General features: G+C 38.4%; 3 protein-coding genes and 1 long non-coding RNA gene across 4 annotated transcripts; 2 read left to right on the forward strand and 2 right to left on the reverse strand.

The window, feature by feature from the left end:
* Positions 1 to 5,120: 5,120 nt before the first annotated feature.
* LOC104215027 (protein AUXIN RESPONSE 4) lies at positions 5,121 to 9,549 on the reverse strand. Its single transcript, XM_009764765.2, has 2 exons — positions 8,175 to 9,549; positions 5,121 to 5,701 (listed from the first exon to the last, which is right to left on the reverse strand). The coding sequence occupies exons 1-2, from the start codon at positions 9,393 to 9,395 to the stop codon at positions 5,447 to 5,449; spliced, it is 1,476 nt and encodes a 491-aa protein (XP_009763067.1). The 5' UTR covers positions 9,396 to 9,549; the 3' UTR covers positions 5,121 to 5,446.
* A 1,871-nt stretch (positions 9,550 to 11,420) lies between these two features.
* LOC104215026 (aminopeptidase P2) lies at positions 11,421 to 32,553 on the forward strand. The gene is made up of 13 exons (XM_070168452.1): positions 11,421 to 12,587; positions 13,242 to 13,367; positions 13,506 to 13,625; positions 14,053 to 14,328; positions 18,482 to 18,654; positions 19,010 to 19,264; positions 19,890 to 20,041; positions 28,550 to 28,740; positions 29,845 to 29,953; positions 30,042 to 30,196; positions 30,872 to 30,964; positions 31,537 to 31,617; positions 32,078 to 32,553. Exons 1-13 carry the CDS (start codon positions 12,231 to 12,233, stop codon positions 32,147 to 32,149), a joined length of 2,160 nt encoding a protein of 719 aa, XP_070024553.1. The 5' UTR covers positions 11,421 to 12,230; the 3' UTR covers positions 32,150 to 32,553.
* Positions 32,554 to 33,179: 626 nt separating this feature from the next.
* Positions 33,180 to 33,900, forward strand: LOC138880395 (uncharacterized). Its single transcript, XR_011403034.1, has 3 exons — positions 33,180 to 33,295; positions 33,369 to 33,597; positions 33,692 to 33,900. It is a non-coding gene; the product is annotated as an uncharacterized lncRNA (long non-coding RNA).
* Positions 33,901 to 40,891: 6,991 nt separating this feature from the next.
* Positions 40,892 to 53,491, reverse strand: LOC104218975 (long chain acyl-CoA synthetase 6, peroxisomal). Its single transcript, XM_009769604.2, has 23 exons — positions 53,243 to 53,491; positions 48,719 to 48,779; positions 48,430 to 48,507; positions 48,044 to 48,115; positions 47,866 to 47,947; positions 47,470 to 47,575; positions 47,318 to 47,394; positions 46,456 to 46,500; positions 46,266 to 46,352; positions 45,604 to 45,693; positions 45,398 to 45,477; positions 45,219 to 45,312; positions 44,829 to 44,917; positions 44,661 to 44,749; positions 44,348 to 44,477; positions 44,108 to 44,226; positions 43,752 to 43,875; positions 43,573 to 43,659; positions 43,207 to 43,310; positions 43,046 to 43,131; positions 41,545 to 41,631; positions 41,344 to 41,430; positions 40,892 to 41,198 (listed from the first exon to the last, which is right to left on the reverse strand). Exons 1-23 carry the CDS (start codon positions 53,358 to 53,360, stop codon positions 41,100 to 41,102), a joined length of 2,091 nt encoding a protein of 696 aa, XP_009767906.1. The 5' UTR covers positions 53,361 to 53,491; the 3' UTR covers positions 40,892 to 41,099.
* Between the last annotated feature and the right edge of the window lie 18,598 nt (positions 53,492 to 72,089).

Here is a 72,089-nt window from a genome sequence, read left to right on the forward strand (position 1 = left end):
GAGGCGGTGATAGTCATTGGCGCCCGACTTGATTGGCCCCTACTCGGATCATCCTTATCTTTATGATATGGCTTAAGCATGCTGGCATGGAAGACAGGGTATATCTTAATATACGATGGCATGTAAAGCTTGTATGAGATCTTGCCTACCTTGGCAACGATCTTAAATGTCTCATACTTGCGAATCAGATTCGGATGCATGCCCCGTAGTGCCTTGAACTGTCTTGGGTTAAACTTTACCATGACCATGTCCCCAACTCTATAGTATGTGGGACGCACTTACGGTCCGCAAACTTCTTCATCTTCTTAGCTGCCTTATCCAAGTAGGACTTAGCAGTGTCGAGCTGCTCCTCCCATCTTTTGGCCATATGATAAGCCCCCAAACTTTTTCCCTCGAACGCGGCTGGTAAGGAATGTGGAGTTTGTGGTTGTTGGCCTGTGGCTAGCTCAAATGGTGTCCGTCCCGTGGACTCACTCCGCTGAAAGTTATAAGAGAATTGGGCGATGCCTATGAGCCTTGCCCAAACTTTCTGATATACGCTTACATAATGCCTCAAGTAGCATTCTAGTAAGGCATTGACTCGTTCTGTATGTCCATCCGTTTGTGGGTAGAAACTAGTAGAAAAGTGCAGCTCCGTACCAAGTATGTCAAACAATTCTCTCCAAAAGTTTCCAGTAAATCGGGGGTCTCGATCACTGATTATATGCTTTGGTAAGCCCCAATACTTCACCACGTTCTTAAAGAATAGCTTAGCGGCTTCCTTGGCTGTGCAACCTGGTGAGGCGGGCATGAAGGTGGCATATTTGGAAAATCTATTCACTACCACCATAATAGTACCATAACCGTCGAACCTTGGTAGGCAAGTGATAAAGTCCATAGTCACGCTCTCCCATGGATGCTCTGCAACTGGTAGTGGCTCCAAAAGTCCTCCGGGTTGTTGTTGCTAAACCTTGTCCTGATGACATATAAGACAAGTCTGCACATAACATTCTATATCATCTCGCATGCGTGGCCAATAGTAGACTAACTCAACCAAGGCCCTGGTGCGATGTTGGCCTGGATGACTAGCCCACATTGTATCATGACTCTCCCTTATAATCCGTCGTCTAATATCTCCAAACTTAGGCACATAGACCCGCTGACCCGTAGTAAGCAATATGCTGTCTTCTACCCAAAAACGTCTCGTCTTGCCCTGGTTGGCTAACTCGATAAGTTGTTTGGTTGCTTGATCATATTGCATGCCTTCTTTTATAGCCTCCTGAATATCCCACATCGCTGAAGTGATTGCAGCAAGCTCGGCTTTCCGGCTCAAGGCATCGGCTACAACGTTACCTTTGCCCGGCTTATACTCCAGCGCATAATCAAACTCGACCAAGAAATCCTGCCACCTAGCCTGCTTTGGTGTGAGCTTCTTCTGTGTCTGAAAGTAGCTAGTAGCCACATTATCAGTCTTGGCCACGAACCTCGACCCGAGCAGATAATGACTCCATGTACGAAGGCAATGCACAATGGCAGTCATTTCCTTCTCTTGTACTGTGTAACGCATCTCCGTTCCATTTAACTTGCGGCTCTCAAATGCTATGAGATGTTTATCCTGCATCAGGACACCCCCAATGGCAAATTTTGAGGCATCTGTGTTCACCTCAAAAGTCTTGGCAAAGTCAGGTAATGCCAAGATTGGCTCCTCTATTACAGCTGCCTTAAGGCCTTCAAACGCCTTTTGACAATGCTCCGTCCAAACACATGGCTTGTTCTTCTTTAGTTACTTAGTAAATGGTGCGGCCTTTGCTGAGTATCCACTGATGAACCGACGATAGTAGTTAACAAGGCCAAGGAGGGATCTCAACTCAGTTACCTTTATGGGTGCCTCCCACTCCTGGATAGCATGTACCTTAGCATCGTCCATGCGTAGCTCGCTATTGCTAATGACATGGCCCAAGAAGTTCACCTTTGATTGTGCAAACTCGCACTTCTCTCTCTTGATGTATAACTCGTTCTCCCGCAAGACTTGGAAAACCTTCCTTAAGTGCTCCATGTGTTCCTCCAAGGTATTGTTGTAGATGACTATGTCATCCAGGTAGACTACCATGAACTGATCATGATAGGGATGAAAAATCTTGTTCATAAGGGTGCAAAATGTGGCCGGTGCATTGGTTAAGCCGAAGGGCATCACCAACCACTCAAAGGCTCCATATCTCATCACATATGTTGTCTTTGGCCCATCCCCTTCCGCAATGCGAACCTGGTAGTAGCCCTTTCGAAGATCCACCTTGGTAAAGTACTTGGCTTGCCCAAGTCTATCGAACAAGTCAGCAATTAGCGGGATCGGGTACTTATTCTTCACGGTGACCTTATTAAGTGCTCGGTAGTCTATGCACAAAAGCAACGATCCATCCTTCTTCTTCTGGAATAATACTGGTGCACCAAAAGGTGCCTTTGATGGGCGAATGTGACCAGCATCTAGCAGCTCCTTCAACTGTTTCCTGAGCTCCTCTAGCTCGGGAGGTGCCATACGATATGGGGCAAATGCGGGTGGCTTAGCCCCTGGATCCAACTCAATCTTGTAATCCACCTCTCGCCCGGGCGGAAAGTGCTTAGGCAACTCCTCGGGCATGACATCTTTGTTTTCCTTAAGCAACTTCTCTATGCAAGGCGGCAATGTCTCTTGAAATTTTTTGTCTTCCTCTAGACTTGCAATGGTTGCCACGAACGTCGGCTCCCCCTTCTTGATCCCCTTGACAACCCGCATACTGAGAGTTGTGCTTGGATTTGTCTGTGTGGCATAGTCACTGTAGGTACCATGCAAGCTCCTTCTCGCTCCATAACCAAGAGACGTTGGTGGTAGGGGTCGATTAAAGTATGACAATGTCTAAAGAACTCTTGCCCCAGTATGATGTCAAAGATATCCATAGCGGTTACGGTAAAGTTTGTCACACCTTTCCAAGTTCCCAATTTGACACCAACTCCACTAGCTACCACACGAGCATTCTGTATCTCGGCATTCACGGTCTTGACGCGAGAGTTAGTTGGAGCAAGCTTCAATTCTAGTCTCTTTGCGGTAGCCTCAATCACGAAATTATGAAGTTGCTCCAGTATCCACCATTGCACGAGCGGGCTTGTTGTTGATGGTGAGATCCACGTACTGATTGCCATTCTCGGTAGGTTGGATAGCTTGTTTCGTGACAGCACCACATACTCCGATCATACCCAACTGTGCGGTTCCCGGACTCTCTCCTTGTGACTGATCCTTCCGCTCACGTACCATGGCACTGAGGCTCTTGAGGTCAGGACAATTCCTGAAGCCATGTGGCCCTCCGCATATATAGTATCCCTTCTTCTCGACCTGCGCCTTCTTCTCGGCGTAGCCCTGACGACCACTCGACCTTTTGAAATCTTGAGTCTTGGAGTATTGTTGTTGTATCTCCTTGACTTTGCCACGGTCTCCCCCACCTTTGGCATTGTTAACCTTTGACTCCTTGACATTACCTTTGTTGTGCTTGTTATGCCTGAAATCCATCAATGATTCGGCCTCCACTATAGCTTGGTCTATATCAGTGACTTGTCGGCGTTGCAACTCCTGCTTAGCCCAATTTTGTAACTCGTCCATGAAGTGGAACAACAAGTCATCATTGGTCAGGTCGGGGATTTGAAGCATAAGGGTAGTGAACTCCTTGACATAGTTACGTATGCTCCCTGTTTGCTTCAATTCCCTAAGCTTGCGCCTTGCCTCGTACAAGACATTGTTTGGAAAGAACTGTCGCTTGAACTCCGCTTTGAACTGATCCCATGTGCTAATAGTACATAGACCTTTATCCACGTCGGCCATCTTCCTTCTCCACCATAGCATGGCAGTCTCTGAGAGGTACAATACCGCAGTGTTGATCTTGGCCTCGTCGTCCCTCACTTTGTTGTGCCTGAAGTAGTTCTCCAAGTGCCAAAGGAAGTTTTCCACTTCTTGTGCATCACGAACACCTTTGAACACCGGGGGTTTGGGAGCCTCGATCTTGGCCTCCCTCGTCACCACAACATTGTTGGCTACCTCGGTCACGCCAGCATTGACATGCTCCTCGAATGACTCTTCTTTGCCTTTATAGCATCGATAGTACTCAAAGCCTCCATGAGTCTACACTCTAAGGCCTTGATGGTTTGCCTTAGTTCCATCTCAGTCTGTGTACGTCCCTCCAAGTCATTTCGGATACTCTCAATCTCTTCAATAGTGTGCCCCTCAAGAACGTTAAGGGTGCCTTCCACCTTCCCCAAGCGTTGGCCTAAGATCTCCACGGCGTCCATCCCCGTGTTTATCTTCATCACCCACTCTTTACCGAGCGAAACGTCCTCTAGAAGGACCTCCACTTCATCCTCGCTCGCCTCAGTGGCAGATGGTTCTTGGGATGTAAGCCCTTCGTTTGACACAACCTCAGGTGGCACCTCCTGACTCCCGTTGGTGGTATTCCTCTTTTTGCTACGACCGCTCTTGCCAGCAGCATCCTGGATGACGTTGGCTTGGGTGTTGGCAGCGTTAATTTCTCTGTCGTTCGCCATTCCCTTAGTTGAAACCTTCGCTCTGATACCACATTGTCGCGTCCTTAGTTGTTAACTAAGTACACATGCGGCACTTGACAACTCGCTCACGATCTTGCACAACTTGCTCACATTCTTGCTATGTCAAGTCAGTCTTACTACACTCAAGATCGCTAAGAGAATGGAAGAAAGAACACAAGAGAATTGTTAAAGGAAGCTTTGTATTAGAGAAAACTTGAATTGTTTGCTTGATGAATTACAAATGAATGACCCCCTTTATATACTAGTCTCGTAGGGGCTAGTGAGTAAATATTAATTATTACACAAGTCCTTGATATTTACAACATAAGGGCTTTTTCTAGAATTCTCTACAAGCCTACCAAAGACTTTCTTAGCAAATGCATAAGGATCTAGGTTCTTCCTAAGGAAAATGTCCATACCTCTAGAATCTTTTCACAAATGCTAGCCTTCTTCTTATGTAAGCTTCCACATGATATTAATATATGTCAAATTGTGCCTATGTGGCACGATGACATGGCGGGTCATCACAATTAGCCATAAAGTTTGAGTTCCGCTTTGATGCTTTGGATGGACCGTCGAAAGCAGAAACTGGACACAGTGGTTAAGCACACAAGTATGCATATTACAAAGAGATTAAATGTATTTGAAGGATTTAGGGTGTAACAGCCAATCATCAGTGTGCCTACACCTCGGACTACATTACAGACTCTCAACTTGATCGGATGCATAGTACAACACTTATACAATAACAAAAATTAGATAGCAGAAAAACTCTGAGCAGGTACCACTATGAAACTGCAGCTAGAGTGGGAAAAAAAGAAAAGAGGAAGAATTTAATGGTATGAATCTATTCTAGTCTTAAAACTTAGAAAAAGCCAACACTGATGATTTTATGGAAAGCAAGTCACATGGCCCACCCCTGACCAAGCCCATATGCATCCATATATCCGGCATGAGCATGTCCATGGCTATGACCATGCTCGTGGCCATGGCCATGGCCATCATGACCATGATGGTGGTGTTGATCACCACTCTGTGCTTCATCAAACATCTTCTGGATATGTTCAGGTACAGGTTCTTCCTCAGTTTGTTTCACAGACTTAGGCAAGGAGGAGACAAATTGATAGATGCTTTCAGCTATCTCCTCAGAATTATGCTCCTAAAAATCAGCAACAAGGTGTTTTAGATCATCTTTCAGCAACATATATAATTAAGCTATTAGTAGTTCTGTTGTCAAAAAGAAATTAGCCCTATAGCATCTGTATAGTTCAAAGTTCAAACTTTAGAGGGAAAAATGGTAAAACTTTGGTATCAACAGGAATGCATATGAATCAAGTAAAGACAAGTTTCTGAAAATTATGCGAGTTCCTTTGTATGAACAAACATGAAGAGCATCTCATTCACAGGCTCACAGCACAGCACACAGCTGATGCCATATCCATGCTCCTTTACACATCAGTGTAGCGGTATAGGTAAACTACTATACCAACAGACAAGGCTATACTTTTATATCCAGATCACGTAGAAACAAGAAAAGTGCATCATGATCATTGCACAAAAGAGACCCCACCTTTGAGACGGGCGTACAACATAGACGGTCACTGACAATGTGTATTTAAATTGCACGCATCTAAAAATGGCTATCCAAAGACTTGGACTAGAGAGGAGAGAGTTGAACTCTTCAAACATTTTTGGTCCAAGACCAAGAAGCAGTTAGTTGAAAAGTTTAAAGCTCAGCCTTCACAACTTATCAGACAGACACTACGTGTGAAGAGGCTTTGCTAAAGTCATAAAGAAAATCTGGCTGCCTTTCATGTACAGTTCCGAGTACTCGTGATTTGATCTGCAAATGAGACTAATCTGCTAAAGGACGGAATTGCATATTTTCTCTTTTCTTTTTTGTCAATAAGCTATGTCCACTGTAGATTACAACTGGAAAGCACTAAACAAGTGTGACTGGAATTTATCCGCGAGAAAGCAGCCAATCAGGCCAAATTATGAAATGGAGCTCATAAAGTGACAAAAAGCTTCATGAGGCTCTAGTTAAGGGCATGATTTGAGGATTATTAAGAAGAAGTTGCCTTAAGATGAATTCCAGATAGAAAATGAATAAGTAAGCAGAAAGATGTACCAAATTGTGATGATTACGGTCCTGTATGGATATTATTGATGATACCATGCGTAATTAAACAAAATAAACACATACGTAATAACCTTATCACCAAACATAAGGTTATGCAAAAAACACATTTAAGGTGGCAATGACGTAGGTGGTTGTGGTAATGAGGTGGATGGGGGAGAAAGAGGGATAAGGGAGAGAGTGTAACATCACAGCCAATTCCCACCCCCCATATCAGCGGGACTGGATGATGTAGTCTCCACATCGGCAGCCATTAATTAAAAAAAAAATAGAAATGTCACTTTAAATATCAATAGTGCAGTCACTAAGAGAAGCTTAACGGACTAAGGAACTCATTTTTAAAGCTATCAGGTGCAAGATGTGGTAATAGCCCCTCTCGGCTTGAGTAATAATAATTTCACTTATTTCATTTATTTATTTATTAAGTATACTAATTTCACTTACTACATATTAAGCAAATGAGTGAATGAAGAAAAGATTTGATCATTACAGCACGAGTAACATCGCCATACACGATGATATGGTCAAACAATAACTTCACTTATTCCATTCATTTATTTATGTTTTTATAAGTACTTACTCATTTATAACTTGTATGTGGGGTTCCCATCAAATCAATAAATTGTTATCTTCGAAAAGTAAAAAGACTAACTTCGCTAGTGATGAACAATTCTGCAAATAAATGGATGAAGAACAGATTTGGTAATTAGCACATGAATAGAATCATGATATTAACTAAGGATGCTATTGCCAAACACTTCTCCAGAATTAAGGAGCATTCAGCTAGAAGTCATAAGCCCCTGTGTTTAACTTATTATGCTATTCGACGAGGGGAAATGCAGCACAGGACCATCCAGCTAGCAATTTGGGTATTCTTTTTTCTTTCTCATAATTTAATAATTTCATAAACAAGCATCAAGTAGGTGTAAAAAAAGTATCCATGGTTGCATGTATGACTCAATCCGAGTCATCCACAATCGTCTATCAAGTTTGTCCCGCTTCTTTCATCACAACATGGTATTTTAATCCTTACTCTAAAGATAAAAGTGAAACAAAAGATACTTTTTAGTGCTTTCTATATCTGCTTGAGCTATTTGGCCTCAAGACACATATTTCAAGTGAAAATATTAGGAGAATCTTCTTCTAGATTTTGTGTCAAGAAAAATTAAAGTAACTGATCTTCAACCAGCCTTAAATTGTTTGGCATTGTTATTTGACTGCTATATGCTTTCTCAGCAGAATTTTCAAGAGAAAGACTAATCATGTTAGCATATAAATAAGAATAAACTATCACACATGCCTACACTTCCACATCTGAGGGAGCCTCATTCGGGCATCTTCACCAAAAACTATGACCTTTACAATTCCACTCTATACGTCAAGCAGATCGAAACACACATCTCTTTGATACTCGCCCTAAACTCATTTAAATTTATAGGAATTAACATTTTCAGACAAAACAAAAATGAATACTCATGTTCTTTATCCTCACCTGGGGCCACCTCCCACCAGAATGAGTGACAAATTTCGCCTGTGGGATTGCATCAGCAACTTGACGTCCCTCCTCGGTCCACTCTTTGGACAGGGCATCAGACCAAATTACTTGCATTGGTAGACCTTTCACACCATCTAAAGCAGCCCATTCATTCAAAGCAAAGCTACAGTTTAGGCTCTTCCCCATCCCAACAACAGCTCTTCTTCCATCCCTTCCCTTCAAAAGAATCCTATGACCCTCAGCCTCCATGTCACCAACCGACTTCGAACAGCACGTTCCAAGTAATCTCCTAAAAGCAAATCCAAATCCCAAAACAACATCCCTCACAACTGGCATTTCCAACACCCACAATGGCAATGCTGTTCCACTCGTCGCACTATCTAGAACAACCACACTTCTAAGCAATCCCCGGTTCTCCGAAACCCAATTAGCACTCAAACCCAATGCAGAATCATGCAAAATCAAATCCACAGGTGACAATCCCATTGAATCAATCACTTGACCTAACACTTTTCCCATCTCTTCAGGTCCCAAATCAATGGCCTTAACGACATTTCTTTTCGAAACCCTGATCTTATTATTTTCCTCATAGTTCACATATCCCTGCTCAACGAGCTGATCAAACCCCCAAAAGATACCCTTTTCTTGAATTTCACTATACATATCCCTAAACCTCTCTAAAACCCCACCATCACCCACACTCTCTTCCTCCACAACTATCGTCTTATCCGAAAACCCAGAACCAGGGAGATCAATAGCAACAGCATGAACACCTCTAACCCCCAAAAAGTTAACAACTTTTTGAAACCCAAAAGAACTACACCCTAGACCATGTACAATAAGTACATGATCAAAAGACTTTGAGGGTCCTTCTTGGATAGTAAAGACTTCAACTTGTGGCTGGTTAGGGGTGATTTGAACTTTGATATTTTGCCCTTTAGAGTAGTGTTGGCGTAGGTTAGGAGGCAAGCTAAGGAACCATGTTTTAAGGTCTTGTGGGTAAAGAGAAGTGAGGGTCATGAATATGAGGGTTATAAGAGAGACTGAAATGGTGAAATAGAACCAGAAATGAAGTGGGTTTGTTGTTGCATTTGTTGTTTTTGTGGGTTTGGTGGGATTTGGGGAGGTGGATTGTGGAGGTTTTGAATGGGGTTTTTTAAGGGGTTTTTGGTTCTTCTGTGGAGTAGGTGAGTCTGGTTCTTCGGTTATGATCGCCATTGTTGATGAGTAGAGCTGAGAGGTAGTAGCATGAAGGAGTGGAATCCGAGATTTGCAATGGAGAAGAAACAACAGGTTTGACAAAAAGTAAAAGGGGGGTGATCTGTGTAAAGTAGCTTTTGTGTTTTTCAAAGGTGCAAATCAGGTGAAGAATAATGGATGTACAAGCTTTAAAAGAGAAATTGGGTATCATCATTGCAGTTTGGCTTGTAATTTCAGAAGAAAAAAAAAAGGATAATAAATACTTTCACTTACTTAGTAAAACACCTCCGCCCACAATCGTTGGGTTATGAGTTCGAATCCTAAAGAATAAGTATAAAAACACTATACATCCTCCTAAATTAGAAGAAATATTAAAATATATATATATTTGATACTTTTCACTTCCAATTGACAATTTGAGGTGTTTGACGAGAAAAATAGGAGTATGTGTTTTTGAATAATAATGAAGCAGTTTTTCTATTTTGATAATTATAAATTTCTACTTCTTTTAATAAGTGAATACAAAAAATTATTTTTTTCAAGATAAAATATCATTATAGAAAATTATATTTTTAGTAAACTATGCCTCATTAATTTAACCATATGGCCTCACATCCAATCTAATGCAAGAAATATGTATCATATGCATGCATCTGTTACTTAATTATAGTAAAATGATATATATTCTCAGTTTAAGTTTTAACAGCTAAGATAATATTACTTAATTTAATATAAATATGGGGTACAATTTTATTTTATTTTTTACTAAATGCAGCTCTCTTCTTCTATTACTTTTTCGTTTCTACCATCTCTCCTCAAGCTCTTGGAGTGAATTTTTAATATTATATTATATTTTAATATTATAATGTATACCTAAATCATCGTCTAAAAAAATAAATATACCAGATATCTAACAATATTGCTTTGATTTAATATTTACATATTAATTAAGATTTTTAATATATATTTTATCTTTTATATTTTAATTAAATAAAGAAATAGTAATTTTCATTAAAAAAATTAAAATCAAATCTTTATTTAAATAGTATAATCCTATTAATCCAATCTTGATTTGGTTAGAGTCTGTTTGGTCAAGCTTCTAAAGGCCAAAAGTACTTTTTTGACCAAAAAAGTACTTTTAGAAAAATTTAAGGTGTTTGGCCAAAATGAAAAAAATATTTCTTAGCAGCAGCAGAAGCAGTTTTTCTGCTTATGGAGAGAAGCTACAAATTCTAGCTCCTTCCAAAAAGCAGAGTTAATTTATTCAAGACAAAAATAACCTTAAAATAAATGTATATATTTCAAATTATCCCTTATTAATTTAATTTTTCTTTTTCATTTCCTTTTGCTGTACATTTATTCTCTTTTTTATTTTATTTAAATTTTTATTCTCTTTCTCCTATTCTTAAGAGTAGATTTTAAATTTATATTGAATGATGTATTTTGACATATTTAAATTATCATGTAAATAATAAGTAATGCCAAACACTCAATATTATTGCTTTGGAATAACTATATTTTTATATTAATAAGAATTTTAAATTTATATTTTACTTTACGTTTTTTATTTTAATTGAATTCTTTTCTAATAAATGTTTAAATTTATTTTTCTTTTCTAAATAATACTAATCGCAAATTGAACATTTATTGTCCTTTTTTGTAATTTTATACTTAAAAGTGCTTTTTTAAAAGATTAGTCAAACACGATGAGCTTGCAAAAAACACTACTCAAATAAATCGGCCAAACACAAATTACTTATTTTGCAAAAGTAAGCATTTTTCAAAAGAAATAATTGTTGGGCCGAAGTACTTGTCAGACAAAATATTTCGACCAAATAAAATTTTCCGTCATGAAGCCATTTTTGACAATTAAAGGCCCTTTCAAGTTGTACTCAACAACCATTCTGAGCCTATTTTGAATTAGACGCTTTATTTATTCACAACAAAAAATCAATTAAACACCCCACCATGTCAGCCTCATCGGTGAAATCCACCTGAGCTGCCAACCTAAAATTAGTTTTTTTTTTACTAAAATAATGTGGACCCACCTAATTTTCACACCCCATCTCCTCCAATTCTCTCCGCAACCCTAAATTTCTCCATTACAACCAATCTGAAATGCGGAACATAAACTTCCAAACAAATAAAATTTTACACTATCCCTCTGAATACTAAAATGACAATGTTGTTTATTGTACAAGTATAATGTTCGATTCTTGTTGTGTCTTTTTCCCCCTTATCTAGTTATCCATACCCTAAACCTCTTCAACCACAAAAATAAAAAACGACAAAAAGAAAAGAGAGAGGTTAGATGAGATAATTGAAGAATAAAGAAGTAGGTGAACAAAAAACAATTCGACGGAAAAAATATCCATTCAATTATCAGACACAACAATCAATTTCGACGGAAAAAATGAAGGCTGCCGGAAATTTTTAACCCATCTGATTCTTCTTACTCTCTCGTCAAAAAAATGGAGTTTCTTCTTCTGCTCTTCTTTATCTTCATATTCGGACACCAATGACCTGCCATTTTCCGAAAAGAATTTGTAGCTTCAAAGGCGGCGATTGGTGGCGATGCGTCAGAAATGGAGGAGCCGGCGGCTGCTATGTAAAATGAGAGAGGAGATGATAAAGAAGTTATATTTTTTGTTAATTATATGTGTCAAATTTTTATGGCAAAATTACACGTGTTATTTTTTGATTGGTCCATGTGATATGTCACTGAGTTGTTCAGCTGGTTGTTAAAGTGCCGTTTATGTATTTAGCCTTATTATTACCCTCCTTTAAATTTTCCTTCAAGTTAAGTCGACACCAAAACTCCAATCTTATCTCTCTCTCTCTCTCTCTAAATCAATGGAGTCATTGGCAGCTTCATTTTCAGCTTCCACCACCACCATCCTCAATTCCTCTTCCAAACTCCACCACCACCCACCTCGACGTTTCCGCGTCCTCTCCCTCTCCCTCCCCATCTTCCACAAATTCAAAACTTGCCCCAAATTTTCCTCAAAATCTCCAAATCATCTCAATCTTCTAATTGTCCGAAGCTCCAGTTCCAGTTCCATCACCGCTAAGCCGTCCTCGGAATTTCAGAAAAAAGGTGGTAGAGACCGTAAAGAGGAGGATAACAAGCTTCGTGCTCTTCGTGAGCTCTTTACTAAGCCTGGTGTTAACGTTGACGCTTATATTATTCCTTCTCAAGATGCCCATCAGGTTGTATTTTATTGCTTTTCTTGAATTCACAGTCCCTCGATTTTTATTTTTTTAGTAACCGTGGTTTGCGATAAAGTTATGCTTGTTTCAATCGTTGTGTTAATTGTAGGCTCTTGGCTTTAGCTTTTGTGTTGCGTAGTTTTGAAAAACCTAATGACTTTTAGAAGTATTAATGTTATTCCTATGAGTGAGTTTTGGTAATTCAGTTTAAAATAATGTTGCTATATTGGTTCTAGAGCCTGCTGATTTGCTATATACCTGATTAAAAAAAAAAGCCTATTGATTTGCAATATCTGTTCATTTTGGTAGCTGTTACTCAAAGATTTGTGTTTCTAAAGAATTTCCGCTTTCTGTTTAGATCAAGATTTGCTATTTAATTAGGCAACACCTTCTTGACATTTTTAAGTGGTCATCTGATGCATATGAGTTTCGTGAGTTAAACAAACTTTTAGTGATGTCTTTTTATTGCATTGACTTGATTCATGACAACATGTAGATAATGAATCTCCTGGTTTGTTAATCCTATTTTTTGGGGAAGGTAGTAAGTAATTTCTGGGACTATCTAGTGGCTGGGAAGACAAGCAACAAATTAAATGAACTATGTATTACCTTATTTTATGAGTTTTACTAAATTTGAATTGCTCTTATTTGTAGAGTGAGTTCATTGCTGAATGTTATATGCGAAGAGCCTATATATCAAGATTTACTGGAAGTGCAGGCACTGCGGTTGTAACCAAGGATAAAGCAGCCTTGTGGACAGATGGACGATACTTCTTACAGGTTTGTATTATGTGCATGGCAGCTCTAGTTTTAGTGATCAGTTTTCAAGGAAGTAAACTGAACAGTTTGGTTGGTACCCTTTGTCGGTACCTACTGTCTTCTAATTGATTTCTTTTTCTCTTTGGTGTTTGTAAACAGGCTGAGAAGCAGTTGAACTCGAGTTGGGTTCTCATGAGAGCTGGTAACTTGGGGGTGCCTACTCCTAGTGAGTGGCTTAATACTGTCCTAGCACCTGGTTGCAGGATTGGAATAGATCCCGTAAGTAATGCTCAAATATGCTTTCTGATTTGTGCATTGTTTTAACTTTTAAGTTCCAGTAAAATCTAGTATTGGAATGAAAACATGTATACTTATAGGGAGAAGTCAGACGTATTCCTCAATTTGTCAACGAGTTCACATATTTTCATATTTCTGCTCATGCCTGGAGAAGGGGCATGACTCCCCCCTCTCCCCCTTCTACCATTCATCGGACTGCCCGTTCTATGTTCCGGTGTTGGGTTAGTCCAAAACATGACTTATTTATTTTTGACTTGGTGCCTTCTAATACTAGTTCATCTCTTCTAGTTCAAAACTTCAAATTTGTCAATCTTGCAAGCGTTTTTCTATTTGAGTTGACTGCATCATAAGTAACCTTGCATTTTCTCTCCTCTTATATCAGTTCTCTTTGTTTTGGTGAAGGGAGCAGTTTCTTTTTTCATCTGATGCTGCAAAAGAATTCAAAGAGGACATTTCTAAAGGAAACCATGAGTTGGTCTTGCTGTATGATTTCAACCTTGTAGATGAAATATGGAAGGAGTCGAGGCCAACACCTCCAAAGGAACCAATTAGGTTGCATGGCCCGAAATATGCTGGTGTAGATGTGTCGTCTAAGCTTTTGTCATTGAGATCTGAGTTAAGACATGCTGGTGCATCGGCAATTGTTATCTCCATGCTTGACGAAATTGCATGGCTATTGAACTTGGTAATCCTCTTTACTTGTTCTTTAAAATCTTTTTTACTTGGTCAAATGTGCACAAATAGATCATTTTTAAATTAGATTCCTGCTTATGTGAGATTTTTTTGTCACGACCCAAAACTTAACCTATCGTGATTGCGCCTAACATGGTACTAGGCAAGACGACTACTCAGACATTTCCAACACTTTCACTTTGAGATATACTAAAATAGTTAAAATAACTAAAAATCTCATAAAACGGAATAGAATATCATAACTCAATACATAAGTTTTTCCAAAACCGGGGTGTCACTGAGTATATGAGCATCTACATAAAGACATAGCAGTACACTGTCTAGAAAGTAGAACTGAATAAATAAATTGAAAGATAGGGGAGGAAAGTCAAGGTTTGCGGACGCCAAAGCAGCTACTTCGATGATCTCCGAATGTCTGAACTCTGTGAATCAGCAACTGCCGTGATTGGAAACACCTGGATCTGCACACGAGGTGCAGGGTGTAGCGTGAGTACAACCAACTCAGCGAGTAACAAGTCTAACTATTGGACTGAAAGTAGCGACGAGCTTTGCAGATACAGTTCAATTACGGAATTACAATACAGAAATGTAGGCATGCTTTCAAGTTTAACGGTTAAAGCCCAAACAGGTAAATCACGTTAAATTCAATTGAAACAAGATATGGTACATCTCAGTATCTACGTGACAGTTATATAAGCCAACTGAAGTACAAAACAGTAATGAAATCATATGCATACTCTCAGAGTATCAGTCACTCAGTCCTTCCATTCACTCCATCCTCACAGTCACTCCATCCTCACAATCACTCCATCCTCGCAATCGCTCGGCACTCGCACTCACACTCAGTAGGTACTTGCGCTTACTGTGGATGTGCAAACTCCTGAGAGGCAATTCCAGCCCAAGCGCTATAATAAGCCAATCATGGCATGGATCACATAAACATGTTGCGACATGCAGCCCGATCCCATAAATATCCTCACAATCGGGCTTTCGGCCTCACTCAGTCATCAATCTCTCCAGTCTCTTGGGCTCACAAGAATCATGATAATCAGCCCAAACAATGATGATATAATGTATCAACAAAGGATAACAGAGACTGAGATATAATATGCAAATAATAGCTGTGACTGAGTAAAAACTTTTCAACTTAAGCAATTAATTCAACATGTAACATGACCTCTGTGGGTCCTAACAGTACCAACATGTAGCCTAGGTAGGATTTCTAACATGATCGGCAACTCAATTTCTCTAACACGTGGTGAAAACACAATTAACAACAAGATTGATCAACTATAAAGTTCCATGGAATCAACCAAGTCACAGTTCTTATGGTGCACGCCCACACGCCCGTCACCTAGCATGTGCGTCACCTCAACACCAATCACATAACACGAAATTCGGGGTCTCATACCCTCAGAACCAAGTTTAGAAGTGTTACTTACCTCAAGTTGTGCAAAACTCTAAACCAACAAGCCCTTGCCTCGCGAAACGGCCTCTGACTGCCTCGAATCTAGCCACAAACAATTCGATATAATCAACTCAAGCTATAGGAATCAATTCCATATGAAAATGCTAAGTTCTTAATTAAAAGTCAAAAAGTCTAACTCAAAAGTCAACTCTCGGGCCCACGTCTCGGAATTCGATAAAAGTCACAAAATCCGAACATCCATTCAACCACGAGTCCACCCATACCAAAATTACTCAAATTCGATACCAAAATCTCTATCAAATCCCTAAAATTCGGCCTAAGGACTTTCCTCCATTTTTTTCCAATTTTTCAACCCAAATCACTAATTAAATAATAAAACCAAAGATATAAACATGGAATTTAACCAAAACTAATTAAGAATCACTTACCCCAATCACTCCCTTGAAAATCTCTCCAAGAATCGCCTCCAACCGAGTTCCCAAAATCAAATTTGTGAAATAGACACAAACCCTCGTTTTGAAATATTTAAGTTCTGCCCAGATGCCTTCATCGCGATCACGGAAAATGCTTCGCGATCGCGAAACACAACTATGCTGCCTAGAAATTTAACCCTACGCGAATGCGTCAAACACCATGCGAAAGCGAAAAACTAATTCCTCAACCTACGCGATCACGGCCTTTTTCACGCGATCGCTGAGAACAAACGCGTGACCCCAGCTGCTGCCTCCTATACTCTACGAGAACGCGACCTTAGCCACGCGTTCGCGATTCATTGCATCCCACAACTACGCGATTGCAATCCTCATCTCGCGAACGTGTAGAACAAGGACCTCCACTGCCCAATTAAGTCTACGCGATCGCGTATAAGGAAACCAGATCAGTGACACCAGAAAACTTCAACCAATCTCCAAGTCCAAAATTTGACCAATTAGCCATCTGAAATCCACCCGAGTCTTCCGGGTCCTCAACCAAACATACCAACAAGTGCTAAAACACGATACGAACTTAGTCGAGCCTTCAAATCACACCAAACAATGTTAAAATCACGAATCGCGCATCGATTTAAGCCTAATAAACTTTTGAACTTCTAACTTCAACATTCGATGCCGAAGCTTATCAAATCACGTCCGATTGACCTCAAATTTTGCACAAAAGTGAAAAATGACACAACGGACCTACTCCAACTCCCGGAACCCCAATTCTGAGCCTGGTAACCACAAAGTCAACTCTCGATCAAACTTCTAAATTTTCAACTTTCGCCATTTCAAGCCTAATTCATCTACGGGCCGCCAAATCACTATCCAGATACACTCCTAAGTCCAAAATCATCCAACGGAGCTAACAAGATCATCAAAACTCCATTCCAGAGTCGTTTACACATAAGTCAACATACGGTCAACCTTTTCAACCTAAGCTTCTAACCTTGAGACTAAGTGTCTCAACTCATTCTGAAACCTCCCCGTAACCGAACCAACTACCCCGGCAAGTCCCATAACAACAATTAAGCGTAAAATGAACAGTAAATGGGGAGAATGGGGCTACAACTCTCAAAACCACCGACCGAGTCGTTACATTTTTGGTCTGAGGTATAGGAAGAAACTATCCTTCTATTGTTGTAAATTCGGTTAACTGTGGACAAAAAGTAAGCCTATCAATAGTTCTTACATCTGATAATCTTAATCAGTTGAAAATGGAGCTCGGATGAGTTCCATTTCAGCATAATTATCCTTTTAGTTGTGTCTCTTATGTTCCTCTTCAAATGAACCGGAGCGGGATCGCTCCTGCCGAGACGGCCGTTGCTCACCGGATTTCCTGCAAATAAGCAATACAAGCATATATGGTGCGTAATTTAAACATGATGCAAATTCCCGTCGGACCATGAAGGTTGTCTTTGGGCGGTTAGGATGACGTCCTTAGACCATGATGTCCTGGGCCATGAAGCGTATAATAAAGGATTCGTAGGCCATGAAATGATGCTCTCGGGCTATGAACAATATCTTGAATATTTTACACTTGCTCTAATATAGAGTTTTCCTTTTTTATTCTTGATAAGTTTATAAGACTAGTAATCAATATTCTATGATTAACAATTGGGTTATCAGTTAAATTTCAGGGAACCAGCTTCATTCTGATTACCAAATTTAGTATTTCTAAAACTTGACGTTAAAAGCTTTTTCCAAGATTATCTCTGGCAGTATTCACCGGATGAGAAAAATTCTGGTGATTATGTATTATATATGCTAGCACGTAAAAATATTTTAAGTGACGACATAGATGTAGTTTGATTGTTTCATCAAAAGAAAAAAAAGATAATTTGATTGGTGCACCCAACTTCGACATTCAAGATCTTTTGATTTTTGCCTGCACACTGATTAATTCTTTGAAAAGATGAGATTAGCATAGAAATATGAATTTTAGTGGAAGATTTAATTTTGATGGCCCTATAAATAGTTAGTTAGTGGATTCGTTGTAATTTTAATGGCTAATAATTTTCTGTCTTCAAAGAATATTAATTGTTCAACTTCCAATAGTGGTTCAATTTCTAGTCCTCAAGGATATTTATAACATTGGAAGGCATATGACAAGATTTCAACGATGCACAGCAAGTGTCTTAGCATGCTTTGGCTTAAAGTTGAATGATGACTTAAATTTCTTTCAGTTGTGTGTTTTCTTATTTAAGCTGCTTATTCGTTTAGTTATTTACTTGTGTCTCCAGAGAGGTAATGATGTCCCACATTCACCAGTCATGTATGCATACTTAGTTGTGGAGATAGATGGAGCAAAATTGTTCGTTGATGATACTAAAGTAACACCTGAGGTTATGGAGCATTTGACAAATGCTGGCATAGAATTGAGAGCATATGAATCCATTCTCTCTGAAATTGAAAGGTGATTTTGAAGCATTAGGATTTTCTTTTTTTCTTTTTTCTTTTTTAGAATTGCAAAATTTGTCTTCTCGTCAACAGTTCTATGTCTTGTTTGGTATCACTCTGGCAAGAACAACTGCAGGGAGAACTGCAGCCCCAGAGAAGCTTGCATTTATATTAAGCTCAGCATTTGAGTTTCAACTCTACAAGCAGCATCCTAAACTTAAATGCTAATGGAGATATTTTGCATGCTGCAATTATGTTGGTCCCTGTTTCTAATAGAAGAAACTCTTCAACAACCAAAGCATTAGTAAGATCTGTGCTTTTGGAGAGAGTTTCTCCATGATAAAATTTGACTCCAGAATTTCCCTTTTCAGTTTGGCAGCAAAAGGCGCAAACCTTTGGTTGGACACTTCATCAGTCAATGCTGCTATTGTAAATGCATATGAATCAGCTTGTTACAAATATCCTTGGAATTCTGCAACTAAAAGCAGGAGGAAGAAGACTGCCAACCTCGATTCCAATGGTCAATCTGGAGGACCATGTGCAGTGTATAGGAGTTCTCCTGTATCTCTGCGTAAAGCTGTAAAAAATGATGCTGAGTTAGAAGGGATGCGTAACTGCCATCTAAGGTAATTGAAAATCCAATCCACCCCTTTAAGCATATGTCAATTGTCAATAACTACTGCCTATTATCTCACGATCTATATTTTCAAAAGCATACTATTTCACCACTTCCCACTCTATAAGTGATGTTGCTGCCATATAAGTCCGCCAACACTTTCATTATGCCTTCCACAAACCTCCCCCATGAGGTAGTCTAATATATTTTGTTCTCCATCCTCCCTCTTGCGTTCCGTTTTTGTTCTCCAGAGAGATAGCTCCTCCATGTCAAACCTGCATATCCTTAATTGTAATCTACGTGTCGGAAAAAAAAATTAATAAATAAACAACAATAGTAATAATAATTAGGGTATAAGAATAATAGTATTAATGTCTGGATAACTTTGAATCATTTTCTTTTACTCTATGGAAAACCATACTGTGAATTTTTTTGTTGTACGAGAGATGGTTGCATAGCTTTATAGCGTGCCGTTCATTCTTTTTTGTCTTTTTATGGTGAAGCATTATATACTTACTTTGAGGGATTGCTACGTCTTATTCAAGTATGCATGGCTTAGTAATACTTTAATGGATAATCAATTTTTTTTTTTTTTTTACCAAGAATGGATAATCAATCTGTATCTTCCGATGTAGGGACGCGGCTGCCTTAGCTCAATTTTGGGCTTGGTTGGAGGATGAAATCCAAAGGGATGTCATTTTGACAGAGGTAGAAGTTGCAGACAAACTTCTTGAGTTTCGATCCCACCAAGATGGCTTTCTTGATACAAGCTTCGACACCATAAGTGGTATATTGGTTTCTACTATCATGATTGAGCTGAATTACGAAACTTAAATAGTAGTGAAAAGCTAGTGTTTGTCTTTGTGGACTTTATAGTGGATAATAATAGCAGCTTCTTCTCGAGTGAAGAAATATCAGAATATATATATATATATATATATATATATATATCAAGATTATATCCCATGCTTATCTATATTCTTTCCAATTCAGTTTTCGACTAGCTTTATGAACTTTAGAATGCTTTAGATCTGGTGGAGATAGAATTTTGTTACTTCGACTTTTGTTTTCCGTATTTTCTGTTGATGCTTTCAGTAGGAGAATAATTCTACTCTCTACATATATAGATCTTCCTTACTTTCTTTTCAAAAAAAATATATTTTGGTCTTCCCTCTTGTGCTTAAGCTTCTTATAGCTGAAGAGCTTTCACGACTTTGGGTAATCTGAATGTATTTTTGAATAGTCAAAGACAGTAGGAAACATTTGTACTCCCTCCCCTCCCAAACATTTCGAAAATCTAAAACATTAGTATTGGCCGGGAAAAGATGTAGGCCCTTATATTGACCTTTTGTGCTCTAAGGAATAGAATATAGGACAACCTTGTATTGGAAAGAAAAAAAAGTGTTTCCAATAAAAGTTTTGGCTATATACTGTAATGGTATTTTGCTTTTGAGGAGAATGATATTGTTTTCATGTTGGCTAAAAAGAAATTTTGGACTGTTCTGTAAGTTGAACAAAGGAAGTAGTTGATGACTTTGGGATGAAACGGCAGGTATTTGCAAGGTCACTTTGCATTGTCCTTTTTATAAAGTTCGGGATTTATTTACAATGGAAGATTCCATATTTTTTAACAATACTCATCTTGGATCTGATTTCACCAACACAATTCATCTGGTAGTTTTTCTCTCTCTTTTTGCTGGATTCTGCTTGTTCAAATGCCCTACTTGTGTCTTGTTGTCTATATACATTCAAGAAATCTTCATCCCATCCTACTAATGGAAAATCTTTATGGCTCCCATTATGTTCATAGCCATGTCTGCATATTCAGTGCCCTATGGCCATCAGTTAAATATCACCATAGATGCTACTTGATAGTTTGTAAAGTGTTAGAGATAGCTATGTAATTGTCCCACATTGGAATAGGAGTAGTATCCCCTTTGTATAGAGTAGCTATAAATAGCACCTCTTGTATTGCATCACATACAACATATCAATATATATCATATTTTCTCCCGTGCCTTCTCACATGGTATCAGAGCTATCGTGAGAGATTTATCGCTGTGCATAAATTCCAGCGATTCCGGGAAGTAAAATCAGTCACCGGAACCCTTTTTCCGGCGACTTTCAAAGTTGTTTTGCGTCTGCTTTGTCTCGGTCAGTGTTGTGCACAAAATCCAACACTACCACAAGAGTAGTCACTGTCCGGCGACCAAATCCCAGTGAAAATCTCCGGCGGTACTGTAGCTGTCCAAAGAAAATTTTCCGGCGAAGTTCCAACGTTGCGTGGGCCACCTTCTGGCCATTTTTTGGCGACGACTCTTCAGGACAGATTGTTTCCCTTGCAATTCCGAGCCTACCCATCCAGGTTACACCAAATTCCGACCACTTTTTTATTTTTCCGGCATGAATAGTGATTTCAAAAAAAAAAGTGGACTTCCGGCCATTTTTTGAAAAAGTTCCTTCAGAACAGTTGGGTCTTCTGGTAATTCCGATCCTACCCCTACTGTTTTTATTTCATTCCGACCACTTTGAATATTTTCCGGCTGCAACAGTAACTTTCCAACTGCTACAGTAGTTTACTATTCTGGTTCAGTGTTCCTTACTCTATTTTCAGTGGATTACAGTTGATTATTTCTCTTATTTGGTAATAATTTACAAGATGTCTTTGGGAATTGATGTTTTTGGGTCTAAAAGCATGAGTTCTGGAAACTCTAATGTTATGATTACCTCGGAACCTTTAATGGGAGGTTCAAACTACTTAGCTTGGGCTTCATCTGTCGAGTTGTGGTGTAAAGGTCAAGGTGTGCAAGATCATCTGATTAAACAGTCTAGCGAAGGAGATGAAAAGGCGATAGCGCTTTGGGCAAAAATTGATGCTCAATTATGTAGCATCTTGTGGCGTTCTATTGATTCTAAGTTGATGCCTTTGTTTCGGCCATTCCAGACATGTTATTTGGTTTGGGCAAAGGCTCGTACGTTATACACTAATGATATATCTCGCTTCTATGATGTGATATCACGGATGACAAACTTAAAGAAGCAAGAATTAGATATGTCTACTTACTTGGGTCAGGTACAGGCAGTCATGGAGGAATTTGAGACATTGATGCCAGTTTCTGCTAGTGTGTCAAAACAACAAGAGCAGCGACAGAAAATGTTTCTAGTTCTTACACTCGCTGGACTTCCTCATGATCTTGATTCAGTACGAGACCAGATTTTGGCGAGTCCGACTGTCCCTACAGTTGATGAATTATTCTCTCGATTACTTCGCCTTGCTGCAGCACCAAGTCACCCAGTGATTTCATCACATATACTTGATTCCTCTGTTTTTGCATCCCAGACAGTGGATGTTCGGGCATCTCAAGCTATGGAGAATAGATGAGGAGGCGGTCGTTTTGGGAGATCTAGACCCAAGTGTTCTTATTGTCACAAACTTGGACACACTCGCGAAATGTGTTATTCCTTAAATGGCCGTCCACCCAAAAATGCCTACGTTGCTCAGAGCGAGACTACAGGTAACCAGGGCTTTTCTGTATCTAAAGAAGAATATAATGAGCTCCTTCAGTATCGAGCAAGTAAGCAAACATCTCCACAAGTAGCCTCAGTTGCCCAGACTGACACTCCTATTGCTGGTAATTCTTTTGCTTGTGTTTCCCAGTCTAGTACTCTTGGACCATGGGTCATGGACTCAGGCGCTTCTGATCATATCTCTGGTAATAAATCACTTTTGTCGAATATTGTATATTCACAGTCTCTTCCTACTGTTACTTTAGCCAATGGATGTCAAACTAAGGCACAAGGAGTTGGACAAGCCAACCCATTGTCTTCTATCACCCTAGATTCCGTTCTTTATGTTCCTGGTTGTCCTTTTAGTCTTGCATCTGTTAGTCGTTTGACTCGTGCCCTCAATTGTGGTATATATTTTATTGATGATTCTTTTATTATGCAGGACCGCAGTACGGGACGGACAATTGGTACAGGTCGTGAATCAGAAGGTCTTTACTACCTTAACTCGCTCAGTCCTTCCACAACATGTCTAGTTACAGATCCTCCAGATCTAATCCACAGACGTTTAGGACATCCGAGTTTATCCAAACTTCAAAAGATGGTGCCTAGTTTATCCAGTTTGTCTAGATTAGATTGTGAGTCGTGTCAGCTTGGGAAACATACCCGAGCTTCCTTTACGCGTAGTGTTGAGAGTCATGCAGAGTCTGTTTTCTCCTTGGTTCATTCTGATATATGGGGTCCTAGTAGAGTCAGTTCAACCTTGGGATTTCGTTATTTTGTTAGCTTTATTGATGATTACTCAAGATGTACTTGGCTTTTCTTAATGAAAGATCGTTCTGAGTTATTCTCTATATTCCAGAGTTTTTGTGCTGAAATCAAAAACCAATTTGGTGTCTCTATCCGCATTTTTCGCAGTGATAATGCCTTAGAATATGTATCTTCTCAGTTTCAGCAGTTTATGTCTTCTCATGGAATTATTCATCAGACATCTTGTCCTTATACCCCTCAGCAAAATGGGGTTGCAGAAAGAAAGAATAGGCACCTTATTGAGACTGCTCGCACACTTCTAATTGAGTCTCGTGTTCCGCTGCGTTTTTGGGGCGATGCAGTTCTCACAGCTTGTTATTTGATTAATAGGATGCCTTCATCTCCCATCAAGGGTCAGATTCCACATTCAATATTGTTTCCCCAGTCAGCCTTATACCCTCTTCCACCTCGGGTTTTTGGGAGCACATGTTTTGTTCATAACTTAGCCCCGGGGAAAGATAAGTTAGCTCCTCGTGCTCTCAAGTGTGTCTTCCTTGGTTATTCTCGTGTTCAGAAGGGATATCGTTGTTATTCACCTGATCTTCATAGGTACCTTATGTCAGCTGACGTCACATTTTTCGAGTCTAAACCTTTCTTCACAACTGATGTCACTTCTGCTGACCACCATGACATATCTGAGGTCTTACCTATACCGACTTTTGAGGAGTTTAGTAATCCTCCTCCACCTTCAACCACAGAGGTTTCACCCATACCAACTTTTGAGGAGTCCAGTGTTATCCCTCCTAGTTCCCCAGCCACAGGAACACCACTCTTGACTTATCATCGTCGTTCGCGCCCTACATCAGGCCCATCTGGTTCTCGTCCTGCACCTGACACGGCTCCTACTGCGGATCCTGCTCCTAGTACACCGATTGCACTTCGAAAAGGTATACGGACCACACTAAACCCTAATCCTCATTATGTTGGTTTGAGTTATCATCGTCTGTCATCTCCCCATTATGCTTTTATATCTTCATTGTCCTCGGTTTCCATCCCTAAGTCTACAGGTGAAGCATTGTCTCATCCAGGATGGCGACAGGCTATGAGTGACGAGATGTCTGCTTTACATACAAGTGGTACATGGGAGCTTGTTCCTCTTCCTTCAGGTAAATCTACCGTTGGTTGTCGTTGGGTTTATGCAGTCAAAGTTGGTCCCGATGGCCAGATTGATCGACTTAAGGCACGTCTTGTTGCCAAAGGATACACTCAAATATTTGGGCTAGATTACAGTGATACCTTCTCTCCAGTGGCTAAAGTGGCATCAGTTCGCCTTTTTCTATCCATGGCTGCAGTTCGTCATTGGCCCCTCTATCAGTTGGACATTAAGAATGCCTTTCTTCATGGTGATCTTGAGGATGAGGTTTATATGGAGCAACCACCTGGTTTTATTGCTCAGGGGGAGTCTCGTGGCCTTGTATGTCGCTTGCGTCGGTCACTTTATGGTCTAAAGCAGTCTCCTCGAGCCTGGTTTGGTAAGTTCAGCACGGTTATCCAGGAGTTTGGCATGACTCGTAGTGAAGCTGATCACTCTGTGTTTTATTGCCACTCTGCTTCAAGTCTATGTATTTATCTGGTAGTCTATGTTGATGATATTGTTATTACGGGCAATGATCAGGATGGTATTACTAATCTGAAGCAGCATCTCTTCCAGCACTTTCAAACTAAGGATCTAGGCAGATTGAAGTACTTTCTAGGTATTGAGGTTGCTCAATCTAGCTCAGGTATTGTTATTTCTCAAAGGAAATATGTGTTAGACATTCTTGAGGAAACAGGGATGATAGGTTGCAGACCTGTTGACACGCCGATGGATCCGAATTCTAAACTTCTGTCTGGACAGGGGGAGCTGCTTAGTGATCCTGCAAGCTATAGGCGGCTGGTTGGTAAATTAAATTATCTCACAGTGACTAGGCCCGACATTTCTTATCCTGTGAGTGTTGTAAGTCAGTTTATGAATTCTCCCTGTGATAGTCATTGGGATGCAGTTGTCCGCATTATCCGGTATATAAAATCGGCTCCAGGTAAAGGATTACTGTTTGAGGATCGAGGTCATGAGCAGATCGTTGGGTACTCGGATGCTGATTGGGCAGGATCACCTTCTGATAGACGTTCTACGTCTGGATATTGTGTTTTAGTAGGAGGAAATTTGGTGTCCTGGAAAAGTAAGAAACAGAATGTAGTTGCTCGGTCTAGTGCAGAAGCAGAATACCGAGCAATGGCTATGGCAACATGTGAACTAGTCTGGACCAAACAATTGCTCAAGGAGTTGAAATTTGGTGAAATCAGTCGGATGGAACTTGTGTGCGATAATCAAGCTGCACTTCATATTGCATCAAATCCGGTGTTTCATGAGAGAACTAAACACATTGAGATTGATTGTCACTTCGTCAGAGAAAAGATACTCTCAGGAGATATTACTACGAAGTTTGTGAGATCGAATGATCAACTTGCAGATATTTTCACCAAGTCCCTCACTAGTTCTCGCATTGATTATATATGTAACAAGCTCTGTACATATGATTTATATGCTCCGGCTTGAGGGGGAGTGTTAGAGATAGCTATGTAATTGTTCCACATTGGAATAGGAGTAGTATCCCCTTTGTATAGAGTAGCTATAAATAGCACCTCTTGTATTGCATCACATACAACATATCAATATATATCATATTTTCTCTCGTGCCTTCTCACATAAAGAATGTATAATTCTTCCTATTTAACTTTTTTCAGATGTATGGAAGTTTTATGTGATGGAGTGATATTCAATTTTCCTTAACGTGTCACGACCCATTTTCTGAACAAGCCGGGACCGGCACTCGATCACTAAACATGACCAAGCGAACCATCTTTGCTTATCAAATCTATTATAACTCCAAACTTTATATGCAACACGGCAATACTCTAACCAAATGCTTTTGATTAATTTAAATATTTAAATAAATCAACTCCAAAACTTTATTCGTAGTAACTACTGAATTACTGCTAAGTTATTATCAAAAATATCTAAATCTTAACCCAATGACTATGTCTATGAAGCCTCTACTGATAAACTGACGCACTGCTCGGGACATGAGATTTCCTGGCCAGTTTTCTAAGTAAACAAAGAAATAACCAAATAAAGATGACTCAAAGGAATACTCTACGAACAAAAGCGGAACTCACCAATAACACTGGAAGAGAAGGAAGTCCTAACCCGTAGCCTGGTCGCCTGCAAAACCAGTTCCTATGTTGTACCGCAGACCAACGTAAGTTCCCAAAAGAGAACGTCAGTACCATCCATTGTACTCAGTGAGTCTCAATAACAGGGGCCGAAACTTTAATAACATATACATTACGAGCAAAGGTTCTAAATGCATGTAAAACATTAAGCTTATAAGAATAATTCTAAAATAATTGCATAATAGCAGTTTATGAATATTCTAAAAGAAATTCTTTTCTTTTTCTTTCTTATAAAAAAATACTTCTCTTTATACTTTGGGAGTTCCAACTATCCTAACTTAATTCTGTTTCAGTCACCGTGTGATCGGCACGGGTTCGATCCCAACCTGATCGAATAGGCCCAATCCACGAGGTGCCACTCGCTTCATGGTTCTCAGCGCATGTATCATGCCTTAGCATGGCTAAGTAAATTCTCAGCAACGAGACCCTCGGCTCGTGTGCTCCCTACTTTGGCGCAAGTAGTTTCAGGAAGTCAACGCCTTGGTCAGGACCCTCGGCCTGGTCGATGACCCCTTCTCAGAATAAAGGATACTCCCAAAAATCTTTTCTTTCTAAAACTTCTTCGTCTAGATCTTTTCTTCATAGAACATCATGTACATGCTCATGCTGGTATCCTTAAATGTAAAGCATGGCATAAGAATGAAATAAACATGTAAAAGTATTTCTAAAGATTCTTGGTTCTTCATAAATTTTCAACATGAAAATAGCATATAAGAATAACACAAAAATCTGAAAATTTATGCACGTATATCATAATAAGTCGTCTAAACTTTTGTGAGAACAAGTCTAAGTTAATAGGTACTCACTCGCTCTAATTAAGTAAATATAAACTCTTTTAAGCAATTCATCAAACACCTTGTATGCGTGCTTTTGTGAGTTAAACCACTTTAGTAAAGGGTTGTATCAACTCACCTCAAAACTTCTCGAGTCAATACGTAGACCCAGTCCAATTGCACCAGTCAAACAATCGATTCTACAACAACCAATACATTTTAATCAATTTTAAAGTTTCTCACCTCAACATGAAATTTACTATTGATACCGAGAAAGAAGGGAACTAACTATTCAATTCTTACCTATTACTACCGTAGGATAATTAACAATAGGAAATTTTATATACCTGAGTTCAAGAATTAGTGGTTTGTAAAGAACCCTACGATTTTCTTTTTGTTGCTTGTGTTTGCTGCGTTTGCTGCGTAAGAGAACAGCGTTCTGTTCCTTGTGCGAATTTTTACTCCTACTGCTTTCTTTCTTTGGATCTCCTTTACGTCCAAGGTTAGGCTTTTAACGCCTTAAGCCTTTCTTTTTCCAACAGCCCTTTATGGGCTTAGGAATGTCCCTCCAATTTTCTTTTGTTATTTTTTTTTACTTAACTAATTATTAATGATACTCACTTTTAATAATTAGAAATATTATATTATTAATATTCCATAATTATATATCCAACTATTTATAAATAGGGAAGTAACTCAAAAATCAATCACAAGGGTTTAAATCCATAAAGAAGAAAAAAAAAATTGTGCACTCAAGGCAAGATTAAAAAAAAAAAAAAATTCTATATTTAGCGAGTCTTGAAATTTATATAAATTTGAGGAGTGTTACATAACGGGAGTATGTGCAGTAAAATTTTAGATTACTTATTTTGAGATATCGATGAAAAAAATGTCTGAATCAGCATAAAATGAACAATGACCGGCTAGTTAGGTGTAGAATTTTCACACGATGGTATTCTTTCCGGTCATTTTCATAACTACAAATTTATATGTAGGTGTGGGTGCCAATGGCGCTATAATTCATTACAAGCCAGAGCCAGATAGTTGTAGCATTGTGGATGGGAAGGAACTCTTCCTCTTAGACAGTGGAGGCCAATATATTGATGGAACGACTGACATTACTAGGACAGTGCATTTCGGTGAACCATCTGCGAGAGAAAGAGAATGTTTCACCCGAGTGCTACAGGTAAGCTATACCTTTCTGCCAGCAATGGTACATATGTTATATGGTAGAGTTTTCTGAAATTGGATTATACTTCAATGTAAATCCTTACTAATAGGAAACCTTAGCTGATCGGAAGACTTACATTTCAAGCATCTAATTATAAAACATTAAGAAAATAAAGGGAAAGGAGAACCTAAATTGGAGCCGCCTAGTGCCTCTCTCTCTCTCTCTCTCTCTCTTTAATTGGTAAGTAGTATTGATGTCAAAAGCAGCACTAAGAAAGTGCTGCAGTTACATCCAAAAAGTTGCAAGATGGGAGCAAGAAAAAAGAACCTAACAGCTTAATGCTTTCTCTCTGGGGGTGCAGCGTCTCCCTCTTATGCCCTAACTTTGTTCTATTTATAGATATTGTGAAATGACTTTTTTGTAAACCAGAAACTTTTCAGCTGCGCATAGGTGCCATAGCTGTAAATTTTTGCTGAAAATCTCCTTTGATGGACGCCAACACGGACTTCCTTCAGCTTTGCGCATGTTTGAGTATTTTGACCATGTCTTCCGGAAGGAGTGTCCAAATGATGAACCGTGTAATTTGATGGAAACTAGACTTCATGAGCTATGATATAACCAATTTTCAAGCTCAACTCTTTATGGATAATTTCCAGCATATTCTTGAAAATAGAGTTAAAATCCATCTTGTTTATAGCATATTTCAGAGAAGCTCCTTTTTTCCCCCTCATTGGCAGATTTGACAAAATAAAGGTTTCATAAGAAAACATTATTGTGGAATCAAATTGGGTGCCATTTCAAAAAAAAAGATACAATAGTTTCGGACTCCCCCGAGCTTAAGGTTCAATTATGAGTAACGGATCAACTAATGTAGTAAAACAGTGAAAGGAACCTATAAAGTACCTCAAAAACTTAGGTAGCTTAGGTAATTGATTTTGTCCATGTAAAATCAACTCATCAATGACATTCCTTTTAAGTCTCCATTTCAAATGTTACCCTTTGAAGCACATGTCTTGAGGTTGTATTCTTGGTATTCTGTGGTACCCCGTTTTGTTGCATTGCTAGATAAGTGCTTCTATAATTGTTTAGATACGTTGTAGTTGATTAAAACATTTTCAGGGTCACATAGCACTTGACCAAGCAGTTTTCCCTGAGAATACCCCTGGTTTCGTGTTGGATGCATTTGCGCGGTCTTCCCTATGGAAGGTTGGCCTTGATTACCGGCATGGTAAGTGTGCTCAGTTCTGTGTTCTTATACTATTAGGAGGTTTTAGTGACAAAGTATTTCCTTTACACGTGCTCGTTATTTCCTCTAGGAACTGGGCATGGTGTAGGAGCTGCACTAAATGTTCATGAAGGCCCACATAGCATTAGTTTCCGCTTTGGAAATATGACTCCCTTATTGAGAGGAATGATTGTCAGCAATGAACCCGGTTACTATGAAGACCATCAATTTGGCATTCGAATTGAGGTACTTTCCCCATTTCTCCATATTCCGTACCTAGAAAGAATAGAAAGCTATTTTCTTTTTGTTTTTAAATCATGAGTATCTCTTGTATGTTTTAAATTTTTTTAGTTATTTGAATCGATAAATGGGTTCCTAGTGAAACTTCTCTTCCTTTTCTCTTAGGGAAGTTCTCTATACATCTTTTAGTAGATCAGCTGCTAAATTTTGATATTAAAACATCCATAGGTATATTAGTTGAAGCATACACTTCCTTATTTTCTGTTCGAACTTAAAAAAGTATCTGAGAGCTCATAGGTTGCTACAGTTTCAGGTCAAGTTCCTTATTTAATGCTGAAGAAAAAAGTTCATTAAAATCTGATGTTAAAATCTCCATCTTGGTAGAAGCGGAATATGACAGAAAAAATTGCGACTTTTCCTGTAAAAACTTGGAAGTTATAAGCGGTGTGTGGAGCTTCTTTTCTGCATGAATTCTCATTTGATTTGATTGTGAAAGAATTCAGTGAGGATGTTATGCTGTTGTTTGGTGCTCTATTGGCATCCGTGTACTATACTTTTGGTTCGCAATGTAATCATGTTTACCTTCCATACTTAATTTCTTTGCCCTAATGCAGGTTACGTCATAAAGTTGTGTCTGGTTTTTATTATGTAATCTGATTTTTACTCTTGCTTGTTATCCAGAATCTTCTTTACGTTAAAGAAGTAGACACACCAAATCGTTTTGGAGGAATAGGGTATCTGGGATTTGAAAAGCTTACTTTTGCTCCCATACAGGTATGGTAGCTCACAATGATCTATCTTTGCTTTTACTAGTGAATTTTACCCTGCTGTTAAACAGAAAGAGATTGGCCTTGGCAATTCTAGACTGTACAGTTTCTATTACGCACAGGTTGCAGGTCAATCTGTTTATTTCTTCTGTAGTCTACTTCTCCACTGTAAAATTAGGAACAGGCTTTAGGTAATTAAATAAATTCAAAGAGCTTGGAGGTTGTCATTGAGAATGGATGCAACAGACATGAACCAGTGAGACATTATTACTCTACATCAGAGTGCAGGAGATTATGGGATATATATGACATCCCATGCATTTGACATTCCTAAAGACTCATATATTATAAGGTCTGACATGCCCTATCATGTATGAGTGTATATAAGCTTCAGTCACGAATTTAGACTTCAAAGCCATCTTCAGATGACTGATAAATGAATTCCGTTGTTTACCCTTCTGTTCTCGTGACCTGCACTGATTGACAAATCAACTCATTCTGGAGTGTGTGCACTATGCTCCATCACTCTTCTGCCATAATTTCTAGTGATATGACTACTTTTTGCTTCTTATCATCCAGACTAAATTGGTGGACTTATCTTTGCTCTCTGTTGCTGAAGTAGAGTGGCTCAATAGTTACCATTCGCAAGTTTGGGAGAAGGTAAGTATCCCAACCATTTCTTTTGTTCTTCTTTCTGTTCCCATGATATTTAGTATGTTCTGTGTAGAATGAACAAGATCCTTACTTGACTACCAACAAGATCCTGCAACCACTTTGCTGTAATCTAGTATATCATAAGAGATTCAGGTTATGATTGTTGTATTGTAGCAGGTCAACTGTGCTGTTGGCATATGATTCCTCATATGCTGTTATTGTGCTGTCTATTGACTTAGGTTGAGGTAGTAAAATTCATGACGTTTGTTATCAAAGTTAAGAAACTGCTCTTTTTGGCACTGTAGTTGTTTTTGTCCCAGTTTCCTTTGTCCAGGAAAGACAAGTGGAATAGTTGTTAGTTGTTTCCTCCTCCTCTTCCTTCCACACCCCCCCAAAAAACAAAGAATAATTGTCGTTGCTTTTTCATGCTCAAGACTGCTATTTGATGACTGGAAATCATTTTCAGGTGTCACCTCTGCTGGATGGTTCTGCACGTCAATGGCTTTGGAATAACACAAGGCCTCTTACAAAGCTGTAATTCCTGTATAGACACTGTCAATACTACGATGTTCCATCCTTCACCATTTGTTGTACATAGGAGATAAATAATTTGATAATTAAGAGTTACAGCTACTCATGTACACTATAGACAGGTAAATGAACTTTGTAGTACAATATTAGCCCCCGGGATTTTGGTCTTAGTGGTAAAAGTGCATGACGTGATGTGTGGGTTAAGCGCACATCACGGATTCGAACAGACAAAAGTCCGGTATTCAAGTGGAGAGGGGTAGAGGTTCTGGCTCATTATCCACCGAGTTTCGAACCTTGTGCCACTTGCATTGTGAACTGAGTAGCATTAATAAGGATGGTAAAGGACCTCTGTAAATGTACAATATGATTATTCGATTTAAGGTTTAGCCTTGTGGCTCATCTCAGATATAATGATTGCGGCAAGTATATGATATTCCGAACAGTAATCTTAGAAGTTATTTGTTACGCGAGAAAGCAGTGAAATCCAGCTTTACTCTCAACTTAGCTAAAAAAGATTACTATATAACAAACCAGATTGCTGTGACACCCCCCACCCCCAAAAAAAGAAAAAAGAAAGACTGATATGGTAAATCATTGAATAACCAGAATTGGCCGAATCGACATGCTTTTTGTTTAAGTGTTCAATAGGTAATAGGCTTTCTTTAAGTGCCTAACGGAATAGTTCGAACAAGTTTAAGGGGTTGTCCATGTATCGAGCCAATATTATGTCACATAAAACAGTCATTTTGGATAAGAATATAAGGTATACCGATATAGAATATAATGCACTAGAGCCACATTCAGGTTTCCTCTCAATATAGAGATACCTAGATTATTACAAAATTGGTGAAAATTACAACAACGTACAAAGAAAAAAGGAAGTATGTTTTGACTAATAATATGAAACAGGGAGAAGAACAACAAGGCCAATAGAGATCCCAAATAGAAGAAGTAATAAGCCAGTAAAATTGACAATGAGTGCTTCTTGTCCCTTTTGAAGTCCTAAGGCTATGAATTTCTGAATTAAGCCTGTCTCTGCACTTACTATTCCCATGAAGAAGACGGCTATTCCATAGAGAACATGCCATGGAGCTAATCTAGCCCTTCTCCAGTTTTGCGCCCCGGGGAAGAAGAATACCAACAAGGAAACAATGTACTGTCCAAAATTAACATTATTTTTGTACTTTTTCTAATTGAATATCAGTGATAGTATTATATTTGAGCAGGTTATTTATTTGTTCTTACCAGCAAGGCATATAAGCTAACGGTGGAAATGCCAATCCAGGAATGCAAAGTAAGGAGGTTAGATTTTCCAGTATCATGTTGAAACTTGAAAATTGCAAAGAGACCAACAATGCTAGAACCAAGACCTATGGAATGCAGAAACATGTGGAAGTATTTTCTTGTCCTCCTTTTTGCTGGGATTGTGGTAAATGCCATTATAGCTGAAACAAAGTAAACCCCATATACTCAATATTTTAGTTCGAGACCAAGGCATTCTTTACAATTTTCTTATATTTTTAGAATTTGTTTTTCATCATTGTTTCAGAAATTTGTACCTTCTCCGGAAATTAGGACAAATCCAATGATCATAAAGAATGGATGTAGCTGCATGAGGATCATTGACATCATTAGTAAGAGAAAACGAGAAAAAAAGACCAAAAGGAGGATACATTTGAGTAGCTGATTCATGATAATTGATCAAAAATGTTATGGCACGTTTAAAACAACAAGTTCAAAGGATTTTACTTTATTATGTCAAGGAAGTTTTTTTTAAAAAAAATATTAAATTCTTTGTCCAGTCAAATATCGCCATAAAACGGAGGAATGTAATAATAGCTAGAGGGAGAAGCATTACATTGAAAAGTTTGGTTGAAGTGAAAGAAAGTCCATCTCTGAACTGAAGCAGCCAGACCAACAACAGAGTTGTGATTGCTATGAACAGCAAATGTGCGAAGAAGGTCAGCAGCGTCGACACTGGCACCCCCGCCGTTCTGTAGCTTCCACGGCTCCTACTATTTCCTTTCTCCACCATCTCTACTCCTTACCTTTTCTTTTCTAAACTGATATATATGGACGAGGGAGAAGAGAAGAAGAAAGAATTTATAAGTACTACTACATGATATATGCTGTAAATGTGGTCTTTTATAAAGGTTAGCTAGGCAAACAAAATTTCATTAACTATCTTCATTATTTTTTGTTTCTACTTAAGCAGTCAAAGTACATTATATTATCTTATATTTAACGGAAAGAATTTTGAATTGCTATCTTAACAGTTTTGGAAGAACGTAATTGAAACATTATTTATTTGGTCTTACGGCTCAAGGCACAATTAGTAATTGCCATATGCTAAAGTTAAAATTGGGTTGGGTTGGTAACTACGAGAAAGATATTATCCGGCAGGCCGGTCAGCTATATCAATACATCCCAAGTTTGAACAATATTATCGACCTTTTCAAACCTCCATTAATTAACGCTGTGACATGGTAAGTTTGTTTTTTCTTTTTCCTCTCGAACAGTGACATGGTAAATCATGGAATAACCCAAACTAACTGTGCTGTACGCGTGCGTATGTATTATGTTACATAAAACAGTCATTTTAGATAAGAAATATAAAAGATCCCGCGATCTGCACTCTTCTGTTTTCAACCCAAGATAGTGTCCTCCTACGTGGTACTTTGCAATTACAACCTAGTGTAAAAATTGCAGAATCAACTTCCAACTCCTTTTGTTATTAGCCCATCTTCAACCAAGCATATTATCGCGTGAAGTGCAGCAATAGGTAAAAATTGCACGGGGCATCCTATTTGGTCGCCTCCATTTAACTTATACCCATTTTTTTTTAATAGTTTTAACTTGTACCCACTTTTTAAACAACTTAAGCCTCCTTTCTCCTCATCTTCCTCCTCCTCCTCCTCCTTCTTCTTCTTCTTCTTTCTTCTTCTTTCTTCTGCTGTTGTTGGTGCTGCTATGAAACTTCAGTTCATGGGATGATTGCCATAAGTATGTTTATCAGATTATTTAAAAATAAATTATAAATAATTACGTAAGTTAGTAGACAATAATTTGTGAATATTTCCACGTAATTCTGTTCTTTTCACGTTTATTGTTTTCAAAATTTATGATTTAGATACTGTTGGCAATCTGATTATTTTATAGTAATAATATACTATGCAATTAAAGGGTCATCACCTGTTTTAATTGCATTCTGTGCTTTTGAGGCCTTGAAAACCTCATTTAGAGTCACCTCGATTTGCGTGCACAGTCCGGGCGCTTAGCCGGAAAGCTTAAATATGAAATTCTATGAAAAATGATGAAATTTGAGTTTAAAATGAATAAAATTTGACTTCGGTCAATATTTTGGGTAAACGAACCCGGACCCGTGATTTGACAGTCCCGAAGGGTCCATAAGAAAATATGGGACTTGGGCGTATGCCCGGAATCGAATTCCGAGGTCCCAAGCCCGAGAAATGAATTTTTAAGTAAAATTATTTTCTGAAAATGTTTAAGGAATTTTGAAATGAAATCTAATTAGAAAGCGATAGTATCGGGCCCGTATTTTAGTTCCGGCACCCGGTACAGATCTTATATATGATTTAAGTCTTTTCTGTAAAATTTGGTTGAAAACGGAGTCTGTTTGACGTGATTCGGACCTAAATTGCTAAAGTTGATGCTTTACGAAGTTTGAGAAAAATCCTTTGATTTTGAGGTTATTTTGGAGATTTGATCGCACGGATAAGTTATTATGAAGTTGTTGAGTTAGTACGTATGTTTGGTTAGGAGCCCCGAGGGCTCAGGTGTGTTTCAGAGGCATTTCGAAAAGTTTTGGACTTAAGAAAAATTGCAGAAACAGCTGATCTGGTGTACTGATGTTTTCTTCTTCGCATTCGCGGGAGAACCCACGCGAACGCGATGCATTAATTGTTGCTGAAGGAATTTCCCTCTACGTGAACGCGTAGCTCAGGTTGCGAACACAATGCACTGGGGGGATATGCCTTCGCGAACGCGGTCCTGGCCACGCGAACGCGAAGGCCAATCGAGCCTGGGCGGGGGTGGGGCAATTGTCTTACGCGAACACGACCCTTTGGACGCGAACACGAGGGCTCGAGGAGATGACTCTCCGCGAACGTGAGCCCGTTCACGCGAACACAAAGGTCTATAGGCCTGACCCATCGCGAACGCGAAGGGTCTGTCGCGAACGCGAAGAGCATTTTCGGCTAGTGATTTAAAAAGGCCAAAAACAGAATACTTTCGGGATTTTATAAAAATTTCACAAACCTCTTCTTCTCCAAAGCTCTTAGGAGATTTTTGAAGCTTCTCTTCACCATAATCTCTTGGGTAAGTAATATTTAACTTGTCTTATTCATTTTTCATCAACGCCCACTAGATTTTTAGGCCTAAAACATGTAATTAAGGGTAGAAATTAGGGATTTGGGTAGAGTTAGGTCTTTTAGATTATTTGTGATTTAGACCTCGTTTTGGGGTCAAATTTGAAAACAAATTATACATTCGGGCTCATGGGCAAATGGGTGATCGGGTCTTGGTTCGAACCTCGTGTTTTGACCAAGCGGGCCCGGGGTCGATGTTTGGGATTTTGGGAAGAATGATTGGAAAGTTATAATTGAATATTGGAATTGGATTGTTTAGCACTTTTTGATGATATTGAGTCAATTATGTATAGATTCGATTGGGTTTGAGCCGAATTTGAAAGGAAAAGCGGTGTTCGAGGCTTGAGTTTGTCGTGAAAGTTCGAGGTAAGTGTTCGGTCTAACCTCAGCTTGAGGGATTAGGAGTTGAGTCCTATTTTCTACTTGCTTCTTGTTGAGTGCAACGTATATGCATGGTGACGAGTATCTATACGTTGCTATCGAGCATGACCGTGAGTCTTAAATTTGAACGTTGTTTTGCTCTTAGATGGCACTTCGGATGCTTTAATTAATGATCTCCTATATTGAGTAAAGATTGATTTTATCCTTGTAGATCTTAGTTATTATTGAGTATTGTCACTAATTGAGCTGAGTACAAAATGAGTTAGGATTTGGTTATAGCTGATTCTCCCTTGCCGGGATGACTATTTCGATATTGTTGTTCCCTTGCCGGGAAGTTATTATATTATTTTTGTTCCCTTGCCAATATTTCTTGTAATTTTGTGATGACTTGTAAATGGGAGCGGGTGGTACGCCTACCACGAGATATAATGAAATGGGAGCGGGTGGTACGCCTACCACGAGATATAATGAAATGGGAGCGGGTGGTACGCCTACCACAAGATCGATGAAATGGGAGCGGGTGATATGCCTACCACAAGATCGATGAAATGGGAGCGGGTGGTACGCCTACCACGAGATATAATGAAATGGGAGCGGGTGGTACGCCTACCACGAGATATAATGAAATGGGAGCGGGTGGTACGTCTACCACGAGATATAATGAAATGGGAGCGGGTGGTACGCCTACCATAAGATATGAGAAATGGGATCAGGTTGCACGGCTGCAACAAGATGAAACTGAAAGTGAAAGTTGCCTTATTTCTTTTATCCGTGTTAGAAGTTAAATTGTAGTTTCCTTATTATTCTTTGATATTCTGTTTTATCTGCTACCCCGAAGCATGCTCCCCTTTCCCAGCTTGAATTGCTTATTACCTGTTTACTTTTTTCGCCATATATTATATAACTGCACAGGTTTATCTGGAGTCTGGTCCTAGCCTCATCACTACCTCGTCGGGGTTAGGCCAGACACTTACCAGCACATGGGGTCAGTTGTGCTGATACTACACTCTGCACTTTGTGCAGATACCGGAGTAGCTTTTGGTCAGCAGCAGTAGCTCGGGAGCCAGCCTTCAGTCTACCAAGACACCGAGGTAGCCTTGCAGGCGTCTGCAGGCCCGATGTCTCCTCTATCTTATTTCATATTCTGTTATCTCATGTATTCGAGACAAACAGTGCTATATTTCTTTCAAATGGTTGTATTTAGTACTCTTAGTAGTCCGTGGATGTTGTGACATCAGGTTCTGGTTAGAGGCATGTGATGGTCTTTGAGACATTTTTGTTTTTTACTTATTTAAGACTTCCGCTAAATTTCATATTCCGCTGTTATTTAACGGTTTATTTCCTTGTTATTATAATTGGTAAGAAGTTTTAAAATAAAGGAGTTAATGATTTCTAAGTTTTTGGCTTGCCTAGCTTCTACGAGTAGGAGCCATCACGACTCCCGATGGCGGAAAATCCGGGTCGTGACAAAAAATAAGGTGATTATTTATCTAGTATGTTAGAAAGCTTTTTCAAAAACTTAAGCTTATATAGTGCTGAAGTTTTTACAAATGAACTAAATAATTTCAGCATCTTCTGCTGAAGTCTTTGAAGAAGTTTTATGACAAAACTAATGAATCCAGGACAAAAAAACTTCAGTTATTTTAGTGCTGAAGTTTTAACAAATGAACTAAATAACTTCAGCATCTTATCGAGGACAAAAAAACTTCAGCGTATTGCCTTTGCTACTTCAGGCTCATCTACTAGAATGCTGAAGTTTTGCGTGATTGTCTTTGCTACTTCGGCCCCGTATAGTGAAGTTACGCGAAAAAGTGGGTATGCTTGCAATTTTTTTTGCAAAGCGGGCACAAGTTAAAATGTGACCCAAAAAGCGGGTATAGATGCAAATCCCTCCAACAATAGCCACTTTTAAGTCCGCTTTTTTATAAGGGATATTATCACTTTTAGTCCGCGCCAAAACTATTTACATCCGTTACCCAGAAAAGTATATAAAATTTGTATAATATATATATACAAAAATGTAGATTTTTCGGGTATTATTTTTACAACGGCTATACAATATTATTTTTTCTTTTTAAAATATATCCACAATTTACAATGTATTTACAAATTAGCCAATTCACCTAAACTTCAGGACTAAATATCTTGAATTTAAAATTCAGGACATAGTCCCTAAATTTTTGAGCTACTATTTTAAAATTCAGGACTAAATATCCTGAATTTCTGAACTACTAATTTAAAGATCAAGATATAAGAATCGAACTTCTGGACACGATGTCCTAAAGTTTGAGCGAAATTGGCTAGTGTTTAAATACATTATAAACTGTGAATATATTTTAAATAGCATACCTAAAAGTGGCTACCTGGTGTCATTACCACCATATTATCGGTAATGCCTTTCCGAGTCCAAGCTTGATTGCCTGTTCGAATTCGATATCTTATCGACTTGATATGCGACATTCAGAAGCTCAACCCACAGCCACTATATATATATAGTTTGGTGTGATAATGGCAGAGTCAAATGCGACCATACTACACATGAATCCATAATCAGAGAAACTATGAGGAAAAATGTCCACAACGTATCTAGCACTAACAACTACTTAATTAAAAAAATTGTCCATTTCTTTGGAGGGAGAGTCCTCTCCTCTCGAGTCAAATACAATCATGTAGTCCTTCGGGACATCAGATAAGATTGGAATGATACAAAGAAAATTAGCATGATTCCTAGATCGGCCCTTCATTATTTAGGGAAAGAGTAAATTTGTGTCATTCTTGCTATTTCCGTCATCAAGGCTAGGACGAGGAGTTAAATGAAACAATTACATCCCATACTTTGCCCAAGGTTAAACTTATTTGTCTCCGAAAAACGGTTAAGGGTCTGATTTGCCCCTCTACTATCATAAATAGATCTTATTTATCCTCCGTTTAAGTTTTCTATCAAAATATCCTTACCGTTATACATTAGGGTCATATTTATCCTTACACATTAATAACAACATCCCTTCTTTTAAAATCCACTTGGCATCCCTTTATTGGACCAACTGACCCGCCCCATTTTTTTTAATTCAAACCTGCCCGATCCCAGCAACAAAACTACACCCATCCATTGGTTTGGTTTTGGTTTTTTATTTTAAAAAATCCGATCAAATTTGGTTTTGTTTTGGTTTTAATATAAAAAATAACCGAAAAAATCGAACTAAACCGATTATAAAAGTAGTTATTTGAATTTATTATTACATACATATATATAATGTTTCTTAAATTTTATGGTACATATTAGTCCGCCCCATTTTAGTCTAGTTCTTTATTGTTACTATAATAATTTAATTATTTGCCTTTATATTCTAGAAGAAAAAAAAAGAACTTGGGGCGGGTCAATCGATTTTTAATTACGGCAATGTTAATGAAATGTTAGGGGAAACATAAGTTTATCAGCTAAAAGTGAAAAAGAAAAAGAGAATCGTTGTCCATTTTAGCAATCAGATTTGGCATTTATCTTCTTATGGAGACATATCTCAGTGTCACGAGTCAAAAAACTATATTGTTATAACAACAAAGAACTAGACTAAAATGGGACGAACTAATATGCATCATAAAAATTTAGAAACTTTATATAGATTAATAAATTCAAATAACTACTTTTATAGTTGGTTTGGTTCGATTTTTTTGGTTATTTTTTTATTAAAACCAAAATCAAACCAAATTTGATCGTATTTTTAAAATACAAAACCAAAACCAAACCAATAGGTGGGTGTAGTTTTGTTGATGGGATCGGGCTGGTTTGAATTAAAAAAAATGGGGCAGGTCAATTGGTCCAATAACAGGATGCCAAGTGGATTTTAAAAGAAGGGATGGTGTTTTTAACGTGTAAGGGTAAATATGACTCTAATGTATAACTGTAGGGTAATTTTTGATAGAAAACTTAAACGGAGGATAAATAAGACCTATTTATGATAGTAAAGGGACAAATCAGACCCTTAACCGCAGAAAAATTATCTATAATAGAACAGCCGAATATAAATTATTTGAGCATTGTACATATTACAACAAGAAATCTATTAATAACTCGAGTTTTAAAAAAAATCCTCTATGAGCTTTCTATTCTACAATAATCATTTTGTTTGGTATTTATTTTGGAGTAAGGAAAGTGTAGGGAACAGCTGAAGCTTTCTCGTCTACCATTGGTCATAGCGATTTCTGGGCTGCTGGATCTGATGTAGAAAGCTCATTATACATATCAGATATTGCTTTGGCAAAATAAGCCTTTGCCTGCGGTCTCTTCACCTGGAAAATTGGAACAGAACATGAAAAGTATATTAATAAAGACATTTGGGATTGTAAGAATACACCATTATGGACCAAAAGAATAGCTTTTTATCATTTGATTTGCTTCAGATTTTAAAAACATGAGACATGCAAGGAAAATTACCTTGAATGTGGGAGTGAGCAGACCATTTTCGATCGTGAAAGGCTCGATAACCAATGTTACAGCTTTTGCAAATTCGAAACCTCTCAACTGTGTCAAGAGTAAAAGGAGAGCATCAACTTTCAGTCCAATTGAAACTTACACTTCTCATCTTAAGAAACTAAAACTCAGGAATTAACAGAAAGCTAAAGTCAAACACATTACCTGCGCTTCCCTTCCGACAGCATCCATCTCAGCAAGAACTGCAGCCTTTGCTCTTGGATCATTACACAGTTGTCCCAAACTTTCATACTGGAGACAGCACATTAAAACCAAGGGAAATAATCAGCCAGCTTCTTCAATTGGTGAATACATTAGGTTACGCTTTAGTTATCTCCTTAAACGGATGATATAGAACTAAATGCTGAAAATGTCTTACTAGTTCATATTTGTGAACTTTTATGTCTTTAAAGTATAATAACATCTTATTTAAAAAAAATATGAAAATAAACCTATATAATTATCCAAAACTGTTAATAACTGATCATTTTACCATGTTGTTTGAATTTTGAGTTTACAGTTTGCTGGGACATGTTACATTCCTATCTCTTTGTCCAGTTCCAGTCTGAATCAGTTCAGACTGTATGGCTAATTCTCCTTGAGCCATCATTTCAAAGTTTTCCGAGAATGTCACGCCAGAGTATGCAAGTCTTGTATCTACTAAGCACTTTCAATTTTAATCGCACACCATTTGGTTTTGCAGCAATATGAAATATTTAGTGATTGGCCATTTTCAGTGACAAGTCAAATTGGTTCCATCTAAAATCTGTAATCATTATAAGTGGTACTTAATGTATTAAGTAATCTTGTAGTTCTTTCATTGAACATATCTAATGTCTAATTTAAAGTAACAGTTAATGCAATAAGTGAGCTTGTGATTCCATTTTTTAAGGTAACATCCACGTACAGCTCCGTGAGAAGGGCAGTGGACAGAAATGGCCGAGTTGTACCTCACTCTCGTCTTTAATGGGGTCTGCTCTCTTCTTCTTTTTTTTGTTGGTAAAGTATGCCAATATGATCTTAATGAGGTGTGCATGGATTTGTCATATCACTTAAAACATTCAGTTTTAACTGCTGAACTTGGTAAATATCGGCCGCTCATAGTAGTTTTGTTCCCTAACCCTGCATTGTGCAGTTCCTATCATGGCTGCACGGGATGAGCAGTTTTCCAAACAATGGATAAAAACACCAGTTTTCAAGTTTATAGGTGTGACTTAGCTCAATATGCCGGTCCAGTGATTTCCTTGACAAATTTGCTTTAGACTGTTTTATGTGATAAGGTGACTAGATATTTATTGTGCTTAGCAAGCTAAGTGTCAATTTCCTGGATTCACTTGACCAAAGGAAAATCATTCAGGAATATATCAAAATAAGTCATCATCAGAATAAAAAAGCTGGCCAAACATTTAATTACCAGTATATTTTATGGGAAGCTCTAGAAGCAAACTGTAATTTTCTGCCTGTGTGAATATAAGCACAGCTCATGTGCTCTGTGCAGAGTTAATGATAAGATACTCAAAATATGATGGTTAATGCTTGTTAAAAAAAATGATGGTTAATGCAATGAAACACGAAATCTAAATGATGACCTCCACACAAGTTGCTTTAAGTGAAGCATTTGCCAAAATGAAAATGCATTGGCTAAATGTTGAAGATTAAAAGCTACCTTGATTCCCTCAGATGATGCCCATTCCTTAAAGACATCTGGCTCTACACAAACCACTGCTACTAAAGAGGAATTAAAGCTATCACCTGCAATGTTGCAGCAGTGAGCAAAGGAGACACCATTTAATGATTCCGTAAGAGAAAAGTTCATTATCTGCTTACCATAGACAAAGCACTGTGCAACAAATTTGCATTTGGCATAAACATTCTCAATTTTCTCAGGAGCTATGTATTCACCTTGTGCCAACTTGAAGATATTCTTCTTCCTATTCATAATGAGCATTCAAAGATCAGACTACCATTGGTGACAAGCAAGGCTCAGTATGATAGATGTTTCTAATATCACAAGAGGCATACAAACGTTGAAAACCATGTAACCTAATATAAGATTTAATTGATGGAATGGAAGGGTTAACGAAAGCTCCTTCCGACCACCTAGTCGCCCACAAATATGGGGCCCTGGTGGAGAAGTGTTGTTTGTATCTCAAAATGAATTTGTCCGTCCTAATCATATCAAATAGATTCTACCTATCAATAATCTTCAAGCGGCCTCCAGGTAACCATAATCCAATATCACCAGTATGCAGCCACCCGTCTTCATCAATTACCTCCCTCCTGTTAACTACTATGTCAGGCAAATTATCTCGGAGAAACTTGTCGCAATCACAAAAAGAATAATGAAATATCAATGTGCAAAGGTTATGTACGTCTGCACTTCATCTTTGTAATAGCCTTCAAAAATAATAGGACCTCTAACACAAATCTCTCCACGAGGATGAGGCTGATCTTCTGATGTGTAACTCATTTCCGGAACATCCACGAGTTTTATCTCTGAAAATAGCAGTCATAGAAAAGTTGAAGTCATTTAAAGTTTTTCTTTAGCACCCTTTAGATTAACTCTAGGGCTGTAAAATGTAATAGAGGAAGGGGAAAACCATTTCTATGCCTCAAACAGTCCTAAAATTTAGCTCAAGAAGGGAATAATATGGAAGGAAGAGCAAATCAAGAGACATAACTCTTGACAGCAAAGATGTTTATCTGCCATCACTAATTAAAACCTTACCACACGCAGGATTTGGTGAACCAACATGACCAGTTAAGAGATCACTATCGTCCATTGAGCTTATGACACATGAAGTCTCAGTCATGCCATACCCTTCCATTACTAGACAGCCAAAACATCTGCAAGAAGGAATTTGTTCAGAGCATAGCCAACTACTGATAGTCCTCAGCATCAACAAGAGTCACAATATGATGAATAAAATCTTCCAGTACTTTAGAGTAGCAATAATGGTCAACTTACACTCTCAAGAACTCCATCACGTCTGGCGACAATGGTGAAGCACCTGAGGTCATAAGACGAACTCGCCCCCCCAGTTTGTCCTTTATTTTGTTGAATACCAATCTATCCCACATTGGTGATGGTTTTCTACCTGAAAATATGAGATTTGAGTATAAAAGAGATAGAAGTTCATGAAGATGGGCCACAAAAGCAAGCAAAAGTATTTTTTGCAAATCCCAGATGGGTATTGTACAATTATCTTTTCTAGATGAGTGTCCGTCGCAATCATCTAAAGCAACCTCAGGAGCATCACAAAAAGTTTTAGACAACTTACCATTCATGACAGCTTGCTTCTTAGAGTTGTAGGCAGCATTGAACAGTCTCTGCTTCAGAACGCCAGAAGTTTGTACAGCATTTGTGATCCTACAATGAGCAGATCGGCAAAGTCTAAGACACCCGCCTACAAAGATATATACTATTTAGCACATCACATAAACATTACCCAGCATATATCCTGTTGTACAGACGAGGAACACTGCTAAATATTGTAGGTCTAAGTGCCGCCAAATCATCCATCAATTTCAGATTGTCCTGCAGAGTAGAAAAGGTAATAGTAAGTAATGCTTTGCAAAACAGATGCTGTCTATAAGAGCCCTTTTAGTGTTAATAATTCATAAACTGAATTAGTGTAGAGCTAAACAAAGATTCCAAAAGCACCAAATTTTATCTCTACAAAGCGTTTGAAAAAGTGCTACATGTGGATTGAAATAAGCCACTTTTAATAAACCCAATTTGCTCGCTGATCATGAATCCAGGATCAGAGGTCTAAGAAACAAGGCCACACCAAGAAGCTAAGACTAAATACTACATAATATCCAATTAACTGGCATACCCCTTGGTAGAAGCCAACAGCAACACCATAATATGCCGATGTAATTTGGTTGGCACGTTCATAGATGTGCGCGAGAGGAAGATAGGATATGTATCTGTAAGAATATTCACATAAGCACTAAATCAGGATCAAAATCAAATATACACAACATAGCACAAAAATATTTAGGCCAAACTCACATGTCAGAAGGATAAAACTTGATGGAAAGGGTCATGCCCGCAACACTTGCTATCAGGTTCGCATGGGATAGTACGACACCCTTTCAAGAGGGGCAAAGAAAAAGGAAAATAAGAAACTGAGAGCCAGATAAAATCTTGTTAACAAGAGAAATAACCCCTAGAGATACTGGTTTATTTAGCAGATTCTGAAGTTGAAGAAGTGATACCTTTGGTGTACCCGTAGTACCACTTGTATAGCATATGGTAGCAATGTCTTCAGGCTTGGGAGGGCAAAAGGGTTGCATACTGCTGCGGCCCTATTGGAAAACATGTAGATCAGTCATTGTAAAGTTTCTAAAGCAGTATAGTTAAGTTGTAGGAAAGAGAGCAAATGATGTGCAAGAATGCCCATAATATAACATGACATTAGAGAGAAAATACAACTTATTAGACAGGTTAGATAAACTCTGATTACAACTTTGTTACAACTTAGAGGTAATCCCCAGGTCACAAAGTTTTACTTTTAACAGATTCAAAACATGATAGACCTATCTCTACCTTCCCCCGTCTCTTTCCCTCCCCCTCCCCCCCTCCAGTCCTTCATAAACACGCATATAAAAGACAGAAGGAATTCTAGGTGACACAAAGTAGAGTCGAAGCAAATCAATTTGCTAGCCATAAAAAAGGAAAAGGGAGAAGATCTACAACCTCAATGGCATCTTATAAGGTGTCTCTCCCTCTACTAATGATGCTCTTAGCTACTCAACATAAGACACAAAGACTAGGAGGGAGGTATATCTACCAAATTTATCCCTCTGAATTCAGGTTGACGCACCAAATTCGGAACAGCTATAGTCCAAGTAACATATTTATGTATCATTTAAAGTACCTGACTCAGCAGCCTTGTATATGATAAGAGCTTCATTCCCGTTGTAGATGGAAGAGATGGCAGATGTTCATCTATCCCACCCACTACCTACACCATCAAAGACAGTGTAAGCAAATAAACGAAAGATATAACAAGCTGCCATCACATATTATATGAGCAAACCAAAAATAGGAAAAGCAATAGCTCTTACCACAATCAAACGTACAGAAGGAATCTCCGATAAAAAGGTCAACAACTGAAAATTCCGTGAAAGAAATGTCATTAGCGAGAACTTCAACAACTTTCACCATTAACGTAGAAGGATTACAGAAAATAAAAATTTTAATTAGATGTATCTAGTAAAAAAGATTGTAGTCTCAAAGAAAGCAAGCTTACTTAGTATAAAGTACCAGCATTAGACTAGCCTTCTCAAATAGTTTATAAGGATCTCTTTATAGATGAAACCTAGCTAAGACTGGGAGAAGAGCACAGGTAAAAGTATGTGAAACTTGAACAACAAGGAACAAGGATTTTCTTTATTCTCTCTCTCTCTCTCTTTCTTTTGAAAAGGACGGAACTAGCATTTTCTTTGTGAAACAGCATTCAGAGGAATGGAGAAACATAACAATATCACCAGACAGGATGAAGAGGTCAAGGTAGCTAAATAACATAAATGAACTAGAACTAAGGACTAGAATGAAGTGTTAAACTGAGTCATCTACCAGTATCACTGTCCTAAAAGAGTAAAAGGTCATTAACCCTACTCGAGGAGTTTCATCGACTGTTAAAGCTTAGCACTCAATAATAAATGGGGGCTTCTTTGATTGTTAAACATTTCATTTAGTTAAAATTTAGCACAGGCCACTGAGAATGTATTATGGAGTTCTTTTCTCAAACTAACATTAGTAGACTATGGGCAACGTAATAGAGTCCTCCACAGTTCTATTCATGCTGCTGAAGTGTCTAAGAACTCAAGTTGATCAAAACAATGTTAGCATTAACGCCTCATACTGACATGTCTCAGAAATATGTAAAAGGAGTATACTCGGCTTATGGGGAGGAGTTTCACTGACCGTGTTCAAGGTACCAGGCACACAAAAAATGGCCTGTACATCAGCATGATTGACAATATATTTAACAGCATCAGGACCTACAAACAACGATATAACAAGTTTAATATATCTTACCAGCCAAAGAAAACTTTAATGAAAGGCCACCTACATACCAAGAGTGTCATATAGTGGGACTGAAGAATATGAATACGCTGAGCAGGCATGGTCTACGATCAGCCACTCAGGCCTATTTATGAAATAAAGTCCCACGCGAGCACCCTGGTGCATTGAAATTGGAAAAGGTCAATGATTATATAGTCATTGGGGCACACAGATATGAGTCATAGAGAATCACCGACAAAAAAAGTAAACTGACCCACTGAAAAAGTTAAACGTCCAGAAATCAAACATGATACTGAGTTTATCACACTAACATACCCCAATAAATTCTAGTTAGTGTTTGAAAAAGAACAAGGAAGTTTGGGAAAATTTTGTGTGGAAATTTCTTTCTTAGTTGGTAAAAGAATGTACGTAGTTTAAGAATGTGCACTGATCCACATTTGGTATACCGGTTGCAATCCATAATAGTGAAGTCCAGAACCAATTGCAGTCCGAGCAGTCCCTGCCTCTCCATATGTCATCCATTTGTAGCTACATCAAAGAAATGGAAGAAATAAATGTGCAATCAGAAAACTTCTCACCCTCATCTCATCCAACCAGGCATTGTCAATCAGTAGAAATGCTTACTCTCCAATAGTTCCATCTACCCGAATACGTGTACCCAAGTATTTGTAATCCTGATAGGTTTGAACTGCATGTCTGAACACAAAATATTATCAGATGAAACAGGAGATGTACGACCAAAGTATGCAGACAATATCAAAAAATAAGCAACATATCTCCTTTACGAACAATTTAAATAAGAATGTACATAAGGTCAATGAGATAATATTGTCGCAGTAATAGTGGACTATACAGCAGACCAAGAATTCAAAAGGAAAAGAGAAAACAAAACTGTGCCAGTAAATGTCACAGAAAACCAAATTATCTATTAGCAGAATACAAGGTGCATGCCTAACTCTTCTCTATATTTAAAAGCGTTAAAAGTAAAAAGTTGAAGATGAGATTCTTACTCAAAGTTATCATGTAGTGTAGCAATTTCAGGATGATCAGGGAATCTAGTAATAAGCTTCAGAGGAGATCGTGCAGATCTGCAATAATCATCACTTAGTTCCTCATATGATTCCTAAAGTTATAATTATACATACATAATACATAATACATTATATATGTATGTGTGTGTATGTACATGTGTGTGTATATATGAGTGAATGTGTGCATTATATGTACGGCCACACCTGTGAACACGTAAATAAGAAACAATCATGTGTATTACGCGACTGAAGTAGAGAATACACGCACCTGTACACATTCCATTTTCCTGTCTGCAATTTTTCAGGAAGAACTACGCTGAAACCCTGACCTGATTATAGTTTAACGTGTGATTAAGTAAACAATGAAAAAGAGTAAACACAGTAATGAATGAACAATAGCAAAAAGCAGAAACCACTACGTAAAAGGCAGCAGGACGTGCTACAGTCTATGCATAGCTTAGCATGTCAGATACAGAACACCAGACAACCTTGTAACTTAAATATTTTTTTTGTACATAGAAGCATAGGCGTGCTCAAAGGAGTGCACAAGATATTAAGATAAAATATGCAATCTCGAAGCAGAAGTTCACAAGTTTATCTACACATCTTAAACAGTTTGTTTGTACATATTTAAACTTGCATTTTAAGGATACTCCTTGCACAGAATAAGGACCACACACATTCAACAGGAGATCATTAGAACTCACATTACTGTTTATGTAATTATATTTCAGTAAATAGTCAGTATTCGAATAGAAAACTACGCGAGAACGCTTGCTGTTCCAGACAACTGAATAACTTTGGACATATACCGAACATAGAGGTCTAAGTACACAAGACTACTTCAATTTGTTTCCAAACCAATAGACAAATATGCTTCTAAAATGGAAGAAACTACAAATAGCACCCATGTCTTTGTTTTCTTTTCCATCTCAGGGGTGCTTTTCATGAGTAATATTATCTTAAAAAGCTTGATTAGGTAAGCATATACATGATTCGCTTTCTTAGCTTAATGAAAACTAAAAATAGTTTTTTCTCCATAACTCTGAGCTCTTACTGAGAAATGTATTCGAGTCTTAGAAACCAATTTCTGCTCGATGTCTCCATATTAGTGCAACTGTTAAAGGAGATACGGTAATGGAACGCCAAAAGCCACTCACCCTACTCAAACTGGGGGCTACTAAATTATACCAATATGTTTGAAGAATATGCCTCATAAAGCAATGTCAAACCTAGTTATATTCACCTCGAGTATCTCCTCTAGAGTATATCACCTGAGTGAGAATACAGCCATGTCGTCCTATAATGATTGTTATAAATGGCAATTTACTACGGAGGAAGCCTACAATCGAAATATCTAAAGTTTCCGCGAAAGAAGGCGGACAGCAGGACATGATGATAATATCACTCTGTGGAGATTGAGGTAGTCAAAGAATCATCTATTATGCAATTCAATAGGATTTGTTTCCAAATGTTATAAAAGCTTATAAAAATTTACTGTTCCCCTGCAGTGCCATTCACAAAAACAAGCATTTTTCAGTCTGCAATGCAGGACTAGCATGGGACACCCGCGTGATTTCACACAATTTCTTACAGGCCAACAGAACACCTAAGGGGAGCTCATGGACAGCTCTAAGGGGAGCTTGTCTCACACAAGATAATCTCTGTAGAAGGAGTTTCCAACTAGCTAATAGATGCTACATGTGCCAACAAAAATCAGAGTCTATTAACCATCTTCTTCTTCACTGCCCAGTAGCCACTTCCATGTGGTCTATGTTTTTTTCCATTATGGGAATAAGCTGGACCCTACCTCAGGGCATTAAGGAAGCAATTGAAGGGTGGAACAAGTGGAAAGTTGACAGAGCCATCAGGAAAATCTGGAAGATGATCCCTCCATGCATCTTTTGGGTTCTTTGGACAGAGAGGAAGCGCATATGTTTTGATGGAGTTTCAACTCCTCCTCATTTTTTGAAAGCTAAAGGTCTAGTGTACCTTTTTAGTTGGAGCAACCCAACCCCTGTAAATAATGTTGCCTCCTATCTAGATTTTATCAGTTCACTTACTTTGACTTAGGCCATACTTTTGTTCCTTTGTTTTTTTTTTTTTTTTGTTGTAAGCTCTCCGACTGGAATTGAATCACATTGTAATGGAGTTAACAATGGCCTATTTTGTATTTCTGCATCTTCTGGATGCCATCAATGAATCATCTTACTTCATCCAAACAAACAAAAAACAGGCCAACAGAACACCTAGTAGCAAACTGTCTGCCAAGAAATAATTCCTCCAACCATATTCTCAAAAGATCACAACTATCGTGGTCAATTACAGATTCTAACCAAGCAAAGAGACTCCTGTCTCTGACTCCCATGTTTCTCCCCCTCTAACACCCCACCCCTCAAACAAAAAAGTGAAAGCATAGAAAGCAATGAAAGAGGGTAGGCATTCTGAATTTACAGATAGACTTCAGGAAGGTTATTATCTATTAATATGGATTATACTTTCCTTTCCACCACCCATAAAAACTATTTTCGTGCTTTCTCCTTCAAAGTCTAAGATTTTCTGATCTTACTATAAGGAATACTACTGTGAAATAGTTCTATGCAACATTACATGAATCGCAAGACCTCAAAAATAAAGTTTGATTATTCCATCAGCTATCAAAAGGAGAAAAAGTAATGCTGATGATACAGTTGAGGAGTTGGCTGCTATCTTGGGTTGTAAGGTTGAGAGATTTCCAAAAGTATATTTTGGGCTACCTCTGGGTGCTAGAAAAAATGATCAGAACATGTGGCAAGGGGTTTTGGATAGATGTGCAAATAAGTTGGTTCCCTGGAAGAAGCAATATTTATCTATGGGAGGTAGAGTCACATTGATTAAAAGTGTGTTAGATGGAATGCCAACTTACCTGATGTCACTCTTTGCTATGCCTGTAGCAGTGGAGAAAAAGATAAACACCATGAGGAATAATTTTCTATGGGATGGCAATGCTACTAAAAGAAAATGCATTTAATTAAATGGCAAGTGGTGTTAAATGATAAAGAAGGGGGTGGTTTGGGGATTAGGAATTTGAAAGCCCACAATAAGAGTCTACTTTTTAAATGGCTATGGAGATTTACTCAGGAAGGGGATAAAGTATGGAAGAAGCTGATCAGTGCTATTTATGGAATCAAGACTGATTGGAGACCTTCCTCTTTGCAGTTGAATGCAAAAGGAGGTATTTGGAAGTGTATTAGTAAACTTTGGGAAGAATTTCTGAAACATACAAAGCTGGAAGTTGGGAATGGGCAAAAAATTAAATTCTGGCCAGATTTATGGATAGGGGAGGAATACTTGAAATCTAAGTATCCTTCTCTATTCAACTATTCCCTTAATAAGGGAGGAGTGATTGCTAATTTTTTCACAGAATCAGGCTGGCAAGTGGAGCTTAGAAGAAACCTGAACGACTGGGAGATAGAAGACTATTGTTTCTTACTTCAGCAGCTTGATTCAGTCTCAATTAATCATAGTAAGACGGATGCATTGATCTGGGCAGAGGAAAAGGATAAAAAGTTTTCAGTCAGAAGTTGTTAGAATATGCTGATTAAACAGTCAAGACACAGGGTGGATAATTGGCCATGGAAGATGATATGGAAGACAAAAGCTCCAGCCAAGGTGGCATGCTTTGGTTGGATAGCAACTTGGGAAGCATGTTTGACACAAGACAATTTGCAAAAAAAGAGGTTTTAATCTTAGCAATAGATGCTATTTATGTGAAGGAGATCAAGAATCAGTGAATCATATTATGCTTCATTGTAGAATTGCTAGACAATGTTGGGATTTATTCTTGAACATATGTGGAATTTCTTGGGTGATGCCACCGACTGTTAGGAGCTTGTTGGAAGAGTGGTATAGTCAAAGAGTACCTAGAAGACTGAAGCAAATATGGAGAACCATCCCATTATGCATCTTCTGGACTTTATGGCTGGAAAGGAACCAGGCTTGTTTTGAAGGACATAGGGAGCACATTTTTAGAATTAGAAACAAATGTATTCACAACTTGTTTTATTGGTGTAAAAGCAGTGTATCAACAGCATCAAAAGTTTTTAGAGTTTCTGGATTTACTTGGAAGCTTATAGGATATGACTGTTTTGGGGTGTTCTCTGTAACTTTTGTACCATCTTGGTACCTTATTAATAAAACTTTTAGCTTATCAAAAAAAAAAAGGAGAAAAAGTAAAGAAACAAGAAAACGAAGTTGGTTATTAAATATGTGTGGGTGTCTCCTCCGAATGGTGCAAATTTGCAGAAAAGTTTCCTTTATCCTTTGTCACAAAAAAAAAATGACTTCTCAACACATGCTTATGAGTAACAAAAATAAACCCAGAAACAAAAGTAGAGATCACTGTTCCACTGATAGCTAAACCTCAAGATCCTCAGGAATCAAATCTTCAAAAAACTAAAGTCCAAGCACGTTCTCAACTTTTTAAAAATAACCTTTTCAATAGTACTTTAGAATGAGGGAAAAAAACAATAAAAATAAAGACTTGAGTCAAGTCAGTGGTCTTAAAAGATAACACCACCTTCCACCAGTAAGCAGATACATATTCCATAGAGGGTCCCAGAAAACCACAAAGCATAAACAAAACCCCTAACCACTATTCTGATTTGGGTATCAAAATACTTCGTACACTCAAAAAGCTTCAAACTTTAGATTCTTTCCCACCACATCACAATTCCACATATCACATCTAATTTTTGTATCTACACAGAAGTAAAAGAACAGATCATTGGGTAATCAGGAAGTAGTGAATTACCTTGAACAAATTCGCCGGCGGTTGGGTTTGACCGGATGAATGAGAGTGACCGGTCATCGATGACCGGAACAAGATGGTTTTGAATAGCTTTCAGACGTCGCTCTGCCGATGATTCCATTGGAAAAACACTCTTCTTTTCTCAATAAAGTTTTCTTGCTTTTTTCCTCCTTTAGAAACTACCCATTTCAATGTACTATAATATATAAACTTTTCTTTTTCGGATTTTTACCGTAAGCTGAGTTGTATATATATTTTGATAATCTCAATAGAAAATTAGTATTCAAATAGTATAAAGATATGTACAGTATAAATTATGATTGGCACACTATTCAAAGAAGATGATGTGGGGGTAGTGAGGGGGGGTGGGGTTCGGAGGAAGAAGAGAAGTAGGATAAGGGTCGTTGTTTTTGCAGATGGTGATTATTATTATTTATTTATTTTGGCCAAGGAGATGGGGATACGATTTACCGAAAGAGGTTAAAGAATGGGTCAGGGGCTAACGTTCGCCAGCTAGGTACGGCGCCATTTAGTGGGCGTTTGGACATACAACAACAACAACAACGACCCAGTATAATCTCATAGGTGGGGTCCGGGAAGGGTAACATGTACGCAGACCTTACCCCTACCCAAAAGGTTAGAGAGGCTGTTTCCAGGAGACCCTCGGCTCAAAAAAGCAACAGGAACCGATATATTAGTACCATAAAAATGCATAATAAAATAACCGCAATATAAAAGATATTAAATACACAATACGAAATACGAAATACGAAATATATGGCTAGTATAGTAAAACTAGCAGGTAAAGCCCTACATCAATAGACGACCAATGACATTCTTAGTCTAACTCCTAACTGGCTAGTCTCACTCTATTGTGCTGTAGAAATATTCACAACTTTTCCCTAACCTACAACCTTAATACTCGACCTCCATAATCCCCTGTCAAGGGTCATGTCCTCAGTAATCCTAAGTCGCGCCATGTCCTGTCTGATCACCTCTCCCCAATACTTCTTAGGTCGCCCCCTACCTCTCCGCGTGCCCACCACAGTCAGTCGCTCACACCTCCTCACCGGTGCATCAGTGCTCCTCCTCTGAATGTGCCCGAACCATCTGAGTCTTACTTCCCGCATCTTGTCTTCCATGGGGGCCACGCCCACCTTCTCTCGAATATCTTCATTCCTAATCTTATTCATCCTTGTATGCCCGCACATCCACCTCAACATCCTCATCTCCGCTACTTTCATCTTCTGTATGTGTGAGTTCTTTACCGGCCAACATTCAGTTCCATATAACATGGCAGGCCTAACCACTGCTCTATAAAACTTACCTTTTGAAAATTAGAGTTTTGTTTGAATATGAATATAATTTTGGATTGTTTTTTAAGTTTTATGAGTAATTGAGTAAAAATTTTAAAAAATAACTTTTTAGAGTTTTTCAAATTTTCGAAAAGTTTTAAAATGCATTTTTAGGTAAAAATTAAAAAATTTATGAATAAATGCTGATTTCAAAAAAAAAAAAAAAATCTTATGTACAAAGGGACTCAAGATTTTTGAGACAAAGATTTTTTTTTTTTAGCAAAGACTCGGTGATAGGGTGCAGCAATTATAGGAGTTTGTTCTTTTCGTTTCTTCTTTTCACCGGGAGGTTGGTGGGAAAATACTACTCGTAGTCGGCGTTTTCTTGAAACAAGTAATTTAATCAAAGTGATATTACATGCGTATCACTCGAACATAATTGATAATAATAATAATAATAAAATATAAATAATTATGTTTCGACCCCAAGCAACTTTGGAATAACAATATGAATCATTATTCCTAGCACAATTCATAACTTTTTTCCGTGGAAAATGTACTCTTATAGTTATTTACCCCAAAAATGAGTAACAATTAAATTTGTACGCAATTTAAATGATATCTTGGAGTCTCCTTCCTCTTTCCTCTTTTATTGTTCATTTCATTCGAAATAGTTGCATTTATTTCAGATTTTGTTTGTAGAACTTCTAGTAGCTCGTGTACTGCCTATTCCCAAAGATCTGGAGTCACAAGTACACGAGCTACTAGAAGTTCTACAAGCAGAGCCTAAAATAAATACAACTGTTTCGAATGAAACGAATAGTAAAAGAGGGAAGAGGAAGGGGACTCCAAGATCTGCGGACGCCAACAGATCTACCTCAAGTCTCCGCATGCAATAATCCGAGCTGACGCACCGCTGGGACCAATACCAAAATCTGCACAAGAAGTGCAGAAGTATAGTATGAGTACAACCGACCCAATGTACTTTGTAAGCGTCGAGTCTAACCTCGACGAGGTAGTAACGAGGCTATGATAGGACACTCACATAATTAAACATGTACATATATACATAAATACATACATACATACATACATACATACATACACACACACACACACACACATATAGATATGTGTGTGTGTGCGCGTGCGCGCGCGAAAACAAGAACAAAATAGAGATTTAACAATGTACAATTGGGAGGGGACATGCCAAAGGGGAAAAAATATGATAACTACAACAGGTATGACATCACAAGATAGCCAAATAAATCATCAACCAATAAAGACGGATAAACATACGGTATAAATATGGCACAGTATCATACTTCTTGCTTTTACTCTCATCCTTATCATGAAATGATGATATAAGTAGAATGAAATGGCACGGCATCACCCTTCATGTTTTTACTCTCGATTTTCCCATGTAACAATGAATAATTGATATAGATGGCACGATATCACCCTTCGTGCTTTTGCGCTCAATCTCACCATGAAACGATGGATAAATGATATAAATGGCACAGCAACACCCTTCGTGCTTTAATTCTCTCCATCGCTATGTATTAATCAATAAATGAGATCATGCAATGGCATGGCATCACCTTTCGTGCTTTAACATTCTCATTTACCATGTAGTAAAGATAATATAAATTCGGGAGATAAATGGCGCAGTGAATGGGCTTTACGTCAAATATGATGCCAAGATACCAATCCTTAACTTCCAAATTACTCAATCATTATTAATTAAGCAACAATTACGGAAGGAATGATCAAATAAGTAACAATCTAACCTAAGCATGGATATCATAATTAAAAAGGCAACAAATCACAAGGAAATAAGTTTCACCCATATGCTTTATCCCAACAACAACGCATAAATACTCGTCACCTCACACATACGTTGTACCCACACGTAATCACGTAGCAAATAGGCAAACAAGTCATAATCCCTCAAGTCAAGGTTAACCACGCCACTTATCTAGCTGTGCAATCAAATCAAAGCTCAACGAGGGGGCCTTTCCTCTAAATTCTGCCTCCAAATCAATCGAATCTAACCAAATATCGTTCAAACAATTCAAAATAAGCTTTAGAAACTATCCATGAGTGAAAAAGATTCAATATTTAATGATTTCGGAAAAAGTCAACAAAAGTCAAATTCGGGCCCGCTTGGTCAAAACCCGAGATTCGGACCAAAACTCAATCATCCATTCATCCCGAGCCCGGTTACGTAATTAGTTTCGAAATTCAATCTCAATTCGAAGTCTAAATCGCAAATTTACAAAAATTCCTAATTCTACCCATATTCCTAATTTATACTATGAAAATCCTAGATTTGATGTTGAAAACTTATGAAATGTAATGGGTAATTGAAAAGAAATAGATTAAAGTCACTTACCAATGAATTTAGGAAGAAAATCTTTTGGGAAAATCGCCTCTAGAGTGTTTAGGGTTGAGAGTTTGAGAGAAATAAGCTAATTCCCGTTCCCCCCCTCTTTTGTCTAGGCACAAACATGGGGTTCGCAGATGCGAACCCGTAAATGCGAGAAATGCTTCGCAAATGCGAATAAGTCCACATCTCTGCTTCCATCGCAATTGCCATGGTTTGTTCATAAATGCGAACACTGGAGCTTCGCAAAAGCGACCAATTGATCGCAATTGTGATTCCTGCTATCCAAGCCCCCACTTCGCAATTGCGAAGAAGTTGTTCGTAAATATGAACCTGACAGAGGCCCTGTATTATGGCAAATGCGAACCAGACCTCGCAATTGCGAGGTCTGAAGCCTGTGCATCAGAATCGGCAAAGTTCAAACTCTTTCAACACTCCGTCACGCGTACGAAACTCATCCGAGCCCTCGGGGCTCCAAACCAAACATGCACACAAGTCCAAAAAATCATACAAATTCGCTCGGGCGATCAAAAAACCAAAATAACACCTAGAACTACGAATCAGACATCAAAACAAATGAAATTTTTAATGAAACTTAAGAACATACAATTTTTCAAATCGAGGAAGACTTTACGAAGCTATTCGATGTCTCGGAATACAAAAATAATGGGTAAAACTATAAATGACCTATCAGTCATCACAATAAAAAAGACACATTCTAATTAATTCAATGTTAAATATGCATAGTGAAATATCTCAAGGGTCAAAATCAGAATTCATCGAGATTAAAAGTACAATATATATATATATATATATATATTTTTTTTGGATTGACATGAATGTTGCAAATTATTGTTGGACCACTTTTTGCGCAGCGTACACGTTGGCAACGTTCTGTTTCGTTTTATTCATGTCCCAATCTTCTACTTTCTTTTAAGAAACTTCGCTTTCCTAGTTGGTTTTGAGAAACAAAATTGTATTTAAATACAGGTGAACAAATTTGTCATTAAAAATTATTGGGCCATGAAAAGAAATAAAAGTGATAAATACAAATTGATACTAAAAAAAAAATCCTGCATATTGAAAAGGAAAAATTGAAAATGATTTTTTAATGTTTTATTTACTCTTTTATTCTTCATTGTTTAATTTAAACAAGTTAAGAGGATGAAACTATATATAAGAGTAAATGATGCAATCAAAGATTTTAAATTTGAATTGTTTACGTGATGTTTTTTTATCAAACAAACCTGTCAAAATCATTTCAATGCTGTATTTTCATTTTTCCTTTAATGTATAAGTGTCTGATAACTGCTCTCCGGTTGATGTATTTAAAATTTTAAATTAGCCAAAAATGGTTACGATCAATGTGGATATCATCTACTAACAAATTGCATTAATTTCTTTATGCAGTCAATTAATGAAGTTTTCAACCACACAAATTACACAATCTTAATTGAGTGGAGTACTTTTTATGACGTTAATGAGCAGGGACAGATCCGGTACAACAGTCACGGATTCACGTGAAACTAGTTTTTGCCTAGATTATACTGAAAAATTCATTTAGTATATTTAATCCGGTCCAAAATAAGTAATTTTTTAACTGTTTTCACACAGATTAAGAAATTCACTTTTTAACATTAATTAGCAATAAAATTAACCATATTAACCTTTGCTATCTCACATAAATACTTCTAGCACATACTCCAATACTATTTACTCCAAGGGCAATGTAGGAAAAAATAATTAATTCATTCTTGAAATCTGGAAAAATCACTTATTTTGGACCACAAAAAAAAGATCAAAAAATTACTTATTTTGGACCGGAGGGAATATAAAATTTTTAGCTTGGAACCTAATTTACTAATCCGATTATCATTATATATTAACGTAAGATCGTTATAAGAACACATAAACTTAAAATTCTGAAATTACCGTATTTATGAGAATATTCTTTGATGTGAATGGTGAAGATATTGTCAAAAACAAGTCAGCTAAATGTGAGGAATAGTTAAAAGGGATCTCTTTATTCAAAAGAGGATCCACGTATTTATAAACCGAAAGTTATTGGAGGAAAAAACAATGTGAAAGCTTTTGTTTTGAAGTCCACACAAATCTTTATTTCTTCTCGTAAAAGTTAATTCACCTTTTACTAATTAATATTCCCGTGATTCACAATAAGTGATCAATTTGCTTTTGGCATGCCTATTAAGAAAATATTAAATTCTATACAAAAATTTCTAGTATGACTAAACTACCCTTAATTAAATATTTAATGTGAGGAGTAAGAAAACTTTTTAGGGAGATAAAGGTGATTTTGTAAAACAAATTGAATTTCTCTTGATTATATAAATGGACACTTATTTTGAACCAAAATTAAAAAGTAAATTGGTGTGGACCGGAGGGAGTAAGACATTGAATATTTCACGAATCATATGCAAAAAATATAAAATGTGAATATCAAACATCTGTTTTTTTTTTGGGTTAGAAAATAGTAGCATGTCAACCTTGTAAAAGAAGTACGTAACAACAAAAGAATCGTCAAACTAATTACCACTCGTTAAATTAATACTAATATACAAATCAAAGAATGTAAATTACACATTCATTATAATATATTTTATGCATTTAAAATAAAATAACATGTCCAAAAAGCATCACGGCTATGTAATTGATAATCTAAGGGAAGGCAGTCTTTTAGTATGATAGTGGATAGAGATCAATCTTTTGTCTGGGGTGTGAATGTGCATTGTCATACTATCCAATACCGGCAGAAAAATACAAGGACAAATTCGTATGACGACAGACATGAAAAGGGTAACGAGACAGTGCTCTCAATTACATTAACTCTTTGGGAAGATAACACCGAATAATCGCTTTTAAAATATTTGTTGAAATATATATATATATATATATATATATATATATATATATATTTAAAAAAATATACAAAATTTAAATATATTTACGACTATTGAATATAAATAGTTTACCGTAGGGCTAGGCATATATCGGCTAACCGATAGCCCGAACCGATAAAATGTTATTGGGTTATGGATATCGGGTTATTTGGGTAAGTAGTTCGATAACGATTTAATGTTATTTGATTATTGAGTTATCGGTTCAGATCTCTTTTTTTTTCTCATCTTAATTCTTCAACTAAGATTCTAGTTTTATACTTTAAAGAATTAATTGTTTAAATTTTTAATTTTTCTATTTGTTTCTTTTGTTGCACTGATTCATAAGTATTTACAAGATTAAGATTTTATAATTTTCCTATTAGTTATGCCCGCCTGCAGTGAGATAGTTAGTAAGATTAGATTCTTGAATGTCTTATTCCTTTCTCCTACTAATTTATAACTTTGAAAATTGAGATCATTCATTGGAATTTTCAAATGCAAAGAATTTTTTTTTCTAAAGTTGAAATTTAATCCATCTTTTCTTATGAGCAAAAATTCAGTTCCTTTCTCTTTATAGTATGATCACGATTTCTATAATACAAATATGAATTTTTTGGATATTTTTTATTCTTATAGGATAAATCAATAATTGAACCGATAAAGATCGATAACCGACAAACCAATACCCGAAAACTGATATCTTATCAGTTTTGCTATCAGTTTAGCATATTTATATATCGATAACCGATATATAGAACCAATAATATTCACAACCGAACCGAATCAAACCGACCGATGTCCATCCATAATTTGTCGCAGGCTAAAAGTGATCTTTGACCTTAAAATTTCTTGTTCATTGGAAAATTTTAAAGTAATGGTATTAGAAGCCCAAAACAATCAAACAATTTGCCATGTCGTAGGAAAAAAAAGAGTTGTACTTCTATGTCTAGGTTATAGTCAAAAATTTGCTTTATTCATTGTGATATTGTACATCAACCAAATACACGATATAAGAAAAAAATATCGTACATCTATACTCTCGGTTAGGGGTGTCAATGGTTCGGTTCGGCTGATTATTTTATAAAATTTGTACCATACCAATTTTTCGGTTATTCTATTATATATAACCAAAATTAGACTTTTCGAAACCGTCCCAATCATGTCGGTTTCCCTTCGGTATCGGTACGATTCGGTTAATTTTCGGTATTTTTTTTAATATCATGTAAAATTCACCAGTAGAAGTAGAATTGTAATAACATATGTTCTTTTATAGGACTTAGCAAAACTCTCTAGACATTTTTACTGTTTAAAAGGGTGATGAATTAAAAAAAAAAAAAAAGAGGGCTAGAGTATAGATCCATCAACTATTCTACAACAGCGTAAAAGAAATCAAACAAAGGCAGAGAAAATATTAATCACACGAGTTGAACGATATACCAAACTGGGACTCAAGAATAAAGTCTATAGAAGATTAAATATTCAAAAAGATAAATCTTAATTATACGAAAGGAAACATATTCGATACATTGTAGTTTGTTACTCATAATCGCTAGAACACTTGTGTCTTTCTAATAAAGATACTTGAAATAAGTTAGTTTAAATAAAAGTAGCATAATAGGTTTTAGGAATTAGTATTTTGAGTTTAATTACTTGTTGGCTTGTAATAGTTTTCATAATTTCAAGGCTCAAAGAAATTTAATGCATTATTATTTTTAAACTTACTAAATAAATATATTTTCTACATGTAAAATTTATTCGGTACGGTTCGGTATTTTTTCGGTTTATTTTTATAAAATAAAAAATCTATCCTAATTATTGGTGCGGTTATATATTTATATAAAAACCTACGGTTTCTTAAAAAGAAATTTAAAAATCGATTTGGTGCGGTACGGTTCAGTCGGTTTAGTCGGTTTTGGAATATCCATTGACACTCATACTCTCGGTTATAGACAACTCTTTGATTTATTCATTATGATATTCGATAAACACATCTAATATGTTATTAATCCATATATGCACACTTAATCATCCACTATGATTCTTACAAAAGATTGTTATCAATCAAATGTGTCAGTATTTCTTTCTTACTAACTAGAGTTTATTAATCAATGTTGATTAAATAAATAAAAGTATCATACTTGAGTAGTTTAACAAATAGAAGAAACATTGAGTTATGGTACTCATTTTAACTTTTTATTATTCTGTTCATAGTTATTATTCTTAAAAGATATAAATTCGCCTCATGGGTCTATTTGCTTTTGGATGAGATCAACAACAACGATATTATATTCAGTATAGTTTCACAAGTGGGGTTTATGAAGGGTAGAATATCGCAGTCCTTACCCTTACCTTTAAGAAAACAGAGAGTTTATTTTCGATAGACTCTTGGCTCAAGAAAAATAAATGGATGGACATTAACAAGCAAACCAAATCTAACAACCGAAGTGAAAGTACCAACAGAACTAACACAAAGGAATACAAACAAAAAACCAAAACAAAGGTATTAACAAATAATAACAGAAGTCTATGGACACGAAATACACAAAAGACACTAAGAGATGTATCAAAGCTACTACTACAAATACGGACAATGCTCGGCTACCTAAGCCTTTACCTTTATTTGCAACCTCCGCACATTCGTCTCATCCATGATCATGTCCTCTGTAAGTTAGAGCAACACCATATCTCGCCTAATCACCTTTCCCCAATATTTTTTTAACCTACTTGTACCTCTCCGCTGGCCTTCCAATGCCAGCATCTCATATAGAGACGGATCTAGAATTTGAATCTTATGGGTTCCAAATATTTGGGCAAAATTAATACTTTAAGCAAGTGAGAAAGTTTTTTAATGTTGACTGGTCAGTATTTAAAAGAAAAAGAGAAACAAAAAGTGCCTAAGTGCCTATGGACCAACACTTGCTTATGGGCAGGGGTGACAACTTAGCCCAAACTCATCCAACCCGCCCAATCCGTCTAGAGATAAGTGGGTCCGGCTAAAAATATTTTAGCTCATGGGATAACTTTGGCTCTGCCCAAATTGATCGAATTTGGGTTGAGCCAAAGTTAACCCATTATTTTTTATAGCCCATTATGACTCATTAAGCAGCCCAAATACAACCTATGAAACTCAGCCAAAACAAAGTGATGTCAACCCAACTTATCTAGAAATATACTTAATTGCCCCAAATTTTTTTTCTTTTATTTTTCTGGACCACCCACCCACCTAACCCCATACCCCCAGGAAACCGCCTACAAAAAATGTTTACTTTTTTTTTGTATTTTTAATTTTCTGCACAATTTTTTTTGTTTTTCTGCACCACCCACCCACCTCTACCTTCCCTCCCCCGCTCAAACCCCCTAAAAAAATTTACTCTTTTTTTTTTAATTTCAATTAATTATTTTCTATTTTTTTATTTTTCTGCACCACCCCTCCCCCCACCACACACACACATGGCCGAACCATTTAAGTCTCGCCTCCCGCACTTTTCCCTCTTTTTCTAGATTATGTTGTGGAATAATTTTCACTTTTGTTTTCTTGAAGGAGAAAAGAGTTGCATGCAATATTGCTCATTAAATTGGTAGCTGAATTCATATGTCCTTTCACATATCTAGCTAGTTTAATTTATTTAATTCATGCAATGTTGTTCATTAAAGAGTTGCATGCAATATTGGTAGTTTAATTTATTTTAAATATAGCTCTGATACCATTTGTTAGGATAAAAAATAACAAGACGTCATGCAGAGGCTAGCAAAGTAAACCTTTGCGACGATAAATGAAATGACAAATAAAATATACTAAAAGAGGCATAAAATTATAATATGATCTGGTCAAGTGACCTACATATATATGCTTTACTAAAATAAAAGAGAAAAACACTTATAAGAGAATAAATTCTCTCCCTAAACAAAACTCTCGTGATGATTACTTTGTGGATGCTATCTTATTTTATTTTTTTGTATTTTTCTATGAATAAGAGATCCTCAATTTATAGAGGTTCTTTCAAGGAAAGAATATATTAAATACGAAAGAAATTATAGTTTTCTTATAGGAAAGTAAAACCAATTATGGTAATATTTTCACATTCCTTTAAAAGAAAAGTAAAACCAATTATGGTAATATTTTTATATTCCTTTAAAAGAAAAGTAAAACTCAATTGTGGTAAAAAAAAAAGGCAATACACTCTAATAAATCTCTCCTTTTTGGCCTGATTTTCTAACAAGATTTGATCCACCTCCGCTACAAGCATTATCTTCATCACTATTGCTTGACATGTTTTAAAAATTAAACTCTTGCGACTTAAAAGTATTGTGGCCCTTTAGGTTAAAAATGATTCATTTGGAAAGATTAAAAGTGAGTCATTTGCAGGGTTAAAAGTAAGTCATCTGTGGGGCTAAAAGTGAGTTTGGATTTAAAGATATAGTAGCAGAATTTAAAAATATAGTTGAACATTATCTTCACATGCAGTATTCCGAGTATTTTTTTTTGGATTAAAAAAAATCTCCAGTATCATCAAATTGGGTTGCTTAATCTAAATCAATCTTGAACTTGTCTTCAACCTCGCTTTGAACCATTAGCTCTGATACCACTAGCCCTGATACCAATTGTTGGGATCGTAAATAGCAAGGCATCATGCGAAAACTAGCAAAGTAAATTTTTATGAAAATAAATCAAATGACCAAAAATATATACTAAAAGACGCATAATATTATAATATGATTTGGTAAAGTAACTCTACATATGGAATAATAGTAGAGAGATATGGCGGATAAATATGATGCCACTTTTCCTGTTCTCTCTGCTTCTTCCTCTCGCCCTCGCCCCCCTCGCCGCCTGGCGGACGTCGAACCCAATTTGAATACCCCGGATGATGGGTTTGGACACTATGTGTTCCAAATAGAAGTTAAAACTCTTTACAAAGAAGAAATTGGTGGTACTCGCAGGCTAATCTATAAGTATTGCGATGCAAAACTTAAGTTTGATAAAAAAACCAAAAATTATATACCATGTAAGGCTACATTCTATCTCTCATTTGACAGAGCTATTGCAGCTTATGTTATTATGGTAGAGGCTATAAAAAAGAGTACTAATGTTGCTATCCCTCTGGGATATACCAAATTTCAAGGATTTGGTGTGCTGTTCGTTGAAAAGTTATACCCATCTGCTCATAACAAGCCCAAGCTTCTATGGAAGATGCTCAGGAGTAAGCATATATGCTTTAACAATTTTTTTACTGAGAAATTCAAAAAAATATTTTCGGCTATCAAGGCTATACATGACAGTGGGAATTATAATGGAGATGTTAAGAATGGGGTTATGTATCGAGACGATGGCACTGTAGTTCTGTTTAATATCAAATCGGATGGTTTCCCTTACGATGTCCAAGAGCATATAAAAATGATTTAAACTCCTTTTGGTCGCTGATGGAGCCTACTATTCAAATTCATAAAGATGAACTTCCGTGAATGTTGGACACGATTCCGTGACATGTTGCTCAACTACAAGCCATCATCAAATATAAAAGAGCATACCGAGTATTCTGAGTGGCTATTTGATTCTCCCATTTTTTGGAGCAATTCCACAAAAAAGATCTTTTTTGACACACTTTCAGCAACACTTAAATTGTATCATGCTAACTGTTACGCGGCGCCTTCCTGAGATTCCTTGGAAGGGCGACGTAAGGCTAAGCAACTGATGTCAGTGCAGTTGTTGTCCGCCAACTGAGGTCCCATCCATACGCTAGACTAGATTGTCAGTGTCGTACGGAAAAACCAATGTCAAGAGCAATTGAGAGAACATGAATGAGAATTGAGAATGAAAGAAAGCTTGATTGCATTAATGAAAGCTATTACATAAAGGCAACGCGGTGTCGAGGGGAGAGACACCAGTACAGAGAATTGTTTGCTTGCTAGAAAGTTTGATTGTTTGGTCCCCCTTAATAATGCTTAAAAAAATTAATCCAAAGCTACAAGACTAGACTTGATTAAGCTAGAGAAACATAATGGAAGTACATGGAATAAAACTACTCTATATTTACAATGAAAAAGACTTAGTTTGCTATAAGGCAGAAAACAGGTCCGTTGTCGGCAGCATAGTCTTTGGCATCAGGGTCTGCGCGCGCGGCGTTATCTGCGCGCGCGGCGCTGTTGGCATCTGCCTGCGGTTGGGCGCTGACGAGGGATATCGGTGGGGCGACAGAGGCACATGCGCGCTTGTCACTTGGCGCGACCAAGACCACGGGGCCGTCCGTGGCGCTAGGCATTGGAAGGCTTGCTAGGACGCCACGGGGCGCGCCCAAGGGGTCATGGGGCACGGCTGGAAAGCCGCCCATGACATTCTCCCCCACCTGAGTTGGCGACGTCCTCGGCGCCTTACTTGCAAGATAATCTTCAATTAGGCTCTTGTAGGCTTTGAGGTTTGTTCCCCTCTCCCAAGTGTTCTCCTCTGCATCACAGCCCTGCCATTTCACCAAGAACTCTTGGTGATCTTTCCTTGAGGCATGAATCACTCTATCATCAAGGATAGCTTCAACACGCCTTTTCCCGGTTGAATTGGGCCCTCGAATACTGGGTATTGTGAGCTGGCTCCTTGAAGGATCCTCCGTATCTTCTCGAAAAGGTTTCAGGAGGCTGACATGGAAGACAGGATGAATTTTCCACCAAGCTGGGGTATCCACCCGGTATGCAACTTTCCCAATACGCCTTTCAATGGACAAGGGTCCAATATATTTTTGCAATAAGCGAGGGTCATGGACCCCTGCAAATAAGTAACGTTTTGGAATTTTGACCATCACTTTGTCTCCTACTTGGTATTCAACAAAGCGACGATTCTGATCAGCATGCCTCTTCATCCGCTTTTGAGCCTTGACAAGATAGCTCCGCACTATCTCCAAATTTTGTTTCCACTCTTTAGAGAAGCTAGCAGCTCGAGGAGATTTAGACATATTTGGTGCGTTGACTGTGTGTGGGAGTAGCGGTTGCTGTCCGGTAACAATTTCAAAAGCACTTTTGTTTGTATTAGAGCTCTTTTGTGAATTGAAACACAGTTGAGCAGCATCCAGAAGCTTCACCCAATTCTTCTGCGATCCGGTTACAAAATGACGGAGATATTCCTCCAACATACCATTGAACCGCTCCGTCTGGCCATCAGATTGCGGATGAAAACTTGAGCTGTGATTCAGCTTCGACCCAAGACACTTAAAGAGTTGGGTCCAAAAGTTGCTAGTGAAGCGTGAGTCACGATCACTAACAATATCTTTGGGTAGGCCCCAATATTTGACGACATGAGAGAAGAAGAGTCGAGCTGTATCTTCTGCTGATATATATTGTGGGGCAGCAATAAAGGTAGCATATTTGGAAAACCGATCTACCACAACCAAGATAGTTGTTAGATCTCCGACCTTGGGCAATCCGGTGATGAAATCCAGGGAAACACTTTCCCAAGGTCTCTTTGGGACAGCTAGTGGTTCCAAGAGTCCCGCCTGTGTTAAGTGGTCTGACTTGTCCTTCTGGAATACTAGACAAGTCTTCACATACTGAGCAATGTCATCGGCCATTTGAGGCCAATAATATGCACGACGAAGTAACGCCATGGTGCATTCTTCACCGGGATGGCCGGCCCACAGAGTATCATGACATTCCTCCAGAAGAGTCCTTCGTAGATCTCCTCCTTTAGGAACATAAAGTCGGTTCCCTTTCACTTTCAGAAAACCATCTTCCATGTAGAACTGGCGAGTCTTGCCTTGTCCTACCAAATCAACCAAATACTGTGAAGCAGGATCTCTGATGAGTAGATCTTGTATCTGGTCCTTGATGGAGGTGGCTACCTCGCTCCCCCTTAGGGTGGCGAGTAAGCACACTGATGCTAGATCAGCTCTCCGACTGAGCGCATCAGCAACATGATTGGTCTTCCCACTTCGGTATTCCAGGTTGAAGTGGAATTCAGCTAGGAGTTCCTGCCACCTGGCCTGTCGACCATTCAACTTCGGCTGGGTCATGAAATGGCTAACAGCTGTGTTGTCTGTCTTGACCACGAACGGGGTTCCCAGCAGATAGTGCCTCCAGAGGCGCAAGCAGTGGACGACAGCCAATAATTCTTTCTCATGGGCGGCATAGCGCCGCTCTGCATCTTTTAGCTTCCGGCTCTCGTACGCCACAGGATGCCCTTCTTGTAGCAAGACGCCACCGAGGGCATAGTCAGATGCATCTGTTTGTACTTCGAATGGCTTGGCCAGATCAGGAAGGGCCAAGACGGGGCTACTAGACATAGCCGCTTTCAATGCGTTAAAGGCCTCCGCTCGCTTGGGTCCCCATTCCCAAGGCGTGACCTTCTTGAGGAGTTCTGTCAATGGTACTGCAATGAGGGAGTAGTTTTTCACGAATCGCCGATAGAAATTGCATAGACCAAGGAACGCCCTCAAGGCGTGGATATCCTTAGGTGGCGGCCAATCTGTGATTGCCTGAATCTTCTGCTGGTCCATCTTGATCCGCCCTTCCCCAATGACATGTCCGAGGAAGTCAATTTGCTTTTGAGCAAAGGAGCACTTAGATAGCTTCGCATATAGTTCATGCTCCCGCAATCGAGCTAGGACCTTCCGCAAGTGCATCAGGTGTTCCTCCAATGTTTGGCTATATACCACAATGCCATCCAAGTAGACCACCACAAATTCATCAATGCACTCTCGGAAGACTTGGTTCATCAAAGTGCAAAATGTAGCTGGGGCGTTAGTCAAGCCGAATGGCATAACCAGGAAATCGTACGACCCATATCTTGTCACACAGGTCGTCTTGTGCTCATCACCCTCTGCAATCCGAACTTGCCAATAACCTGTCTTCAGGTCTATTTTGGTGAACACCGTCGCACCACCCAGTCTATCGAACAAGTCTGCCATTAACGGAATAGGGTACTTGTTCTTCACAGTAATTTTGTTTAGAGCCCGATAGTCCACACAGAGTCGTAGACTACCATCATGTTTCTTTTGGAATAGCACAGGGGACCCGTATGGGGATTTGGAGGGCACGATAATCCCTGTGTCTAGCATTTCCGTCAATTGTCTCCGAAGCTCGGTGAGTTCGGGTTGTGACATTCTGTAAGGCGCCCGGGCAGGTGGCTTCGCGCCCGGCACCAGCTCAATTTCATGATCCACAGTGCGCCTAGGCGGTAGTCGCTTTGGCATGTCTTGTGGCATGACATCTTCAAACTCTAGTAGTAGCTCCTTCACGGGTTCAGGAATGGGACCCGAGGAGCATTCTACATCTTCGATGCAGAGGGTTGCCAGGAACGTAGGTTCGTTTCTTTTGACCCCCTTCTTCAACTGCAAGGCCGAGATGTTTTCAACGGCCATCTTCATGGGCATGCACGGGATAACGCAGGGCTTGGCCCCGTTTGCTCCCATCATCAGTAACATGTCAGCATACGGTACAGGCATGGTGTTGGTTTGCCTCAGGAATTCCAATCCAACTATCAACTCGAAGTCATCTATGATCACCACGCGCAAGTTGAATTTTCCTTCGTAAGGGCCAAGCTTCATCGGTACTTCTTTGGCTATTCCACCCACTGGCTGGGGAGGTGAGTTGATAGCCTTGACACGGCCTCTACCTTTCCCTACGACTAGACCAAGGCGCTCCACCTGAGTCGAGGCTAAGTAGTTGTGGGTAGCACCCGTGTCTACCATGGCCCGAATGGGCTTGCCATTCACCTTCATCTCAACGAACATTAAGGTCCTCTCGTGCTTAAGAGGAGTCTCATCATCCGCCTTCTTTTTCCCTTTCTTGGTGACGGGACATGGGTCCTTCTTCTTACGGATACCAGCACTAGTCTCTGCTAATGCCTCAGAAATGGAGCCAACAATTGCATTGAAGGCACCTACGGGTTCAGTCTGATCCGCATCGTCTGAATCGTCATCTGTCCCATCATCAAAAGTCTGATGGGCATTCATCTGTGCATGTGGGCACTCATTGTTCCAATGTGGTCCGCCACAATGACGGCACCCTGAAGGAGGCTTCCTCCCCCGATCATTGTTGTTAGATGCAGCACTGTTGCTGCCTGTGGAGGGAGCCTTAGGTTTGGTTGAGCTTCGATCTCCCCCACTTCTGCTAGGGCCACCATTGCTAGACTGGCCCCCTTTGAATCCCGCTCGGGTAGGCGGTTGAGGCCTATCCTTCCGGGCTTCCATTTGATAGTCCCCAAGGCATTCAGCTGCTTGGATCGCCTTGGGCAGGGTATCTACCCGTTGCCTTTGTAGCTCCATACGGGCATAAGGTTTCAGCCCTTCTAGGAAAGTGAAGAGCTTGTCTTTGTCCCCCATGTCGCGTATGCTTAGCATGAGCGCGGAGAATTCCCGCACGTAGTCCCGCACAGATTTGGTCTGACGGAGCTCCCGTAGCTTTCTCCTTGAATTGTATTCAACATTTTCGGGGAAGAATTGTAGGCGGATGGCTGCCTTCAGTTCTGCCCATGTTTCGAGAGCATCTTCACCGGCCTTGATGGCTTCGTATTTCACCCGCCACCAGAGTTTAGCATCACCCTGAAGATACATGGCAGCAGTTGCTACCTTCTTAGCTTCTTCTAGGCCCCCAACAACATCGAAATATTGTTCGACATCAAAGATGAAGTTCTCCACTTCCTTGGCATTCCTAGCTCCACTATATGGCTTTGGCTCAGGAATTTTCAGTTTTTGTGTCGCGGAAGTGGGGTTTGCAGCGCCCCCGATCTGGTTTCCACCGCCTCGCAGTAGGCCCTGTAAGGCAGCATTGACAACATTGAGCTTGTCTGTCAAGTCGTCAATAGTTTGTTGCATGGCAGTCACCCTATCTGCCTCTTGTGCCCTGTAAGCTAAATCCTCGGCACGCTCCTGTTGGAGTCCCTCGAATTTGCCAAAAATTTCGGCTGCCTCTGTGGCTGCCGTTTGCCGATCTCCCTCGGAGTCACGACTGATGTTTTCTATGTCAACTTCGGCCTGGAGCACCCTGCGGTCCAGGTCATCCAACCTTTGCCCTAGGCTGGTTCTTAGTTCAGGCACCGTATCCATGATGGGCAGTAATCCGTCAACCGTCTGTTCAAGGGCCGCAATGCGGTCCCCATGATTCACCATGGTCAGAAATGGTGGTAATGGCAATGCGTTCCCTCGTCCGATGTCGAGCCTAGGCTCTGATACCAACTGTTACGCGGCGCCTTCCTGAGATTCCTTGGAAGGGCGACGTAAGGCTAAGCAACTGATGTCAGTGCAGTTGCTGTCCGCCAACTGAGGTCCCCTCCGTACGCTAGACTAGATTGTCAGTGCCGTACGGGAAAACCAATGTCAAGAGAAATTGAGAGAACAGGAATGAGAATTGAGAATGAAAGAAAGCTTGATTGCATTAATGAAAGCTATTACAGAAAGGCAACGCGGTGTCGAGGGGGAGAGACACCAGTACAGAGAATTGTTTGCTTGCTAGAAAGTTTGATTGTTTGGTCCCCCTTAATAATGCTTAAAAAAAATAATCCAAAGCTACAAGACTAGACTTGATTAAGCTAGAGAAACATAATGGAAGTACATGGAATAAAACTACTCTATATTTACAATGAAAAAGACTTAGTTTGCTATAAGGCAGAAAACAGGTCCGTTGTCGGCATCATAGTCTTTGGCATGAGGGTCTGCGCGCGCGGCGCTGTTGGTATCTGCCTGCGGTTGGGCGCTGGCGAGGGATATCGGTGGGGCGACAGAGGCACATGCGCGCTTGTCACTTGGCGCGGCCAAGACCACGGGGCCGTCCGTGGCGCTAGGCATTGGAAGGCTTGCTAGGACGCCACGGGGCGCGCCCAAGGGGTCATGGGGCACGGCTGGAAAGCCGCCCATGACATAACTTGTGTAGTCCAGAAATCTTCAACATGGATTTGTATATTCCTAACTAGAGAACGAGAGCTGTTAATTAGGGTTGTGCACGGATCGTATCAGATCGGATTTAGCATATTTCGGTTCGAATTTCGGATTTCGGATTCTAGAAAATGCAATCCGAATCCGATCCGAATTAGATCGGATTGGATCGGATTTTAAAGTTTGGATCGGATCAGATATCGGATCGTATTATTATGCCTCAAAGTTAAACTAATATGTATATTTTCTTTGTAAAAGAGGCAATACATTAAGAAAAATTCATGTTTATGCAATTGTGAGAGTAATATGGTGCCAATATAGCTAAATCTAGCAATTATAAAGGTAATAACTTGGAGGTTGATGTAAATTAAAGTGTAGTATTTATACATGTCCTAATAATTTCGGATTTCGGATTGGATT

This window comes from Nicotiana sylvestris, chromosome 1 (genome assembly GCF_000393655.2).
Source record: "Nicotiana sylvestris chromosome 1, ASM39365v2, whole genome shotgun sequence".
NCBI classification, from domain to species: domain Eukaryota; kingdom Viridiplantae; phylum Streptophyta; class Magnoliopsida; order Solanales; family Solanaceae; genus Nicotiana; species Nicotiana sylvestris.

What these genes read in the sequence shown, in the direction of transcription:
- LOC104218975 (XM_009769604.2), bottom strand. Translation starts at nt 53,360, where the DNA reads ATGGAATCATCGGCAGAGCGACGTCTGAAAGCTATTCAAAACCATCTT. An exon ending in ATACAAGGCTGCTGAGTCAG is followed by an intron (nt 45,694 to 46,265) that starts GTACTTTAAATG and finishes GTTTTCCAATAG; the next exon opens with GGCCGCAGCAGTATGCAACC. An exon ending in GTGATGGAGTTCTTGAGAGT is followed by an intron (nt 44,227 to 44,347) that starts GTAAGTTGACCA and finishes TCCTTCTTGCAG; the next exon opens with ATGTTTTGGCTGTCTAGTAA.
- LOC104215027 (XM_009764765.2), bottom strand. Translation starts at nt 9,395, where the DNA reads ATGGCGATCATAACCGAAGAACCAGACTCACCTACTCCACAGAAGAAC. An exon ending in CTGGTGGGAGGTGGCCCCAG is followed by an intron (nt 5,702 to 8,174) that starts GTGAGGATAAAG and finishes GCTGATTTTTAG; the next exon opens with GAGCATAATTCTGAGGAGAT.
- LOC104215026 (XM_070168452.1), top strand. Translation starts at nt 12,231, where the DNA reads ATGGAGTCATTGGCAGCTTCATTTTCAGCTTCCACCACCACCATCCTC. An exon ending in ATGGACGATACTTCTTACAG is followed by an intron (nt 13,368 to 13,505) that starts GTTTGTATTATG and finishes GTTTGTAAACAG; the next exon opens with GCTGAGAAGCAGTTGAACTC. An exon ending in ATGCGTAACTGCCATCTAAG is followed by an intron (nt 19,265 to 19,889) that starts GTAATTGAAAAT and finishes CTTCCGATGTAG; the next exon opens with GGACGCGGCTGCCTTAGCTC.